Here is a 62854-nt window from a genome sequence, read left to right on the forward strand (position 1 = left end):
GCTGACGTCACATTTTATAGAACAGGAAGTGGAAGGGACCTGTTCTGAGTGACGCGCGCAGGGGCCAGTGGCAGCTTTGATAGAGTGACGTTTCGATCGGGTTTCTACGAAAGTGAGCAGAAACCCCTCCCCTTGGGCAGTGCTTTCTTTTTCAGATAACCGGGGTTGCATACACAACCTATCATTTTCCAGGTCAAAAAAACTGCTAAAGGGGAACTCCACTGAAATATAGTGTATGAGTTTCTTAGGTTATTCTAGAAGTAGAAACATATTCTGTGGAGTGTGCTTATCATGTCCAGCTCATTCTATATACTAGAATTCAGAGATTGAGAAATAGGCCTGGACGTCATGCAGGTGCAAATTTTTCTGGAAGTCAATGGGGAAAAATCTGAAAAGTCATTAAAATAATTAAATACGAACATTTTATGCACATTCGATTGCCCCATCACCCTATTTTTTCCAAAAGAACCATCAGTTTGTAGTCATAAAAAGTTTTTCACCACCCAGAACTGTCGCTATTATTTTACATGATTATTTTTTTTGAGGGACTGCCGTGTAGGCTACAGCAGAGTGCGAACTGCGCACGTGCGTTCTCCAAAGGGGAATCCCGGCCCTTTGTTTTGATCTGGCTGCTAACAGAAGCGAGAAGACTGAAGACTAACTACATTTTTTGCAGCTATGGCGTCAAGAGCAAGCTGGTGTTGAGTCAAAATTATTTTCCCATTGACTTCCAGCAAAGCAGCTCCAGAATTAGCACCCATGTTGAATTTTTGTAGAGTTCCCCTTTAACTCAAGTCTGTGCTATGCTTGTAACATTTCCACAATAATTTGGAACTAAGTGTAGTAAAAAACAAATCACACCAAAAGAAATTAAGAATAAGGAAAATAAGAAATGGGAGTAATAAAAACAGGCAGGAGATTGTGGGTGGTGAAGAAAAACTTAAATTACATTAACTTAACCCTGTGCCGACTAGCCAGGGCCCAATTTAAAGTCATAAAACAAAAGTTCAAACTACATCTCAGCTCAACTCAAGCGAGAGTACCTTCACAGATCCTGTATCTAAATAATTGAAACATAATTGTGAAATGATGCCTTACGTAGCTGAGTCTGTAGAGCTCAATGCTGCCAACATCAAGACATGCCAGGAGAAAGTAATCAAATTGGAAAAATAAGTTAGAACTTGTGAAAGAGAACAGAAATGTGATGTTGGAAGTTGAAAGGTACATAAGATGATGGAACTTGCAACTCAATGGGCTGGAAGAAAAAGAAAAGGATCACAGAGCAACTGTGATCGACTTGATTACCAAGATATCCCCACAATGGGCTAGAAAGATGGACTCCATTGTCAACTCCCATCATGTGGGAAGGAAGGAAAATGGGAAAAATCACCAAATTATACTACAATTCAGCATGCACCACCACAGAGATGCCCTCTGGAAGATGACCAAGAACTTTGCCATCTGGGAGGAAAGAGGTGTCCAATATAAGCAACACCTCTCCAAGGTGTATAGGGAGCTCCGGGAAGCTGTTTGGCCCCAGATAATTCAGGCTCTGAAAGCCGGACAATGAGCTTACTTCAAGGGTCCACATGGATTCATCAATGGTCATCAGGTTGAGGTACCATAAATAGGATGCTCAGTAGGGTAAGCTACGCTCACTATTAAATCTAAGGAGGGAAACTGGTTTGCTATAGCAGGATGCGGCCTTCTTTACTTCACTACCTTAAACAGTAGCTAGTCCAAGTTATCTTTGCCTTACTCTTGAATTAGTCTAGCAGTAAGTGTTGAGACGCCTTTTCGGGCATCAAAAACTTGCTGGTCTGGAACCAAGGAACTCATGACGTCAGGGGCCAGGGGGCGGGGTAAAGCTGTCTCCACATAAAATAATTTGCTGGAGTTCAGCCACCAATTTTAAAATGGCAGCAGAGACACCAGCAGTGAGGAGAGGTTTGATTAAAAATTAGCGAAATCAGCAGCAAACAGCGGTCTGTCAAGGAGAGAGACACTTAATTAACAATATGATCTCACCAGGTCCACTAACTAGTTAGGAGTTGGCAAATGGCAGCAATGAGAGACGACTGAGCACACCTTCTGTGAAAGGAAAGACATGTTACAGCATTATGATGATGTTAATGCTAATGCGACATTAAAAAATGTTAATGCGACGATATACAGGGCGAATTACACAAAACATACATATTTTACAGTAAGAGAAGATCAAATACACAATAAGCGCTGTTGACAGTGATGCACTTTGCGCGCGATCACACGCTGACAATGTATTTTTATTATTATTATTATTATTATTATTATTATTATTATTATTATTATTATTAATATTATTATGTATTTCTTAGCAGACGCCCTTATCCAGGGCGACTTTCAAAACATCTTTCAAAACGACTTTCCCTTTCTGACAACAGGGACAATGTAACAGTGATTTGGAACCATCACCACAGATTTCATCAATAAGCACAATTTCCCATCAAACCATTAACATCACCTGAGATCGTCCGACAGTTTATTGGTTTGCCCACAACTGCACCGCAAATACCCACAAAACAACCGCATTCATAATCAATAGGCTAGCCTACAGTCATTGTTTTTTAAACAAGAATAAAAGTAAAAATACACCACAAAATGAATTAAAATCTATCCACTCAAACAAAGTATATTCATAATGAACTGTATGCGCAGTGACGATTGCATGTTAACTCTATCTGTATTTTATTCAATACAGTAAAAGTGTCTGAAATAACAAATTGGTGTAAATCCCTTAATGCATAAATAAAAATAAAAAATAATAAAAGGCTGAGTTATCTTTGCATATTCCTATAGCTGTTTCTGCTTGTGATCTCACATTTTTTTGTTTTATGGGAGGCAGGGAGCTTAGACAATGGGAGATGTTCCTCTAAGGAAAGAAAACCAAGGGAAACTACTAGTAGGAAAGTCCTGAAATGTTTGAACCTCGATGCCACGAGTATAAGGAACAAGATGTTAGACTTGGAAGCCACAGTGCTGGCGTGTGACTATGATGTTGTAGGATTGACAGAAACATGGCTTACAGAAAATGATGGGGATGAATACAAGTTGGAAGGATACACACAGTTTAGGAGAGACAGGCAAAATCGAAGAGGGGGTGGGGTAGCATTATATGTGGAAAATGACATTGAGGCAGAAGAACTAAAATTAGATCCCACTAACGGAACAGAATCTTTGTGGGTGAAACTTTTGAATAAGAGATCTGGAGGATTAGTGGTAGGAGTGTGTTACAGGCCACCCAACTCAGAAATTCAGAAAGATGTTGCATTGTACAGTGTAATCAGGACTGCATGTAGCAAAGATGTGGCTGTTATAAGGAGGGATTTCAATTTCCCAAACTTAGACTGGGAAAGCCCAGTGGGGACTATAGAAGCAGAAATAGAAATGGTTGAGATGGTAAATGACTGCTTTCTAACTCAATTTGTCAGGGAACCAACCAGAGAGAGTGCATGCATTGACTTGATCTTTTCAAATGACCAAGATAGAGTCAGAGGGACACTAGTTAGAGAATCAATGGCAAACTGTGATCACAATATGGTTAGCTTTGAGGCATTCTTTCAAAAAACAAGGTCCAAGTCTAAAACAATGATCTACAATTTTAGAAAAGCAAACCTTGAAGGTATGAGGCAGCACATAGAAGAGGTAGACTGGAGCACACTGGATACAGATTCAGTTGAAAATGGATGGGTATATTTTAAGAATGTACTACTTGAGGCTCAGGAGAAATTTGTACCAAAACTTAGCAAATTGAGGACCAAAAAACATTGGCCAAAATGGTTTAATAAAGGAATGCAAAAAAATACCAAGAGGAAGAAAATGTTGTATAGTGCGTACAAAGGGATGGAGACTAAACAAAATACATAGAATATGTTGAGCTGCAAAGAGATCTTAAGAAAGGGATCAGAAAAGAAAAGAGGGAAATAGAAAGAAACATAGCTCTGGAGCTAAAACCAATGCAAAGAGTTTTTTTCAATATTACAACAGCAAGAGGTCAATAAAGGAGGAAGTGAAACAGCTAAAGGGCAAAAATTGAAGTATCTTGGAAAATGATTTCACCGAAAACCGTGTCACTGTTTTCACCGATAACATGCCACAGGTTAACAATCAGTTCTGTCAAACCCTAAGAGAGATCATGATAAATTAGGAGGAGGTACTAAAGGGACTATCAGAATTAAAAACGAACAAATCACCTGGGCCAGGTGGGATATTTCCAACAGTACTTAAAGAAATGAGGGAAATTATTTATAGACCGCTAACTCAAATATTCCAATTGACACTTAAGAACAGGGGATGCGCCAACCGACTGGAAGACAGCAAATGTCATACCAATCCACAAGAAAGGGGACAAAACTGAGCCACGAAATTACAGACCAATCAGTCTCACCTGTACCACCATGTTGGAAAAAATGATTAGACAGAAAATAGAGGATTATCTTAATGAAAACCATATTCTTGTAGATAGTCAACATGGGTTTAGACGAGGCAGATCATGTCTTACTAATTTATTAGATTTTTTTTAACATGCAACTGCAGCTGTAGATATGATATGATATACTTAGATTTCCAAAAAGCTTTTGATAAGGTTCCACACCAAAGACTGATCCTCAAATTGGAAGCTGTAGGCATTCAGGGTAATGTAAGTAGATGGATTATGAACTGGTTGATGTATAGGAAGCAGAGGGTGTCGATTAGAGGAGTTGCTTCTAACTGGAGTGAGGTTGTTAGTGGAGTTCTACAGGGATCAGTATTAGGGCCTTTGGCTTTTTCCAATCTATCTTAATGATCTGGACTCTGGGATAGTTAGCAAACTTGTCAAATTTGCAGATGATACTAAAATTTGTGGCTCAGCAGATACAATCTCGGCAGCACAGGCTATTCAGAGGGACTTGGATAATATTCAGTTGTGGGCCGACACCTGGCAGATGAAATTCAATGTGGACAAGTGCAAGGTATTACATGCAGGTAACAAAAATGTCCACTATAATTACACTATGGGAGGAATAGAACTAGATGAAGTAACGCATGAGAAAGACCTGGGAGTCTATGTGGACTCCTCACTTTCTCCATCCAAACAGTGCGGGGAAGGAATAAAAAAGGCAAACAGAATGCTAGGGTATATTGTCAAAAGTGTAGAACTGAGAACAAGGGCAGTAATGTTCAGACTGTACAATGCACTAGTTAGAGCACATCTGGATACTGTGGACAGTTCTGGGCTCCACACTTCAAGAAAGATATCGCTGCTCTAGAGGCAGTTCAGAGGAGCGCAACCAGACTTATTCCAGGTCTGAAGGGAATGTCCTACTGAGAGACTGAGGAACTGAACCTTTTCACCCTGGAACAGAGGAGACTACGTGGGGACTTGATCCAAGTCTTCAAAATCATGAAAGGCATCAACAACATCAAACCAGAGGAGCTTTTCCAGATCAGCAGGGACGCACGCACCTGGGGACACAAATGAAAATTGGGATTCAAGGCATTCAAAATGGAAAACAGGAGACACCTCTTTACACAGAGAGTAGTCACAATCTGGAATAAACTACCCAGCGATGTGGTTGAAGCTGAAAGTTTGGGAACATTTAAAAATAGTCTGGATAGGATCCTTGGATCACTTAGATATTAATAAACACCAAACGAGCACGATGGGTCGAATGGCCCCCTCTCGTTTGTAAACTTTCTTATGTTCTTATGTTCTTCTTAAATAAGACAATTGGAAAGCTACAAATCAGCGAATTGTTTAAAATGCAAGGTAGAAATACGAATACTGCAAGACGTGGACACACATTCAGATCTTGTATTTGTTTTAGCCTAAATAAAGTAATAAAAACAGCTGCACATGCAATTAAAAAAAAAAAAAAGTCCCTGAGGTGGGAGGTACACACCTGTCTTTTTTTAGTTAACTTCTTGCTGTTAAACAAACTGCTTGAGAAACTGAAACCGGGAAAACCCAAACGACACACTCACCCGACCTGATAACCTAGTTATATCAGTACACGTAACTTCTTTGCAGTCGGCCAGCTCCAAGACTAATTACACTCCTCGCTGACACGACCGCATCTCTATCCCTATAGTCCCCCCAGACCACAGACCCATGTACTCAGTCTGTCTCTCGGCTCTTTGGCGTCGTCTGCAGGCCATTTTTAAAACACAGCCTGTCAGACACACAGGGACAGGAAGAGAGGCTCCCCGGCAAGCACAAATCGCGTGTAAAATCAATAAGCCAGTTAGCTCAAACGTGCGTGTGCAACTGAGAATACAAGGAAAAGCAAGAAAAATGGCTCTAACATCTTGTTAGACGTGTGTCGGGAGGCGCTGTCCAATTCTCTAAAAAAGAATGGCTCCCTCACAGCACCACGTAGGTGCATGGATGTTAATCTATAGTGCTCTCAGTACATAGCACCAAAACTTCCCCAAAAGTGCAAAAATATATACAGGTGAAACAAAATAAATCTAAATAGGGTTGTAGTATTTTCACCAGTGGTATCTGAGGTCCTACAAGGTGCAGGATCTGCAAAGAGGAGTGGGACAAAATACCTCCTGAGATGTGTGCAAACCTGGTGGCCAACTACAAGAAACGTCTGACCTCTGTGATTGCCAACAAGGGTTTTGCCACCAAGTACTAAGTCGAAGGGGTCAAATACTTATTTCCCTCATTAACATGCAAATCAATTTATAACTTTTTTGAAATGCGTTTTTCTGGATTTTTTTGTTGTTATTCTGTCTCTCACTGTTAAAATACACCTACCATTAAAATTATAGACTGATCATTTCTTTGTCAGTGGGCAAACGTACAAAATCAGCAGGGGATCAAATACTTCTTTCCCTCACTGTATGCATATATCCAGCCAGAAAAAAAGATGTGTAAGGAATCCACAAGACCACAGTGAGATGTTTATTGTATAATGAAGATAAAATAATTTAGAGAACCAGGTGACAGAGATATGGAGGATCCTTGAACTTAGTGTAGGTTCTGAGCCCCGAGTAAAATAGGTTTGGTTGTTTATAGGTTGAGACCTCAAAAGCAAACTCTGCCTCCAGAGCAGATCTGTATGTTGGCCCCTAGAGACATTTTTTGTTATTTTGTAAGTCACTCTGGATAAAGGTGTTAGGTAAATAAAGTAATAATAATCATTAAATATAAATCAGAATGACTGTCTTTGGTATTGGATTATCACGGTGAATACAGAGGAGACATTTGTATCTCAATGTAAATTGTGGCTGTGTTACCCACATATTTTCCAAATAAACAATGTTGCCAATGATAATACTGTATGCGTGTATGTTCATGTGTGCTTGTATGTTATTTCAATACTTTCCTAATTATTTTCACAGCCTTTAATGTGGCCATGGAAGACCTCTGGCTGCAGGTCGGAATACAGCGGATCGCCTGTTAATATGATGTTTACAAATTCAATTTCTTCCCCCCGGTTTCTAACTTTAAAATAATTCCAAACTAGTGCTAAGTCCCACCTTCAAGAAGAAGTAAATAACCCAATCAAACACAACCCGTGATCTACCCCCTGCCTTCTAAAGGCAAGTAACCAGATGCAATTTCCTGTTCTGCCCCCTGGTCAGTGCTGCCTTCAGAACAGCGTTAGTTTCCAAAAACTCAAGTGAGCATGTAAACCACCCTTTCTGGAACGCATGACTAAACGGAATGCCCATAGACTACAATGGGGAAAACAGAAGCCGGTCTATATCTCCAAATCCCACACAGGAATCCTAAAATCCTGAATAACGCTTTCTTTAAAATAAACTCATATAAAACATAAAAGTGGAATGACATGGAATGACAGCTGCTTTCTATTGAATTACAGGCCTGGAATATTGAAAACGCACTGAAAACATACCATAAATAGGTTTGACTGCCTATGCACATATATTCTGTCATCTACACTTGTGTACACTGCAAGTTCAACCTTATCTGAAAAAATAAACTGTGTAAATGGGTAACTGTATGTAAAATAATGTGATATCTTGAAACAATTGTAAATCACTCTTAATAAAGTGTCTGCATAGCAATATTAATAATAAAGAATATTAAAAGCAATTAACAGCAATAAAGACATCAGCATTATGATAATTAAGATATTACCTTTATTTGCTTTGCATACTTCAGAAAATTATATTGTTATTCAATTTATTCACAGTAATTAACATTCAATAAGTAATTTCTATTTTATTCCAATTTAATATTAAAACAATAGGTTTTATTACATCAAATATGAAGTACTGTGCATTTTTTTGCGGTACATAAGGTTTGTTTAGTTTTGAAAGTAAAAGAACCAATTAAATGAGAAAGGGCATGGTTCTTTGTTGTCAATCCAGGAAATTCACCATGGATTTCAACAAACCATACAACGTCCAAAGTATTTCACTTGTTAGACCTGCTTGTAAATCAGTGTGGGTGTGTGTGTGAAAACAATCTTATTGTGTTTTAGTGTGTTTTCACTATCAGGCCTGTCATTCCATGAAAATTAGCTGCCACTTTTATGTTTTATATGAGTTTATTTTAAAGAAAACGTATTTAGGATTTTAGGATTCCTGTGCGGGATTTGGAGATATAGACCACCCTTCTGTTTTCCCCATTATAGTCAATGGGCATTGCCTTTTGTCATTTGTTTTAGTCTGTCCCTTTATTTTACAGAAATATATCTTTACAAAAAGCAAATTGCTATTACGTACGGGTATGTGATGTGTGATATTGTCTGATATTTTGTTAACATTGCTGAATGATGTATTCATTGTGATCGTGTGAACGTTCACCGTTTCAGAGATCAGTGCTATTTTTATATAAATCAGGAATGTCAAATGTTGCTTTGTGTAGGAAAAAAAAAAAGATTTTAGCATTGGAATTACAAGACATATTTCTTGTTTTAGATTAAACTGTGTATACTACGTGAAAATGGTACCCTCTAGGAATGTCCATACCAAGAACCTTAATTAAGTGTAAAACTGGGTTAATTATCACGTTTTGCCACGAAGCTCTTCAAATGTTTGCTCACTAATAGGGTTTAACGATTCCACACATTTTCAATTCGGTTCAATTTTCGATTGTAGTTTTTTTCGTCACACACTTGTCTCCAAATTAATAACCTTTTTGACAAAAATCGAACAATTTGAACACTGCCAGCCAGGAAATCAACAATGACAGTATTAACAGTAAATGACCAGTAAGCGCTTTTGAAACGCACTTTAATGGACTTTAAGCAGCTCTAGATTAGCATGAATAGTTTTTCTGGAGTTTCATGACTGAAATCCAAGGATTGTTAGAAATTCGCTGAGCTGGTCAGAGGACAGTCAGACAGGAGATGCATCAGCTGGGATTATTCAGTTGTGTATCAAAACGTGCACATATACATACACAAGAATAATAAACTGTACACAATAAATTATATAAATCGGTGTGCACATATCTTAGAAGACATCTAAAATTATAAAACAAATAACTAGTTATAAAATTAGCATGAAATTGAAATATGACATAGCCTATAGTATTATGCAACGTGAAAACGGTTTGAAATGTCTCCGTGTCTAGTACAGCTGTACATCAATGCAGTAAACGCGCTTTTCAACACTACAGCGCCTATAATATCAAATAATAAGCATTCATGATCAAACAGGGCTGATCAAACACTGACGCAGAGACCCGGGTTTGCAATGAGATAGCGATCCGCGACTGGGGGGTGCATGTGCGTGGTCGTGTGTGTGCTGGGGTGGGCGGTTTACAGCTGTGCTGCAGCAGGTAGTTCCGGGTTAAGGGTTGGCCCTGTGCGGGAACACGGGCCAGATGACGTCAACAGGGTGCCCGGTTCCCGCGCAGAGGAGTGGCGTAGTAGTCAGTAGGGATGGGCGATACCACTGATTTTCTTTTCGATCCGATACAAAGTAATACCAAGGCTAGTATCCCAATACCAATACCGATACTTTAAAAAGTGTTTTAATGTACATAAAAGGGGGAAATCTTTGTGATTTCTACAGTGAAAATTGGTAAATGCAGACATCAAAAATTATATTATATATTTCTCTTCTCTTTTGTTTTCTGTTTAATAACAGCAATTATAAAACACAGGTTCAATTGTTCTGGCTGGCATAAGAGTTATATTCACCAGATAATTCCTGAAGGTATTAGCAACCTGAGCTCTTTACTTTCAAAACGGTAACATTTGATAAGACATAATCTATGTTTTAGAAATCCTGAGCAAGGCATATCAGTGTTTCCACAAAATTGATATAATGCATGCAGATATTGTTTGAAAATGTGTCCAATCTAGTAGCCTATTGAGTGCGTTTACATGCAGAACAAAACCCTGACCAGAAAAAATCAGGTTATGGCAATAATTGGACTGAAGTGTTTACATGCACAGCAATACCGCGATTACACAAAAAAAAAAACTTGTTTACATGGGATCGGTGAAATAGTGGGGTTTCTCTTTATACAGGACCTGGCGCCAGTTACGTATTCAGACATGAACGCCTTTATAAAACAGACAGAAATCTGACAAAGCTGATAACATGCCCAGATTAATCAAAGTGTTGGGCAGAAATCTTGGTGTGTTACTGCTATTAAGACCCCGATTAAAGATATCAGATAAAGGTGTTTACATTACTTTTTACATAGCCGGATATTAACCTTAGTCGGGGTATCGGAGTATTAGCGTATACAGTGAGGGAAAAAAGTTTTTGATCCCCTGCTGATTTTTACGTTTGCCCACTGACAAAGAAATGATCAGTCTATAATTTTAATGGTAGGTGTATTTTAACAGTGAGAGACAGAATAACAACAAAAAAATCCAGAAAAACGCATTTCAAAAAAGTTATAAATTGATTTGTATGTTAATGAGGGAAATAAGTATTTGATCCCCTATCAATCAGCAAGATTTCTGGCTCCCAGGTGTATTTTATACAGGTAACGAGCTGAGATTAGGAGCACTCTCTTAAAGGGAGAGCTCCTAATCTCAGCTCGTTACCTGTATAAAAGACACCTGTCCACAGAAGCAATCAATCAATCAGATTCCAAACTCTCCACCATGGCCAAGACCAAAGAGCTGTCCAAGGATGTCAGGGACAAGATTGTAGACCTACACAAGGCTGGAATGGGCTACAAGACCATCTCCAAGCAGCTTGGTGAGAAGGTGACAACAGTTGGTGCGATTATTCGCAAATGGAAGAAACACAAAATAACTGTCAGTCTCCCTCGGTCTGGGGCTCCATGCAAGATCTCACCTCGTGGAGTTTCAATGATCATGAGAATGGTGAGGAATCAGCCCAGAACTACACGGGAGTATCTTGTATCTCAAGGCAGCTGGGACCATAGTCACCAAGAAAACAATTGGTAACACACTACGCCGTGAAGGACTGCAATCCTGCAGCGCCCGCAAGGTCCCCCTGTTCAAGTGGTCGCTCCAGCCTGAATACTGCCTGTGTTCAAATAAAGTTCCTGCTTGTGGTTAACCCTGCGTCCTCTCCATCATTCCTGCCGTTGGTGGTGAACTCCCACGACAATAAAAAGCCTGCATCGTTACAATATGAATATATGACTTGTAGAAAATCACGTTTCAGGAATCAACACAATTATAACTCTTTCAGAATGACTAATTTTTATTACACAGCCCAGACTGTCGGGTATATTGTAGTCAGTATATCCTACCGAATAAACTGCAGGTTCCGCGGTTGGATAAGAAAGTCTTTATAAGTTATTACATTTGAGGAGTTCACAGCTGAAACGCCGCATCGGGATTTAATTTAAATGTTTAGTGACATAGAAGAATGGGTCGGCGGGAGAGATATTTACTGTCTGCTGTGGTTTTGTTTTTCTGATACTTGAATTAATATTGGTTTGGTGAAGCCCAATAAATAAATAAATAATCGCGACTCTGTCTTTAAAATTCGATGGTCGATGGATCTACGATTTCGATTAAAAAAAATCTGCTGCTGGACTGGAGGACTGATTCAGATCTTTAATTGACTGACCAACTGTAACATCACAACACACACTGTGATTGGCTGCTGAGTGCTGTGGGCGGGATGCTGGACATTTGAATGTAATGCTCCTTCATTTATTGGTCTTTTTATCTGTCATCCCCATTTTTTTTTTCCATGACAACATACAAAATTTGTACTCTGTAACGAATGCCTTTTCAAAAGTAGCGAAGTACAAAACTTAACTCAAAACATACTTAAGTAAAAGTAAAATTGCCAAATTTGAAAAATACTAAAAAAGTACAAGCACATGAAAAAGCTACTCAATTACAGGACCGAGAGTAGTTTCCACCCCTGCATGATGTTGAATAAACAGCAGCTCATCCAGAGTGCAATAAACTAAAACCATGTAAACCCAGAGAGGGAGAGGGGCATTTCATTTTTGACTGGAGCATATTGTCTTGAGTAACATCAAAACACACATGTAAACTCCGCCTCAGTGAAGCTCAGGAGTATTCTGGAAGCACACTATTACTCTGATTATTATAACAGTTAATTTATTGTATTTTATTTATTTTGTATTGCTTTGGCCTGGAGAATTCAGCACAAAGCTCCCCTGCCCCTTTGTTTTGTGATTCTCTGCTTTTCTGCTGAGTGCCAAGGTGAGCCTGTGTCTGGCAAAACCTGCGAGAGAGAAAGTAAAGGTTACTAGACTCCAATCCACATCTTTGGTCTCCTGCATCCTGTGACTTGGAAAGCAGTTTCTGACCAGACTGTTCTTTAATTTTCTCTGTAAAGGGGTGGCTTGCTCTTGTATCGCTTCCATACCTTTTTATTAATAAATACTCTGCCAACTTCCATCTCTAAATGTGAATTTGGCAATTTAGAAGAATATGTTGGGAAGGGGGTAGTTACTCAGCCTACAATTAAGGTACCTGAGCTTGAGAAAAAAGCATGTGAGGCTTTGTCATTTGTATAACTGATTAATAGTACTGATACCATTATTAAAGGGTGCTCTTTGTGTGTGACTATAAAACACAAACGGTTTTTTTTCAATACTGTTTGTATTAAGAACCTTGATAAAGTCTGATCCAGCTATCAAACTCAGTCTCTCACTGAGCTCTTTAAGCAACTGTTGTTAAGCTTTATGAAGAAATAGCACACAAGATGGATAATTTATTACAGCCTATATACAACCCCAGACACATGACAGAAAGAGGCACAACTGCCAAATTCCAGGCTGCAGCCTTTGATGCCACTGCCAGCCGATACAAGGTCTGGGAGTGGTCCTAAGGGCTTCAGGTGAAAATCAGTCATCACACAGATTTCGTGTTGAATTTGGGAAGAATGCCAAAACCCCACAGGATTCTGAACCCTGCCTCTTTATTCCAAATAAGTGTTGTGTAAGAAAACCATCTTACCACCTTCCACCATCTTATTTGGTATTTTACTATAATCTCTGGTTACTTTCTTGCTTCTCTCACTAACTGTCCACTCCCTTCAAAGCCAGAGAAATTGTCATTCAAAAACCACCAATATATTTTTTCTCCTACTAATTTGTGCACCACTGCACTAAAATATACTGCAACTGAGCAGGCATTAACTAATTTGGAAATATGTGTTGCATCTTATATAAAATAAAAGTTCATGTGAACAGTGTCTCTTCTTGTATAAGATATGTCATTTCGTGCAATTTGGGCTTTTGGTTCTGGCTGCACAAAATTAAATCTCTTGTATAATTAGATACACCCTTCACATGACCTATATAACATGCTAAAAACAAGTGGATCAGAGATTGGGTAGAGTTCAAACTGAACAGCTACTTTGCCCCGGCTATACTTTGTACCTCTCTGAAGTTATTACATTTGATTTTCCCAGATTATGACCATTTTGAACTCAGTTGTGGGTTTGGCCAGAGTGAAATGGCTGGCTGCCCAAGATCTGTGAAGTAGACATTTGGCAAGCTAGGGGGTTTGCAAGCCACAGAAATGACCCGTTAAATTGTCCTCGGCCTCTTTGTGTCTTACAGATCAGCCACCACCCACAAGGTCAATTTTTTTTTTTACTATTGCTCAGGAGAACTTTGTGATATGCAATATAAATCATGTGAATCTATAAAATGGTTTGAGGAACAAAATGGGCGAGGGAGTGGAGGAAGAGAAGAAAAGACATTTGTTTATTCTTCTCCGGGGGGGTAACAGGCTTGTGTGGTTCAGTCTCTCCCTGAAACTGACCACGTACTACTTCAATGATTTTATTTTGTGTACATGTCAATGACAATGTGTTGACCTACCTGCCAACTAAACAATGAAGAGTTCCAGTAATCGATGAAAAAGGGTGATTCATTATAATTCTTACACAATATAAACCACTTCATTTTTAATCCATAACAATGTATTATTTATAAGTATATTTGTGTAGCATATTTAATAAAGTATTTTCAAGGAGAACTTGAAAGAAAACTTGAAGAAAACTCAAAAATGTATATAGAGAAGAAATGACAATGCAGAAGATGTAAGCATGGTGTAGCATGGAATTAAACTGAAATAAATAAAGGTAATAGACTGCAATGACAACCTGCAGAGACACTGGTGTACAGAATAGAACCAGAGCCATGGGGCAGCAGCATGGGGAGGGACAAAAAAAAAACAGAAAAGCCAAGGCTTGAGTTGCTCTTAGATGAGCTCCACTCACCTGCCAGTTGTCACTCCTGTATAGCGGTGCTACATTTTCTGCACATTTTTCCATCTCCCAATAAAGCACTGGAATTAGATCAATTAGAGCAATACATATGTTGCTGGTTTTGTCCAATTTGGTATTTAATTGACCCTTTCTTAAAGAGTTTTCATTAACCTAATTTCTCAAAAGTAGGTTCTCTTAAACCCAATTTCTAAGATGATTTGTGGTCTGCTGTTTCGGAAATCACCATCGGAGGATTTGTCAGGGACTGACCGAAGGGTGAGTGACATGAAGCACAACTCTGAAAACACCAAAAAGCATGAATACAGTAAAACCCATATGCATATGATTTCTAAGATAATTTTCTTACACAACACCTCCATGTGGGAGGCTGTAAAATATTCTAGGGTACAGCATATTTCTCAACCATGAAGAATGTCTATGAAAAGGCGATGCTCATAATCCTGAAGGGTTTTGGCACAACATCTATTTTCACATCACAAAAGGCAGTATTGTATTTGCCTTTGTGGTATAAACCTAATTAAAACTGAGTTTCTCCAGCTTTATGTTTTTTCCCATAAAATGTAATTGTTTAAATTACAGTCTAGAGCCAAATGTGGTTCACCAGTATGACAGTGGATTGCATAAGTATTCACCTCCCCAAGGACTTTTTTTCATTTTGTTTTGTTACAATCTGGAAAGAAAATGTATTTTATTGGGATTCTCTCACTTTGATTAACACCACATGCACAACACTTTGAAGGAACAAAATATATTTCTGTTGTGAAACAAAAGTTAATTCAACATTAACATTCAACAAAAACTGAAATGTGTTAGTTCCGTAAGTATTCACCCCCCTGAGAGCACTTTGCACTTCTCCTCCCTATAATTTGTGTCCCTTCTTCTTGACAAAATTGCTCAAGCTCTGGGCACTGTTGGTTAACAGCAATTTTCAAGTCTTGCCACAGATTCTCAATTAGATTGAGATCTGGGCTTTGAAAGGGCCATTCTGGATACTCAGTGTCTTGTTTTTAAACCACTCCAGTGTAGCCTTGGCTGTGTGTTGAGGATGATTGTCTTGCTGAAAGGTGAACTTCCACCCCAGTCAAAGGTCTCTTGCAGATTGAAGCAGGTTTTCCTCTAGTATTATCCTATATTTGGCTCCATCCATCTTGCTCTCAGTTCTGGCAAGTTTCTAAGTCCCTGCCAATGAAAGGCATCCACAATGCTGCCACCACCATGCTTTACCATGGGGGTGGTGTTCTCAGGGACACGAGCAGTGTTCGCTTTGTGCCACACATAGTATTTTGCATTCAACTCAAAAAGTTAAATTTTGGTCTCATCCGACTAGAGAAGCTGTTGCCATATTTTTTCTGTGTTTTCCACATGTGTAATGGCATTTGATATATGAATTTTCAGCGCCACGCTTCCATATAGCCCAGCTTCGTGGAGCACCCAAGTAATAGTTGACATATGGACAGTTTCTCCCATCCTGACTGTGGAACTCCTTCAGAGTTACCATTGGCCTCTTCGTATCTCCTTGCCCAGTCACTCAGTTTCAGTTATTTATATATATATAACTTGTGCTTTTCCATAACTTTCTCTCAGACTTGTTATGAAAGCTTTTTGGTCTTCATGGTATGGTGGTTGCTTGGATCTCTCTCTGATATAACCTTGGGCCTTCAAGAACCAGGTGTATTTAATCTAAGATCATGTGACACTTTAATTGCACACAGGTGGACTCTAGTCAACTAATAATGTGACTTCTGAAGGCAACTGGTTGCACCACAGCAGATTTAACTGTGTCATTGCAAAGGGGATGAATACTTATGGAAATCAATACTTTTTGTATTTGTAGTTATTAAAAAAAATGTAACACTACTAAGTTGGGGGGTGAATACTTACACAATCCACTGTATATCAATTATTGTAATAAACAAAATAGTGGATCTTATCTACGTTCCTTCAAATAATTAATGTAGGTTTAAATTATCAATCATTTGTGCAAGTGAAAAATCCCGTTTTCAGATAAAATCATGCTTATGTATTTACAGTGATCACAAGCAATATTCAGTAAAATAACGTATTGTGTTTGATATGCATATACAGGCACATATTCGCTTGGCTTGTTAGTTAGTTCATGAGCAGTGGCGTAACTAGCAGAACATTTTTGGTCCTTTCGGAAAATACAAATAAAAGGAAGTAGCGGTACCGTTTAAAGACGTGCGTGTTATACTAAATTACAGAGGAAAATAAAAATGCATTACTGCATTAATACAATTTAATACAAAATTTTTACTAGTATTATTTAATCACGATGACTATGTTATTACTAATTATAAAACTATACTAATAATACGCACATAATAATAATAATAATAATAATAATAATAATAATAATAATAATAATAATATGCATACTGAAGGCAAATTCAGACATCTTCCAATAGCAGTCAAACTTTCGCATATGTGATTGAGTCTCAGTCTCTATCGATTTTGTTGATTATATATATATGTGTGTGTGTGACAGTGAGGGTTGGGTAGTCGTGTCTCAGCTTAATTACCTCTATAAAAGCAGCCAGCGAAGGAAACTAGTTACAGCTGTACAAGAATCTGATTCAGCACCTGCTTCTTTTCTTGAATAAACTGAAAATAATAATAATGGTTACATACAAAGTGACAGTAACTACTGGTGATTTCCTTTATTGTGACACATATGATGATGTCTATATAACTTTATGTGGAGCAGAAGGCAAAAGCAAAAAAGAACACCTGGTCAATTGTGGAAGGGATTTTGCAACAGGCCAAGTAAGTGAAAGGGCAAAGACAAGAGATTTCTGCAAATTCTTGGAATTTGTATAATGTATTATGCTTTGAATTGCACTGTATTATGTAAATTTGAATGTGTAATATGTTTTATGCCTTGAACTGCACTGTATTATTGCACTTTGTATTGCGCTTATGTTTTGTAAGTCGCCATGGATAAAGGCGTCTGCTAAGAAATGTACTTTATTGAATACAAGAAATCAGAGTGGCAGTGTAAATGTATATGCCTCCTTACCTTAACTCAGTGGAGTCAGCAGGACTCTAGGTTATTCTCTAGGTTGACTCAAAACAAACACCTGTAAAAGGGGCTAGCCCTGGTGTGCAGGAGAAACGCATCCCCTTCCCTCGATCCCAGCTTTGCGAGTGCAGATGCTTATGGTCTAGTGCTGCTTGTGTGTATGTATACGGCGTTGCACGGAAATCAATGTAGCTTATAGACATCAGTGTTTAACGTGTATCAATTCCTTGTGGAAGCATGAGGTCGGTGAAATGTTTGAAATGCGCATGTATTTATTTCTTTACTTGGTGTTGTACTTGTGGTGTTCTGACAGAATGAGCTTCCCTATCAGGATGAGCCGGTAGTCTGAAAACAAGGGGCTATATATATATATATATATATATATATATATATATATATATATATATATATAATCTTATAATTATAATCTTAATAACTGGATGCACACAGGCATTAAAATAATCGCTTCCTAACTTGCTAAGTGTTAAAACAAAAAGGGTTGAAAACTTACTTCGTGTAGCTGAGAGCCTGGACACGCAGTAGTCACCTGCATTAAAGGGCCAGCAGGGAGCGCGCATGACCATGCTGAGACTAGCAGGGTGAACCTAGAGCATGTTTTATTTGTGTATGTATATATTTGCTTAAAAGGACATTGTTAAATGGGAGGAGCTACAGACTTTGAAATGGATATAAGCTCGGCACAAAGCTCATTCAAAGAGAGACTGGGGATAGGATAAGAACCTGTGTGTGTTTCAAAGTTTCAAAAATATCCTGATTTGTTGATTATCTAAAGATTTGTGTTTGTTGATTTGTTTTGTTAAATAAATTAGTTTTTGCCATCCATCACAACCTATTGTTGGAGTTACTCTATGCTGACCACCTGGACATCCTTACATATGGTATAACAATCATATATACACTCACCTAAAGGATTATTAGGAACACCATACTAATACTGTGTTTGACCCCCTTTCGCCTTCAGAACTGCCTTAATTCTACGTGGCATTGATTCAACAAGGTGCTGAAAGCATTCTTTAGAAATGTTGGCCCATATTGATAGGATAGCATCTTGCAGTTGATGGAGATTTGTGGGATGCACATCCAGGGCACGAAGCTCCCGTTCCACCACATCCCAAAGATGCTCTATTGGGTTGAGATCTGGTGACTGTGGGGGCCAGTTTAGTACAGTGAACTCATTGTCATGTTCAAGAAACCAATTTGAAATGATTCGACCTTTGTGACACGGTGCATTATCCTGCTGGAAGTAGCCATCAGAGGATGGGTACATGGTGGTCATAAAGGGATGGACATGGTCAGAAACAATGCTCAGGTAGGCCGTGACATTTAAACGATGCCCAATTGGCACTAAGGGGCCTAAAGTGTGCCAAGAAAACATCCCCCACACCATTACACCACCACCACCAGCCTGCACAGTGGTAACAAGGCATGATGGATCCATGTTCTCATTCTGTTTACGCCAAATTCTGACTCTACCATCTGAATGTCTCAACAGAAATCGAGACTCATCAGACCAGGCAACATTTTTCCAGTCTTCAACTGTCCAATTTTGGTGAGCTTGTGCAAATTGTAGCCTCTTTTTCCTATTTGTAGTGGAGATGAGTGGTACCCGGTGGGGTCTTCTGCTGTTGTAGCCCATCCGCCTCAAGGTTGTACGTGTTGTGGCTTCACAAATGCTTTGCTGCATACCTCGGTTGTAACGAGTGGTTATTTCAGTCAAAGTTGCTCTTCTATCAGCTTGAATCAGTCGGCCCATTCTCCTCTGACCTCTAGCATCAACAAGGCATTTTCGCCCACAGGACTGCCGCATACTGGATGTTTTTCCCTTTTCACACCATTCTTTGTAAACCCTAGAAATGGTTGTGCGTGAAAATCCCAGTAACTGAGCAGATTGTGAAATACTCAGACCGGCCCGTCTGGCACCAACAACCATGCCACGCTCAAAATTGCTTAAATCACCTTTCTTTCCCATTCAGACATTCAGTTTGGAGTTCAGGAGATTGTCTTGACCAGGACCACACCCCTAAATGCATTGAAGCAACTGCCATGTGATTGGTTGATTAGATAATTACATTAATGAGAAATTGAACAGGTGTTCCTAATAATCCTTTAGGTGAGTGTATATATATATATATATATATATATATATATATATAATATATATATATATAAATGAATGACATGCAAAAGACTCATGTGCACCAATTTCAGGAATATAATTGAAGCCACACATTTATATTGTGTTTTTAGTCACAAGCAAATCAGGCTAGATCCAAACATAAAAACTCAAAGTAATTTAAGGCAGACCAATGCCTAGACCAAATCAGACCTATCCTATCTTATATGATAGTTAAGTGTTAGCTTTCCTAGGACCAAATCAAATGACCAAATCAAAAGAAAAACAGACCTGCTAAATGTCTGTATTATCAACAAACAACTGTATTAACAACAAAGCAGTTATAACGGTAACAAATGTAATATTTTATTATTTTAGCCGAGCACATTTAATAAAAAATTATAGTAATTATACAATCAAGTTTTAACGTATTCATTATTCACTGTGAATGCACAATGTTTTGATCAAATCTGAAAGGTGAGTATTGAAGTAAACTAATTTTACAGAAACAATTTAAAGTTTAAAATGCTTAACCATTACTATACACACGTATACATATACACTGCTCCTGTGAGAGAGTTACTTGTGTAGTATACATTTTATTGTATAACTTTTGTTTTTAATTCCGTTTCATAATGAGGATTAACTTGCAACACTCAATTCACCTCCTTTTTTTGGTATGCATATATACGCTCCCCCCCCCCACCTCCTGGTTTTAAGAAAATTTAAATAAACTCAAAAAAAATGTAAATGGGTCCTGGTCAGCAGAGCTTGCTTAAATACATGTTAAGAAAAAAGTGAAAGACTAACTTTGCAATAAATTTAAACAAAATTGACATTGTTTATTCGAAAACTTATATATAATTTATATATATGTATAACGGGTAATGTTTACGGTTTAGAATAAACTAATTAGTGTACTATATTTATAACTAAACTGATTTATTGCTGTAATATCTTCCTAACTAGTTGTACTGTATTTTAAGCAACTGATTAGTGCTCTTTTGCTGTAACTAGTGTATTTGACCTTGACTACAAAAACTAATAAACCTGTTCTGTACAAGACCAATTGTAACTAGTAGAACTTTTATTGGAGACAAGTGGCAATGTTTTATGTTATTATTAGACATTGTAATTGTAATTTTTGAATTTTATTTTGGTTGCAGACAAGTACATACACAGTGAAATCATCACAATATCTGGGTGATATTCTGATGATCATCCTGCAGAAGAAGCAATTTATGAACCTATCAAATACCAGCTGGTTCTGCACTGAGGTGGTTGTGAAAGATGAAAATGAAAAAACATACCACTTCCCCTGTTACTGCTGGATCACAGGCTCTTACCCTGTCAGTGTGAGAGAAGGAACAGGTCAGTGTGTGTGTGTGTGTGTGTGTGTGTGTGTTTTAATACGAAGAATATGACAAGCAATAAATGAAGAGAACTGAAAATATCATGTGTTGTCATATTGCTCCTTATAGTGTAATCATGGAGGAACAATAATACTATAACGTAATATATTATGTTATATTATATTATGTCATAACATACATAATTTGAACCAGATATTTATTTTAAAATGATATCTATATTGTAACTCACATATGAGAAACCAGTTCCTCTTATCTCATGTAATCCCCTGCATATAATTATTAGTATATATATTTTTTAAAGTATTACAAGTATTTCAGTTACCAACAACATTTCACGACACTTAAATGCTAGTGATGGAAGTTTCACAGGATGTAGTCTACATTTGTTTTTATTATTACATTTAACTAGCATGGAATCAGATCAGCTACTGTAAATTTACTGTAAGCAGTAAAAAAAGATTAGGTTACCAAAAACTGAAAAATAATGTACATTTCGGAGTTGTATACTGTGTTACTACACCCTCTTAAGCATTATTTGGCAGTGTTACGTGCAGCTCCTGTGCATAGACGTTACACTGTATTCCTACAATGCACACATTGTTTAAAAGCTTACTTTATTGGATACCATCGTGTTTCATTCTCAAACACATCCGATCTACAGTTTCCAGGGCAAACACAACAGTGGAGAGTACACATGGGATTAAAGAGAATCACATGGATTTGGTGCTTTACCTCCTAATGTTTGTTTGTTCTATGCTTTAATTTCAGAGTAGATTGACACATTAAACTGTGTACATTTCAATACAAACTGGAAAAATTTAGGTGTTCTAAAACTTTTGACCGGTAGTGTATGCATATATAATTTTTATGTGTATGATTACATATACAATAAGAAACCCACTTCACTTGACCTATATTAACTAGTATTATGTATAACTAGAGCCCTGAGTTTTGGAAGACCTAGTTTTGTAACCTCTATTTCAGTCATCCAGCTCTCTTTAAAGGGCAAATATGAGTTCCAGTTATACTACACAAAATTCCTCTTTGGATCATATTATTTGCATAGTCAACAGCTCTCACCCAGTAGAGATTACATTATGAACATTATCACCACGTCCCAGTCAAACACGGCTATTATTGGGCCAAGGAAATATGTTCTGTTTGTAGTATTCCTGAAGTAAGACTTCAGTCTATGTAACATCTACAAAGCACCTTGTTAAATAATTACTGATGATTCCAGTTTGTTGTCCTAAAATTGTTTTAATATTGCTTTCTAAAGCAAAGAAGAGACATGAGGACAAGCTTCCTAAAAACACGAAGGATCAGATGGAGAACCGCAGGGCCTTATTCATGTGAGTGGTCTGAAAATCTAAATTTTATATTTTATAAGTTTAATAATACTATTCAAGTATTTTACTTCTATTAATTATCATTTGAAATATTGTGTGTCCCCTTATTGCAAATACATATACCTTATATAAAATTACAAGCAGAGCAAACTTTTTATTATGCGTTGATCCTGTATGATACTTGTAATGTAGCCAAACGGAAAAAATCTGTTTCTTGTTTTACATTCAGCCCACTAGGAATAGTTCATTTCTATAATCCAGTTCAATATTTATATATTACTCAGTTTGGAGTCTGCATACTAGACATGCTTCAGTTAGGTGAACTGTATGTGCCATGCGATTGTACCAAAGCAATTTAATAATTAACTGACTATAGATAAACTATCATGTGTGTCTGGTTTGATTATTTACTAAATGGTCCACCATTTAGACAAGTAAATATACTCCACATATCTGTCTATTCACATTTGCTGAAAATGTGCACAAACATAAAATATGCAGCATGTAGATAGACAGTGCCTTCCTCAGATCTATAATCCCTTACTATTTCAGCTATTTATCATTTCTAATTACACCATGTAACTTTTATTTTTTTTTGTTTCTGGGTAGTAAGTGTTATTTCCTAATTGCTTATGCCTCAAAAGTATAGAAAATGACCAGGACAGTCAAAAACTACTTGCTTCTAAATCTTCTAAATCATTGGAAATAGTTATATTTCAAAATATCACTGTCCTGGTCACAAAATCAAAGTTTGTGGGGAATAATAACCATTTTCTATACTTTTGATGCATAAGCAATTAGGAAATAACACTTACTACCCAGGAACAAAAATTGTGTTACATAGTGTTATCATTTCTGTTAATCTGTCATCTTTCTGTTACTGTGCTAAGCTATGCAGCAGTAAATGTTATGTAACATACATTACATATATTTATGTAATTGAAGACTAAACAAAGGTTATATTCAATGGCCACATTAATGCCAGAAGAACTGTAATTCAACACGTCCACATTTTGTAGTGCTGTCTAATATTGATCTTGCAAAGAATCAGTGAGTTAATAAAGAAGGGTTTATAGAACCTGTTTGTCACTCAGAAAATGTATTTCTTTACATTTGCTCTTAAGGTGGAAAACATTCATTGACGAAATACCCAAATGTATTGATGGCAATGAAGCTACTGACGTGCCATCAGAAATTAGATTTTCCTTCTCCAAGGATTCAGATTCTCTGTTCAGTGCTGCAGCAGCGTAAGACATTTATTAGTTCTGGTATTTTATTATTTATCATTATTATTTATGCATTACCACTATTTTTAGGTAGAATCTTGATGGGTAAGGGAGCTTGTCTGATAAGATGTCATATCACACTCTTTTCCCCATGTCCTAAAATACCATGAAAATGTAATGAAAATTGAAAAACAAAATGCAACCACAGTTATCTGGGAAAGAGAGCATTACACAAAGGGGATGAGATATTGTCATTACCATGGAAATGTATAAACACAGAGGCCTATAGGCTGCTGTGCACTGTCCCACAGGCAGTCCCCTCCTCTGCCTGCTTTAACAATTACAACGCAAAGTGACTCAGCCCCTTTCTGCCAGAGCCCAAGATTCACACGGGTCCTTGCAGTCTGTGGGTAGTATTCTTTTTCTTCAAGAGCCATTATCTTTTGAGACAAGAATACCACCCAAAGGAGGATGGGGTACTGTATACTGTATAGCAAAGTGTACAGGTAGGGAAACCAGCCCCAAGGCCACAGTCTGCTAAAGGAGAAGGCCTCAACCTAAATCAAGAAATGATATTAGACAAACAGGGACCCACACACCACAAATCAGACAGAGCAGGACTCAGAGGAAAGCTATGCTTTACTGCAGGGGTGGCCAACCTGTAATAAACCAAGAGCAAAAAAGTACCCATGAGTTCTGCAAAGAGCCAAGTGTATATACACTGTAAAATTATACCATACTTCTTTAATAGTGTTTATTTGATATCATATTACCATATTAACTTTAATGGTTATTATTATTGTTTGTTAGCAGACACACTTAACTTTTTTAATAAACCGGTGATGTGAATATTACCAAGATGAAGCCTACTAGGCCTGTGCTTCTGTTTTGCAGTTGGTTTTACAGGTCACCGTTTTCAGCAGTTAGATGTCAAGACTTTTGACCCAAATGTGCATGCCATTACTTAAAGATTTATGACATTTAAATGATTATGTAATAGCCATATTACAGTCATCTGGCATGTACAATAAAACATTGTCTGAATTTGCTGCATCTTTTGTCTCTAACAGCTCACTTGAAATGTTTACAGCGTTTGTGAATATATTTTTTTTTCCTTCAGCTAAATTTCTTTCTTTTTTTCTCATCTTAGTTTCAGGATAAATAAATTTTATGGCCTTTCTGAATGTCATGACTCATGGTCGAGTATGAAGAATATGAAAAAAGTCCTCAAATTCAAGTCAACTAATACTGCTGGTAATACTACTACTACTACCCTAATAAACAATATACACCATATCATTTTGTAATCAGGAAGTAAAAAAATAAAATAAACTGCAACAATTTGAAAGCAGTGTACTGAGGATGATCCTGTGCTTAGTACAGAGCTTTGTACTAAACCTGTATGTAAGTAATAAAAAATATATACATATATATAAAATAAACTATTCTTATAATGCATGTTTTCCCAGTAAGAGATTTAGAAATTCTAGGCTCATCCAATTGCTTTTATTTTATTACCTAGCCTTTCTTAGGGCGAACCTAATGGTGATAACATATCAGGCACAATATAACACTATTACAATACTTTATGTTAGGGGTGCTGTCACGGTCTCTCAGGGAGGACCGCAGGGCACGGGAGTTAAGGACCCAGGTGCAGCACTCGTAGAGGCAGCTGACTGGACAAAAGTGCTAAATGAGGATGTAGTCGTGGCCACGGGCGATGGTCAAGAACAAGAAGGCTGAGCGAGAGACACAGGACTAGGACTGGGAGCGAGCGAGAGCGAGAGAGAGCGAGAGAGAGAGAGAGAGAGCGAGAGAGAGAGAGAGAGAGAGAGCGAGAGAGAGCGAGAGAGAGAGAGAGAGAGAGAGAGAGAGAGAGAGAGAGAGAGAGAGAGAGAGAGAGAGAGGACTGGGAGCGAGCACAAGGAGAGCTAGGAGCACAGCTTGGTGACACAGGTTGCACTGACGACACTTCGCCAAGAATGAGGGCAGTGAGGGGTTTAAGAAGGGAAGCAGAAGGTGGGAAGGCAAGTGCAGGGCCAATGAGAGAAGAGGTAAGGAACAAGTGTGCACATGGGTGTGGAAGAATGTTAATGGGAAGAGTGAGAGATGAAAGCAGTGAAAAGAGAAAGAAAAGGCAGGGGAACAGTGGCGGCCTCTAGAGGGGAAAGAGGGTCAGAGCTAGGGAACCATGACAAGTGCTTTGTGCTATCCTACTGTCACTTTAGATTGCTCAGGTTGCAATTGTTAAAGGTGCATGATACATTCTATATATTTACCCTTTAATTTATTTTATGAAGTAACTCATTAAGTTTTAGAAATGATTTGCTACCATTTTTTTTTATTTCCTATTTGAAAATCATACTGTACCTGTTTTAATAATTCTTCTGTTGAAGACTAAATGTGTATAATGTATTTTTTTAAGGAAATGCCCCGCATGTTATGCGGACTGTTCTTACGTGGTATCAGCTTTATGTGGTTGGCCAACAAATATATTAAAATTAATACAAATTAAGAAAAAAAAAAAAATATATATATATATATATATAAACCATATTTAAACCATGCGCACACAATTTTGAGTTCCCCTACAGTATCCCACAGAGTCACAGAATACGTACTTCACTCTGTCTGTAAGTGTTGCTGCATCTTGTTGTTCTTCTAACTTTCATTTACAATTATGTTTTCTGTGCAACATAGCTACTTAACACAAGTCAATTACTGCTACTGGTGCAGAGAAAAAGAAAGCATGATTTGTGCTAAAATAAGATGAAAAGCTGTGTCTCAGCCATGTATATCGTCCGTCTTCCTCATTTCATCATATGGCTGCTGTACTTTTTATTGCTGTATATTGTAGATTTATAAGCAAATTACAGTACCTATACATTAATGCATACAAAACAATATATTTTACTGGAGTAGTCTTGGCTATTTGCAATTGTTGGGGGGGCAGGAACGTAACAAAAGTCAGAACTATTACTTTTACATGTAAGATGTGGGGCCCCTGTAATTGTATGTGATTCATCAGATTGTATTGTGAAAGATGTGAGTACTAATTAAAATCTCACTATTACTGTTCTATCTTGCTCTCAGACTATGTGATGGAAAACTGGGAAAAAGACAGCTTCTTTGGCTACCAGTATTTGAATGGCTCAAATCCAATCCTGATCAAACTGTGTAAAGAAATTCCCCAAAACTTTCCAGTCTCCAAGGAAACGATCAATACATTTCTTCAATCCAAGAACCTGGATACAGAAATAAAGGTCAGTGCTGCATCACAACTTCGTCCGTTTACAACTGAGGTGCACAAAGAAGTTATTAGCAATATTTAATTAGTTGAAAAAGTAATATTTTTTTCAAAATATAAACATTTCAAATATGACACCAAGATAGTTAGGTTCATTCCATAATGTTCACTGATGAAGTAGTTTGTTGTTGACACCAACTTTGTGAAGCCTGGTGTCTCTCAGATATATTCTGGGACTTTTCTACTGAATTTCTATATGCTACCATTGGTCACAGTATTAAGTAAATTGTTATAGGACTTTATATGTATGTTGATCAGATTTAAATATATCCATACAGCAAATCTGATCAAACTGTAACCAAGTTTGTCAATTTTACTTTTAGAAATTGTATGAAATCAAAATATAGTGTAATAAAATTCTAATTTTAAAAATCTCGTTACTTCTGATACAAAACTATTTTTCATCTCACCTCTAGAGAGAAAATAAGGGGTTTGTTTAATTTTCACAGGCTAACAATATCTACATGGTGGACTACAGTTTGCTGGATGGCATCGGAGCCAACATCATCAAAAATAATTCACAGTACCTGCCAGCTCCTGTCTGTATGCTCTATAAGAATAACCAGGGCCAACTGGTGCCCATCGCCATCCAGGTAGCTGAATTGCTATACTATTGCATCCGATACTTACATTTACATTTAATTGATACCATTTGCAATAGTTTGATTAAAATGGAAAATTAAAAAGTTAAAGATAAAAAGGCTGTGTGGATTTAGTTGGCTACAAACAGCTGCATGACGATTTCAAAATCTTGTTCTTCAGACCCTGTGAATCGATTGATCTGTAATGTATGACATACAGACGGGTGACAAATTAAAGGAATAAACAGAATAAATGAGTGGAGGAACATAACGAATGCAGATGCCTCCAAACAGGTGTACTGCATGATACAATTGAGCAATTAACATCCTATCATGCTCTGTGGCATGTACACAAATGCTGATCAGGCCCAGTTGACCTCGATATTGGATCAAGATGGCAAGAGGAAAGGATCTAAGTGACTTTGAAAGAGGGGTCATTATTGGGGCACGAATGGCAGGACCTTCAGTCACAAAGACTGCAAAACTGGCTCGTGTTCTGGACAAGTGGGTGAGTGCATGTGTGGTGACACCAAGAGGACGGTACAGGCCTGACTGCTCAACCCCTACAGTGAGGGGGTCCGGAGGCTCTGTTATGCTGTGGAGGGCATTTTCCTGGCATGGTTGCATGATGATTATGAAAATTATGTGAATCATATGCTATGGCCTTCACAGTCACCAGATCTCAGCCCAATTGAACACCTATGGGAGACTGTGGACCAACATGTTAGATAGAACTCTCCACCACCATCATCAAAACACCAAATGAGGGAATATCTTTTGGAAGAATGGTGTTTATCCCTCCAGTAGAGTCCAGAGACTTGTAGAATCTGTGCCAAGAGCATTGAAGCATTGAAGTTCTGGTGGCTCGTGGTGCCCAACACCTTACTAAGACACTTTATGTTGGTTTTTCCTTTAATTTGTCACCCGTCTGTGTTATCAACAACCCATCCTGCTTCATTGTTAACAGTCTGGTTCTTGAGAACTGGTGAAGTGGTTGTTTTGAAATGTGGCATATATCATCTATAGGTAAAGCTCTTTCATGTTTGAAAACAATATGGCCATTATTGACCAATGAAATGTTAGTAATAAGAAATCAACATCAAGAAGCAGCAGTAATGAATTAGAAACTGAGAGACTAACTGTAATTGACACTTATGTGCTCCTTGGAAACAACTTTTTAGTATCAACATTTTCTCTTTAATTTGTATAGCCTTATTTTTAATGTTACAGTATTGATGTTGTGGTATCAGTATTTGTTAAATAAATAAAAAAAAATCCTGGTAAACATTTCAAAATTATCTTGGCACATTATCTGTAATACTTCTGCAATCTGCAATGATTAAATAAGTGCCAGGAACTATGTACAGCACTCTTAATCAGATAATGTGCATAATTTGTAGTAATAAAATGACTAATTGATGATTTGGTCACCTATTTAGGATTGTTAACATTGTTTTGGGGATGGAGGACTGAAATCCAGGTTATACTGTACATTCAGGTTGTGCTCAAAGCAGGTACTGGGACTAGGCTTGGAAGTCATTAAACTGCCTGGCAGTTCTAGTTATACTATCACCCTAATAAATTCTGCATCAATGGAAGTAACTGACATGGTTTTATTATCTCTAGTCTAAATGTAATGTAATGTAATGTAAATCTGTTATTTTATTATTCATTTTTACTATGGTTTCTTACCTTGCCTATTTTCTGTCACCCAACACTGTTCTGATATTTTTGCTTAAATATTAGTTGAATCAGAAGCCTGGCCCAGACAACCCAATATTTTATCCTGATGACTCTAAAGAGGACTGGACTCTAGCGAAGATCTATGTGCGCAGTGCCGACTTTAACTACTATGAGCTGGTTACTCATCTGCTAAGGACTCATCTTCTTGCCGAGGTGTTCTGTGTTGCACTGCTCAGACAGCTACCCTCCATCCATCCTCTGTTCAAGGTATCCATATCCATTACCAAATCCTTTGAACATTTCTCAGCAAATAAATTGGCTTAAATTGGTTCAGGTGATGAAAAAAATTAATGATTGTGTTCAGAGGTTTTGTCTGACTTTTTCAGTGAGTTATGTAATTCAGCACTGCACTCTTCAGGATGTTAATCTCAATACTGCAACTAGCATGACTGGTTTTTTTTTTGTATCCAGAACTTTAATGGTAATAAGTGCAAATTAATACTAGTAACAATGGTAATAAATGGCATTAATTAATACATTTGCAAATGTATTTTTTCCATTAGATTCGTTGATCTAATATTATGTTAATCATTTTATTCATATTATATTAATTTTTGAATCTGTTCACCTATAAGAGCCTGACTTAAAAAACATATAATGAAGTGTTTTAATATATTTTGTCTTCTAGCTTCTGGTTCCACACATGCGATTCACACTGCAAATCAATATACTGGCAAGGAATAAGTTGTTGAACAAAGGTGGAGTTTTTGACCAGGTCAGTCATTACAGGAAGTGTAATGTCATGTTGTGTATTTGTGGTTTTGAAAAATCCATTACAAGATTCTTCTATCAGAAGGGTTTATTCAAAGGAAAACTTTATATCAGATGAGCTCAAGTTTAACATTCCTTGAAACAGAGAGTGAAGTGTTCCTTATTTTACTTAAATACTGGGTCATAAATGTATTAGCAGGACCAACAATATCTGCCTCATAACTGTTTGAAGTTATAAACAAATTACATTGACCTTTATTTTATGAAGGTAACAATTTACCAAAGACAATGTAGTCTAATTATATAGTAAGATTTTCCCCAAATAAATCTCTTGTAAGATGTTTGACTCAAAAGATACAAACAACTCTGAATTAAATATTTAAAAAAAGGTACATTGACTATGCTAAGTTACTAAAATAGATAAAATGGGAAGTAAAATTTGAATTATAACAGTGACTATCGTACTTAAGAGGAAGGTTATGTCACAGGGAGACTGACAGGGAAGGGGAACCCAAGTGCGGATGTGAACAAAACCTGGAAACAGTCAGGGGTCAAAGCTGGCAAACAGGAGTGTCCAAGGGAATCGGAGAGTCGTAGTCGATGATCAGGCAAACAACACAGAGAAGGCAATCCAGGAGGCGATGGTCGATGAAGCTGGCAAGGGTCATAGATCGGGGAAAACAAGTCAACCGGTAATCGGGCTCACAAGGAGGGCTAGGAATTGCTATAGAGAGTTAGACAAGACTGAGCATTCAATGGAAGTCACAGGGGGTTTATATGCAGTGGAGAGGGAAGCAGGATACTAGTGGTGGAGGTGCTGAACAAATGGGAAGGAGGACAGGAGAAACAAGTGCACATAGTGTTTTGGAATGTTAATTGAATAATAGGACAAGAAGCTGAGGAAGGGTGAAAGCAATTAGAATTCAGGGGATGTAGATCTTTGGAAGCTGACTGAGGAAGTGTGAGGCGTAGATGTGACGGGTTACTCTTAATAGATCAGATTTGTTCTCAAATGTTGGTGCATTATCAAGGCACTGGGAGAAACAAAACAGGCAATGGACCTTCCCCTTTGCCCTTTCACCCAGATAGTGCTCTCAGCCACTGAGTAGTGCCCAGTGGATAAATCATCGGGCTGTAGAGAATTGTTAAAACAATGTATCAAAGAAATCAGCAGCAAATGTACAGTCAGGAGGATCAATATGCATATTAAATTCACCAATAAAAGGATGCTATCAGACAAACCATGATAAGCAACTCACAAAGTTCTGATAAAAACATTGAAGTAGGCTGAGGTGGACAATAGATAGTTTAATGAAATGAAAGGATGCTGATCTCATAAGATACAGCCAAAATGTTGCAATGAACAAATTGTTTTAATTTATCATTACAGTTATTGTTTTATTAGGAAGTTCTTTCGATTGGCCTAGGACTGTAAAATGGAGTTTTCATTTTTACCGGGTATCAAATATCAGAAGAAATAATAATTTCTGAATAAAGTCCTATTATCTAGTGACCCCCACACATACAACCCACAGCGGTCAAATCATCTGAAAACAAGACCGGGTTGATGCACAAGTTACCACAATACTTGAACTAATACGAATTCAGATTAGCCTTGAGGTTGATCTGCATGAATTAACCTTGAGGTTGTTTCATTTTATACAGATATACGTTTATTAAAAATGTTAATAAACATGTATTTGCAAAGATAGGATAGAGACAAGGAGGGTGGATAATATTAAAAGTGAGAGTGAGAGGAGATCTATCCAATATTCGAGTTTTGACTCAAGGCACAAAACAAGTAAAATAACAAACAAGTATTATGATTATGCTAGCCGTTCCTACAATTTAGATCCCATGAACTAGGTTTTATGTAATTGTGATTTACCTAATTCTTGACTAGTACACAAAATATACTACCTGTGTGGTTTACTGAGATTCAGTTATGCAGACAGTTGAAAGCGGGGACGGCTGGCAGACTGCTTTGACTTAAGGACGGTTGCAAAGCTTTCAGGTTTTTGGTGGAGAAGTTCTGGTTCTGGTTCTGTTCAGTCTTCCTGGATTTAATCTCCTTGGTTTCTTCTCCCAGGTTGTTCCACTCCAAATTGTACCACTCTCAATTGTGCTGAATTGGTAGTTTTAACTTTCTGTTTTTATACATTTTAGACAAAGAGATTCTAATCTCTTTCCTTTCAAATTTCTGATTGGTCAGGTTTGGAGTAATAAAATGGAAATTTGAATCAAAGCACTCTTTGCCATTCCTCTCCCTTAATTCCTACAGAATGTGTATTGGGGTGTGATGGCTTTGAGGAATGTGAAAATGGTTCAAATGTTACCTAGAGTTTCTAACTCTCTTTTTTTGTCAAGTCTTAGTTCTATCAATTACAAAGTCCCTCAAAGCATGACCTTACAGTTGATACCAAATAAGCCAGGTGTTCTTTCTCGGTAATGTTAAATGTGAGTCTACTTGGAATTCTGGGGGGGGGGGGAGCTGGTCTGATGCCCATGTCAGTGGAGGATCAGTTAGGATGTGTGAATAATTATAAAATGTTAATGTTCCATTGTATGTGAAATATAAATGGTCCAATGGTTGTTTTAGCTAATGGTCTTTCTTTTAAGACCAAACATGGCTTGAGCATGTTTTGGTTCTGAGGTAGAATTACTTAAGTGTCATTAACTTAGTTTTAAGTCACCTTTTATTGTTTGTTATCAAACTGAGGAAGAAGCTGGTTAACACTTCTGTTAGCAGCATGTAGTTTGTATTTGGGTTTGTTACCCTGGTCTATGGAATATATAAAGTACCTTGAATGTCTGAGTTTCACAAAATAAATCTTCAGTTGGAATGTCTCTGTGGAGACAGGCATGGCAGCCCATTTGCCAGTTGGGGGGGGGTCTTCCAGCATGGACATGTTATCTGTCATACTTTGGACAGGCCTGTTGTAAAACACAGAACTTCAAAGCTGTCTCCTTAAGTCCTTTAACATAAGCCTAAATTTCTCCGTTAGGAAGGTATATGCATTTCAGTATATATTTGCCAAAACAAGGTATGATTTACAATAAGAACAAAAATATTGAAGAATTCAATACTTTAAAGTCCAAGCATTCAAATGATTTAATGCTTTGTACAGGGATTATATGTATGTTTAAATCTAGGCAGTGAATCATGGCAAGACCTCCACCTTGGCCAACCAAGTGGGGTTTATCAATATAACCATATCCAGGATGTATCACTTGATTTAATAAGATAGATTAATTCTGCTGTCAGTTGTCAGAAATGAACAAGTGTTGAATGAAAGCAGAGTTCCATGCAGTCAAAAGAAGTATTTGTTTACCCGTATAGCACGTGACTTTTGCATCACATCACACATGCGATCAGGTTTATGTAAACAAATATTTGTCCAGAAACTTGAAACTTTGCCATTTAGATATCTAGTTCTGTGTAAAATATCTAGGGGAGAGCAAAAGATCAGTGGAAGCCACCACGACAGAGGATGGTTATAGAACAATGAGAGTAGCACCAGGTTCAGGCGATAGCAACTCAGCAACACTACCAGCCCTGCAATCCACTGCATCAGAGTAGCAGAGAGTGATACAGAGAAAAAAAACAAAAAAAACAGGTCATTGTAGCCACCAGGAAACAGACTAGATATCGATGCTAACAGGACAGATATATATTATTGTAAATAGGCTGGTAGTGCGAAGTTGGGATCCCAAACCAAGTTAAGTTTCACTAATGTTACACAACCAGTGATTTGATCCTGAACTAAAAAAAAACAGCAAGCACAATCCAGGATACAGAGATTTAGAACACACACCAAAAAGCACTTTTTTTCATTGAACATTCCCATGATGAATTGTAGACATGCTTGTATAGTGAACACAAAGTGACTTCACAATTGAATTGATGCAGGGATATTAAAACACAGCAGTAAGGGTAAAGGTGGACAAAGAGTCAGATAAGCAACAGCATAAACACGAGAGACAGGAGAGATACATTTTTTAAACATATCATTATAAATGGATTCACAACATGATTTAGAACCTCCTTCCAGATAGTGAACAGATAGAGGTGCCAGTAGACAGCAAATAAAAGATTGAGGAATGACATCTGCAGATACTGCTGCAACTATGCCACAAATTGTTTTTTCAAAGACAAAATAGACTTGTTTGTTGGTGAAATTTTTTTTAAAAAAAAATTGCATGGAATAAAGCTTAAAATAAAAAATTATAAATAAATAAATAAATAAATAAATACACATATTCACTGGGAAAAGGGCACATGCCAGAAACTTGACATTCAAAAGAAAATTGGCATGATGTTAGCTTTTATAGTATGGTTGGTCACATCAGGTTGTATTAAGGCACACAGTTTGTACACTAATTGCTTATTTAAACGTAATCTTAAACTGTGGATCTAACAGATGCTCAAAAACATTTCTGTCTGCATAATATTTACCTACAGGAGATATTGCATTAAGAGGTTTAATTTAATTCAATTAAAATGCATAGATACAGAAGTTAAGCAACAGATAAATCAATAAATAGGCCTATATGAAGATGTTTTTATTTATTTTTAATTTTGGCAACCTCCATATTGGTTGCTGTATTCTCCCACTGTCAGTATTGCCAGTGTTGGTTTGTCATAATAACATTAGTAATAGTGATTGCAAGGAAATCCTGTGATTGTCTAACAATTGTACAAAGCACAATATCTCACAATACCTGCTCAACATACAGGGTCATTTATTTTCTAAATCATCTGCTTATCTTTAACTAGTGTTTCAGTTCAGGAGGGTCTGCAAAGGGCATAATTCTCCAGAGAGGCCTTAAGGAGCTTACCTACAGCTCTCTCTGTCTGCCTGAAGACATTGCAATGCGGGGAGTGGACACTTTGCCTAACTATTACTACAGGGACGATGGCCTTAAAGTTTGGAAAATTACTGAAAGGTGAGCAACCCCGACATAATTACTTGTGTAGGTAAAGAAAGGTACTATACAGTCCAGTAAATCCATTTTTATTAGTATATATAAAGGGAAATGTATCTAAAGTTTTACTAAATACACAGGCTACATATGCAGGATACACTAAAGGAAGTAGCAGATGCAGAGAAAGTGAATAAAAAAGGAATACTGTAACAAACTGGGCCTGAGGGTTTAGTCATAAAATACCTTGGAGGATAACTTCACGGAAGTCTGTTTTCTTCTGTTCCTCGAAGCTTAGTTCAGCTGAGTAAATTACTACAGCAACACATCCTTAATCGTAAACCTGCTTCAGGTCTTATGGCAAGCCAAATTGTCATTAAGAGATATCTCAAAATACAGTTCAAGATATCTGAAATTGAAATTGAGATATCTCAAATTTGACAGGAAGTCAGTTTGAGATATGTTGAATGTAATTTGAGATCTTGAAATGGAGTTAGTTTCAGATATCTGAAATTCAGTTTAAGATATCTTGAATTGTATTTTGAGATATGTCTAAATGACAGTTTGGCTTGCCATAGGGTCTGTGCCAAAAACCTTGTGCTTCTACACAATGAAAGCGCTTGACACACCGCTCTGAAATGGCAATGCCCTTCCTTAGCGATCAAGGAACAATTTTAATTAGATCAGCTTTTCATAAGGAACGAGTACAGAAAAATCGCAAAGATAATTTGCATAATTCACGTTTTCCTATTTGAATGCTATAGATTGAGTCGGCAAGATAGAATTTACCTAATAAATCTTCTTGAGCTTTAAATTACCACACCACCTGGTACAGCTGTTCTTTGACAGTAACGCAGACTATATGCTGGGCTGCACTTTTTTGCTAGTATACTCAGTTCAAAATATCAGCAAAGCTGCTGCTATGAGGTTATATGCAATTTAATTAAAAGTTTTATAGACTACATCATTACACAGAGATCCACAAAGTCATTGGTGCTGTACAGTAAGATCTTTATATTCCTCAAAACATTCCAATGCTCAGTCAGGCTGACACAAGTTGCTCTGTTTTGACGTCATCTCCGGTGTGGATCAATGTCTCTGTGCGGATGTCATAAGTCGTGTCCAGTTCACGAGAGAAGTTTAGCCTCTATTCGGCTCCGAGAAATGGAGATGTCTATGTTAGCAAACAATACATAATTGTATTTTAATTTAAAATGCTTCGGATGCAAAAAGTAACTTTAACTGCTGCTGTAAGAGTTTCAGCACTCTGTGAGGTCCTTATGAATAAATTAATGTTTTAAATATGTATGCTTCAATTTATACAAGTGCATTGGTTTTATATGTTAGAATAATGCGTAATAAGATTAAACGAGTTTTTTATATAGATCTGTGTTCTGAAGGACTGTAATGCATATAATTAAGTTTGACATGCTAGTGTGCATGCAAAGACACCTATGGCGGCTGAAAATTGATCCTGAACAAATGGCAGCATTATCACTTTAAATTATGAAAATGAACTGGAAGATAATTAATTGCAGACAAAGGAAACTTGAGTGAGATATTTCAAAACGACATCTTGTTAGAGTCATGTAAATTCATTGACAAAATAAAAAATGTGCTTATACTTTATAAATTCCCCAAAATTTCAATTTTGCATTATCCATGACCCATTCTTATTGTCGATCAAAATAATAAGGAGGGAAATCTGTAAAAATATTGATATTCAATTTGATTGTTACACCTTTAATATATACACACACATACATTGTGGTTACTCTAGTCTCAGTTCAGCTATTGATAATTCAATCTAATTATCAAATTATTATTTTAAGAGTGTTTACTACCTTCGGAAAATATGAACTGCAAATTGTACCTACACCTATATCCGTAAAGCAGCCACCTTAAAAGTATTGTAAAAGGGCATTTAGCTTCTTCCATGATGACTTCAGAGTCTAGATAGGACTGCTACACCACAAATTAAGGAACTATCCACAATTAATCATTGCATTAATTTAACAACCTGGCCCCTTCCAGGTTTGTGCAGAAAATGGTGAATTTCTATTACCCGAACGACCATAACGTCGGGGAGGACACAGAACTCCAGAACTGGATAAAGGATGTCAATTTTGGCTTACTAGACTGCCCAACATCTGGTGAGTGCCTGTAAAAAGAAGGACAAGGTCCTGTAGAGGCCATATGTGTCACACCGTTGCCTTATTTAATTCGATTTTTATAACCAGTTACTATTTTATATGTATAGTTTTCCATATATTAACTAATAAGTCAAGAAACCGCCTATCCTGCAATTTTTGGAGTCAAAATAAATTGTCAAAGCAACAAAACGTATTTCCTATAAACAGGCTATATGGTAAACATATTCTGATAGTATATTGGACATGTTCAAACAGATTGTATTTTCTTATTGTATCTGCTTGAGTTTCATAGGTTTTTAGAAGAATAGTTCTGTGGAACTCTGTCAGAAAGTGCTTGTCATGTAAAAAGAAGAATATGTCTTTATTTTTGGAATTTGTTTTAATAAATTAATCTTATGGAGAATCAGTGTTCTTCATATTACTGTATCCCCTTAAAATCCCCCACAGACAATCATTGGTTGTGCACCATCTGTTTTACATAGGTGAGTTTTTATGTCGTTAAGGTTAGGGGTAGAAGTATTGGGGAGGAGAGGAGATACATAACTGTATAGGATTAATACCCAGATCTGTGGCACACTGGAAATATGGAAAGTCCTAGACAATAGAGCAGTGGTCACCAACCCTGGTCCTGAAGAGCCCCAATCCACTTTACCTTATAGGTCACCTTCAATCACCAATTGCTAAACACTGGGAACTCATGGGAGTTATTAATAAATTAAGCAACTCAACCAAGGGATTTCTTTACTTGAGAGGCTGAAGCTATTCAGGCGATTGCTCCAATGGTTTCTAAATGACTTAATTTACCAAACCACCTGCTTAATTGTTTCAAATTAAATACTTTCAGGTATTTATAAATTGGTGATAGAAGGGTGACCACAAAAACCTGCTGGAGAGGGGCGCTTCAAGAACAGGTTTGGAGACCACTCCAATAGAGTAATAGAGATAGGAACAAGAGAGAAATAAGTGCACACAAATAATTGCATTTATTAATACAAGTCAATTATACAAAACTCTGCTTTAGCAATGCATAACTTTTTTTAACCCTTCCTGCATCAACTTATAAAACGTTGTAAATGTAATTTTGGGAGAGCGGTCGGACCCTAATTCCGCAAATGTCTCATATAAATACTGGGCTCAAATGCTACTTTCCCAGCATTCCTCTGCATCCCTTCATCCTCCCCAAACACCACTACATAAATCAGTCAATTAATTATATGAAGATGTGTTCAAATAAAATGTGACAATTGTTTCTGAATATGACGAATAAGACCCTAAGAATTAATAGGCAGCCACAGATATTTATATTATCCCTCCCAGATTTTACTATGAATTTAGTCAGCACTGCACAGCAGTGAATTTTCAAAAGGTGTAAACAAATTTAGAAAAATTGTCATGTTTTTCCACTTAGATGACACCATTTCCTTTAATTGTTACCATATTTATAAATGTGTCTAAAATATTGACATTTTTACATTTTAGATTCACAAATTTCACTATGGAACTGCATAAAATGTGATGCATCTATTACTTTAACGGTGTTACTGCTCTTCATATAGGTATGCCAGCTTCACTTAACACTGCCAAAGAACTTATCAAGTTCCTCACCATGGTAATTTTCACCTGCTCAGCACAGCACAATGCAGTCAACTATGCACAGGTATAACTGTATTAACATCTTAACATAGCTCTGAAATGTATGTGAGAACAAAAGAAGAGTATATACATTTGTTTTAGATTATCATTTAGATTATTACTTATTTAGATTATTACTATCTCTCAGTTCACTAAAGCCATTCCATTTATTAATTTAAATGTGTAACATTTTTTTATGTATGTGAAACAAAAGTTGCAACAATTTACTTTTAATTACTTTTAGTTTTAAAACTGTTATTAAATCAAAGCAGTAGCAGTACAGAATCCCTCGAGATATATGAAATCGACTAGTGTCATGACTTGGAAATCCAAGCAGGAGAATCAACTTCGAAATGCACACCATTTCCATATATACATGAGCACGTATTTGTTCTCAATGTTGATGTAAGTCCATTCCAGAGCACAGGGAGCTGGCAAGAGATTATTTTTCTAAAACCTAGAAATGTGCTTACTGGGACAACCTTCTCATTTACTTGAATTCAAATTGCTTAAATAAATGTGAACAATTAATGTAAAGAGTTAAGTTGATTAAATCATTTTTAATATAACATTTTGAATCCTAAAATGTATGACTAATATAATGATGTAGGGTAGAATGGAGTCACAAATGCAAGAAACAAATGCAAGAACCAAACACAAACTGCAAGACCAAGAAATTAAATTAATTTTAAATTTATTTAAAAACTAAAATGTATTCATCTTATTGTCATGTCAGCAATATATAACTCTGAAATACTAAGAACATCTGAGAGCATCCCAGTACAATCAAGAAAGTTCTGAAGCATCACCATTGTTCAGTCTCTCTCTACCCAAGCTCCTCAGACCACAAAATGCAGTCATGCGCAGCTTGAGTTTCTGGGGAGGAAGCTGGGGCACTTGCTCAGTCAGTCCACTCTGAATTTTGCCTTTGTGATGCAACATCTTCACCTTAGAGCCAGTGACAATGACTTCCAGATGCCTAGTAGCAGCGATAGTTCTTAATGATTAAAATTGTGCTTCATCTCAATTAAACATGTCTTTTTTTAAATGCTTCATTTCCATATTAATTGAATAACTATTCATTGAATATGATGTTGTAACTGCATTGATAAAGTATTGATTGACAAATCTTTAATTGTTTTTCCTTAAGTGTAATAGAGAGTGTGTAAAATATGATTTATTTATTTATTTATACATTATGTCACATTTCCATTGTTTGCTGTGTGATAATGCTCCCCGATTCTCGCATAAATGAAGTTTTCCAGGAACATAAACCTTGCGTATCTCGAGGATCTACTGTATATTGAACAGGCTTATATCATGTGGTATACTGAATATAATAAACAGTATAGTCAAACATACATGTTTTAAACATTAATTAATTAATAAGGACCCCACGGAGTGGATGGTAAGTGCTAAAACTCTAACAGCAAAAAATTCAATTTGTTTCCTATATTTCTCAGTTTGAATATTGTTCCTGGATGCCCAATGCCTCACCAACTATGCGCCAGCCTCCGCCCTCTATGAAAGGGGTCACCACTGAGGACGACATCCTGGAGAGCATTGCTAATGTCAGTAACACCATTTATACCAACACTACAATCTGGTTGCTGACCCACAAATCTACAGACTTTGTAAGTAAAGGGATACTATCAACTTGGATCTGACACTCTGTACTGGAACTGTCCATTTGGAATCACCAGTGGGTCTTTTACCCATGTACTTTGAACAAAAATACGCTCTGCATATTATTTTTTTGTCACCTGCTACTTCCTTCTGCTCATAAATCTGAACTCCTTTTACTTCTACCTGAAGCAACCTCAATTGCATCAGTCAAAGGAAATGTGAGTCACAGCTCCAATGTAGCATGTGCAGGTGGAGCCCCGTAACACAGGCCGCAACACATAGTACCACAAAATAAAAATAAAATGAATATGCCACCGAGTACAGGTTTGTAGTTTTCTATTGGGTCAAATTTTATATATTTTATCTCAGTCCTGGCTCCTGGTTTGATCATATGGCTTTGACCTTTGAAAATCTGGTCACCGTAAACATCCGTTTCAAGGCTAGTTATCTGAGTAAATAGTATTCCTTCCCTCTGTTTCCCAGGTCCGTTTAGGAACATACCCAGATAAGCGCTTCACTGAGAACAAACCCCAGCAAATAATGAAAGAATTCCTGGAGGACCTGATGCAGCTTGACACTGAAATCGAAAAACGCAACAAGAGCCTTGAGATTCCATACCTCTACATGAAGCCAAGCAACATTGAAAACAGCATTTCCATTTGAACAAAAGATTAAAAAAACACTGTAATAGTGTTTTTTAGTGTTCTTCAGCAAATGAATCAATTGTCATTGTTTCATAACTTTAAAATATTAGTCAAGCAAATATTCTGCATAATAGAGAAGGGAAATCAATGGTTTTTAATGAGAATATCTTAAAATACAGAGAGCCCTGTTGTTCACTTGTATGCTTTATAGACTGGGGTAGTGTGGGACAGGTGAGATTTGTTATTTTATTTTTCTAAAAAGAGATATAGCTAATCTGATAGTAATCAAATATGTTATGCTAAATGCTTTTTTCCTTCTTTTTATTAAAGCATGAAATTACCAGTTTATGTACTGTTATGTATGTATAAGAAATCAGCTGATACTAGTTTAAGAAGTCAATAGACCTGAGAAACTTTTTTTTTAATAATTTGATTGAGTTTAACTAAAGTTTGTTTGTAAACTTAACTTTTTTGTTAATATATAATGCATTCATTTGTTTGCAAAATATCTTAATTTTAATCAGGTGATTAAAATTATGCAAAACGGGTAATTATTAAAAGACAGTATATGTGTTACGTAGAATAAATACGTGAATTTAACTAATTTTAGAATCTCCTGCAGAACAGCACTGGAAACTCTAATGTGTACAATCAATTTTGTGTGGATCCTTGCCAAGCTGATTAATTGTCACTGATTCCAAAGCAGGAGGCTATACAATGAAACTGTAGGTCTACCCCCAACCTGAAACAAACCCACAAATTGATATGCATGTATTGTATCTGTCAAAAATGCTAAAATAAACTGAACTGTTGCTTTCACAAATGTACGTTGGTTAACAAACAGGCCAGATTTGGGCCCTACCCAATATAAATCTATTTTAAATTAGCTGCTTTCTGTCTATTATCTTTCTAGTACAGTTGATTATTTTAACTAATTTATTCAAGCTGAATTGCAATCAACAACAACACTGCCTTTTAAGCTCACAAGGCACTGTAGAACATTACACAGATCAGAATGGTTAAACAAGGAATGCAGAGCAACAGTGCAGTCAGCTGTATGATCAAACACTGGGCTCTAATGGTCATGATCCATCACTGCAGCCTGTCTGTGATGTGAAATAAAGTATGTCTCACTCTGTCTCTCTCTGTCTGGGATGCTAATAAACCACTGCCAAAGCAGTTAAGCAGTCCAAACCCACAATAATACACTGTCGTTCATTGCCACATATAAATATTATACACATGACCCCAATTGTACTCACACTATATACACAATCACACTGTAAACAGAATATACAAAGACATCTTCCTCACCAGGAGTTGGCAACCGAAATGAGACAAAGGCATTTATTCAGTTCTGGTCAACAATGTTTTGGGTGTTAATGTTATCTTTAAATTAACAACCCAAAGGGTGAGGGGATAAGCCAGTTTCCGTGGTACCTTATATGAAACATTTTTCTATCAAAGCTGCCTATAGGCCTGTCCATGTGTCACACAAACAACCCTTTCCTGTTCGTATAAATGTTGACGCACAAACCAGAAATTCGTCTTTGCCAGGAGTCTGAACTCCCAAGCGACCTTGCAAGCCTTGGGTAGTGTTCTCTTTTTTCAGATAACTGGGGTTGCATACACAATCATTATCCTTCAATTTGAGAAAACTACCAAAAGGGGGGTTTACTGTGGTGGGCAAAATGAAGAGGAGGCCTTCCCTGGTTGGTGGTTGGTGCTGGAGCAGTGGGCCTGGAGGAGGATGTCGAGGAGCTCAGAGAGAGGTGGAACTCTGGAACCACTGATGTTCTGCCTTCACTTGTAGAGGAGGACCACCTGAAGACGCTCTGCAAGCGTCGGCGTCTGCAGTGCAGCTGGGAGCAGGTGCAGATCAAACATTGCTGGAGCAATGCAGAGGGATTATGCCAGAGCAATGAGAATTAACTCAAAGAGATGTGAGAAAGGATCTTGAATGGGGGATGCTTGATACTTGATGTTATAGCTCGATAGCTGTCAGCATAGGCAGATTGGCCATCTGGCAATTCTGGCAAATGCCAGATAGGCCAGACCATTTTTAAGATAGGTGGGCCAATCGAAGTTGAAACTAATATATTTGGTTTTTGCACTATTTCTCTGTCATAACAACCATTTGCCCGATCTGCATGCAATGACCAGTCCCACTACTAAAATGGGCCAGCCCAGTTTCTGATTGGCTGAGGAGGAGAATAAGGGCTGGATTAAATCAAAACTTTGACCCACCTGCAGGTACATTTCTGATTAGAAGAAAGTGGCATCTTACTGAAAATGAAGCCGCAACTGAGTACAGTTCTGTAGTTTTTGATTAGTGGATGGGTCAAAGTTTTGATTTAATCCCAGCAAGTGGAGAGAGAGAAGGAAATATAGAATTGTATTATTCACTTAATGAAAATATATTTTATTTTTTATTTATGTATACCTGTCTATTTGTATCAATGTAGGTGTATATGTATTCATTCCCATCATTAACAGGGTACATTTCCATCCAGTTTATATTGTATTAATCTATTTTTGAGGGTGGGGGTGGTGCTGTGCACCCCCTTTCATTCCTGGATTGAGAAATGCAGCACAGACCTGCCTGCCAGTCAGCCAACCTGACTAACTGACTGATGCCTTGTCCATACTAATACATTTTCGTTTGATAAAGTATATTTTTCTCTCTGTTTTGGCCTTCCATCCACACTGAGATGGGGTTTTTGTCCGCAAAAACTGAGCTTTCTGAAAACACACTCCAAAGTGGATAAATTTGAAAACGCCGTTTTCGCGTTGTAGTGTGGACTGTGAAAACGGAGGCTTTCGAAAATGATCATGCATTTTTAGTCATGTGACGGAGTCATGTGACCTATTCAGTCCAAAACAAGATGGTGGACGACATTGTATTGCAGTTGTTTTGGCTACTCTTCAGTTTGATTGCATTGTTAAAGATTCCCAGTCTACATTTTCACTCACTTTTGAAACTCTATAGTCTAGCCTTACCCGCAGCAACAACTCCACTTCATTGTCCGTCCATTTAAAAAACTCTGTGCCTTTCCTCAACATTGCCACGACGTTTCAAAGAGGTGGAAAGTAAATAAATGCCTGACAGAAATTACGCATGTCAAAGCATGTTACGTTTTACTCATGCGCAGTACAGGGATGTAAGCGTTTTCAGACGTTTCAGTGTGGATGAGCAACTTTTGGAAAACGCTAGTGTGGACAGAGTGCGTTGTGAAACAAAAACTCAGTTTTCAAATGTATCCAGATTAATGTAGACGTAGCCTGACTGAGCATATAAATGCTGGTCACTGTGATGTCATCGCTAATGTGCCAATCAGGTGAGAAAGAGGGAGGGAGGGAGGGAGGGACAGAGCATGTCTGTGCTCTGTGATGTCATCGCTGACTCTGATATAATGGGTGAATGAGAGAGTGGAATAAGTGGATACAATGAAGGTAATATAGAATTGTAGTATTCGTATTCTGAATTAATTTTTTCAGTATCATGTTTGTATGTATGTATGTATGTATATATGCATGTTGTATGTTTGTTTGTATGTATATAGTAAAACATGTAATAATTCCCATAATTAAAAGGGTACATTTATATCTAGGTTATACACTCACCTAAAGGATTATTAGGAACACCATACTAATACTGTGTTTGACCCCCTTTCGCCTTCAGAACTGCCTTAATTCTACGTGGCATTGATTCAACAAGGTGCTGAAAGCATTCTTTAGAAATGTTGGCCCATATTGATAGGATAGCATCTTGCAGTTGATGGAGATTTGTGGGATGCACATCCAGGGCACGAAGCTCCCGTTCCACCACATCCCAAAGATGCTCTATTGGGTTGAGATCTGGTGACTGTGGGGGCCAGTTTAGTACAGTGAACTCATTGTCATGTTCAAGAAACCAATTTGAAATGATTCGACCTTTGTGACATGGTGCATTATCCTGCTGGAAGTAGCCATCAAAGGATGGGTACATGGTGGTCATAAAGGGATGGACATGGTCAGAAACAATGCTCAGGTAGGCCGTGGCATTTAAACGATGCCCAATTGGCACTAAGGGGCCTAAAGTGTGCCAAGAAAACATCCCCCACACCATTACACCACCACCACCAGCCTGCACAGTGGTAACAAGGCATGATGGATCCATGTTCTCATTCTGTTTATGCCAAATTCTGACTCTACCATCTGAATGTCTCAACAGAAATCGAGACTCATCAGACCAGGCAACATTTTTCCAGTCTTCAACTGTCCAATTTTGGTGAGCTTGTGCAAATTGTAGCCTCTTTTTCCTATTTGTAGTGGAGATGAGTGGTACCCGGTGGGGTCTTCTGCTGTTGTAGCCCATCCTCCTCAAGGTTGTACGTGTTGTGGCTTCACAAATGCTTTGCTGCATACCTCGGTTGTAACGAGTGGTTATTTCAGTCAAAGTTGCTCTTCTATCAGCTTGAATCAGTCGGCCCATTCTCCTCTGACCTCTAGCATCAACAAGGCATTTTTGCCCACAGGACTGCCGCATACTGGATGTTTTTCCCTTTTCACACCATTCTTTGTAAACCCTAGAAATGGTTGTGCGTGAAAATCCCAGTAACTGAGCAGATTGTGAAATACTCAGACCGGCCCATCTGGCACTAACATCCATGCCACGCTCAAAATTGCTTAAATCACCTTTCTTTCCCATTCAGACATTCAGTTTGGAGTTCAGGAGATTGTCTTGACCAGGACCACACCCCTAAATGCATTGAAGCAACTGCCATGTGATTGGTTGGTTAGATAATTGCATTAATGAGAATTTGAACAGGTGTTCCTAATAATCCTTTAGGTGAGTGTATATACTCAACTATTTCTAATGGTGGGGGTGGCGCTCTACACCCCCTTTTATTTATTGAAACATGCAGCACAGACCTGCCTTCCAGTCAGCCAGCCTGCCAGCCTGACTGACTGACCAACTGATCGTATAAATGCTGGGATGTCATCATTGATCTGCCAGTCAGGTGATAGAGAGAGAGGGAGGGAAGGATAGAGCATGTCTCAGCTCCAATGGTTGAATGAGAGAGTGGAATAAGTGGAGACAGAGAAGGAAATGGAGAATTGTATAATTCATATTCTTAATATATTTTTTTATTTTGTATGTATGTATGTTTGTTTGTATCAATGTAGGTGTATATGTATTATTTCCCATCATGAACAGGGTACATTTCCATCCAGTTTATATTGTTACTCACCTATTCATCGCTGACCTGGCAACAGGTGAGAGGGGGAGGGAGGGACAGAGCATGTGTGTACACTGTGCACTATTGCACCCCAATCTTCCTTCTACCTTGCCCCAGGTGTGGATCCTCTCACCCCCTTCCTTCGTTGGATGTCAGTCCCATCGCTGCATGCCTGTCCTGTCTCTTTTGCCACAATTCAGCCATTGCCTCTCCCACTGCCTTGCCACCTTCCCCCACAGAGTCTTTTAGTTTTCTCTTGGCATCCCCCCTCTACATGCTCTCCCCTGTTTAAACTCTTTTACTACCCCAACCAATCAATCAGCTGCATCAATTAGCCCCATTATCTGAAACATAATACAGAACAATGCAAAATAAACAATAAACCATACATAAACATAACCCCAGTTTACAAACCTAATATAATAATAAACTATAATTATAAGTAACCCATTTGCAAACCTAATATAAACCATTCAAAATAAACCAATTATCATCTGTGACATATGTATGTATGTATGTGGGATCACTATTATATATATATATGTGTGTGTGTGTGTGTGTGTGTGTACTAACAAATGCCCTTATGCAAAATAACTTACAGTTGTCACAATACATATTTTTAAAGCATTACAAAATAAATAAATAAGTAAATAATTGTTGCTTTGTTGTTTTGCATACAAACCTGAGTCACTGTTGTCCCGCCCAGGTGGAGATCTGTGCTGGAGGTCATTGGTGGTCCCTTCTTGAGGGTGATGTAGTCATTAGCATATTCAAAATAAAATTAATTTATAAACAGTACAACGCTACACACGAATACCATTTTATTGAATAACCTGGGGTATTCAAATACATCTAGTACTAGGGGTATTACAATATGTCTATTCTACATGTCATATATACACAGCCTAACTGAATAACCTGGGGCATTTGCACAGGACGAGTACTTTACTTCAGGTAATATGTATGTAGAAAGGATGACTACATTAAGTATGAATACATGGTCGAATACAGCCTTTAACAAGAACTATCCATAAATAACCTGAAGTACAGCTTCAACAATATCAAGACATCAAGAGGTAGATATCATGGTGTACGTAAATTAATAACTTTTTGCCCCATAATCATTTATTCACTACTCGAATACTGTAAAATTAAAAACTAGAATGCTTCGCTCCTGTCTGTACCGTACTGTGACGTCTGTAAACGTCACACGCAATCACTTACGGAAGGCAGCAGAGGACAATTTGGGACGCAGCCGCAGTACGGGCCTGGGGGCGGGGCTTGTGCTTTTCTTCAAACCGAGAGGAGCTACAGATGGTCCACGAGTTAAACAGAAAAGCGAGTATATCTCGGTATTTGTTCACCTGTTCCTCATAACAACACGAACTGAACCGAAGTTTTTATCTTTTCTTTCTTTTCTTGTGTCTTGATGAACAAAAATGTCCCTGTCCGTGTCTCTGAACGCCCGTCTCTCCTCGGCGCTGGCCGAGCTGCTGAGAGCCGCCCTGTGGGAGATCTGGAAGGCGGTGGAAGAGACGGTGTCGGAGCACCGAGAGGAAGCGGCCCGCAGGGACAGAGACAACGAGGCGCTGAGACGGAGGCTGCAGGAGCTCATGGTGGCGGGAGAGCAGGCTGTGTGTAACTGGCGCTGCGGAGCGGACGGGCGGCCGGAGAAGAGCCCCGGAGACGGGAAGGGGGAGTGGGGCAGCGGACTCTCGGGAGCCGCCGAAGGTAACTACATTACAGACAGTTAGTCGGGAGAGGAGTCGGGCCACGGCTTCACTTGCGCACCGTGCAACAGCAGACACACCCACAAGCTGCAAAACTTCACCTGCTAAGAAATAATATTGATAATAGTGAAAATGAAAAATACTTTTACGCATCCACTTACTTCTGTGAAGCTACCATTGCTCTTCCCTTTGTGAACTGAACTCGTACTCAAACTCCGTTCATACGGACGCCGCACGTTTATCAATGAGACCAAACTGAATTCGTACTAATGCATCTGAAGATAAACACTTGTCCTAGTTGAGTTAACTACATCTACAACTCAGTTGTTGTTTAATATCAATTTGTAATTATTTATATATTTGTGTATTTATATATCTCTGTATTTCTTTGAAAGGTTAGCACGACAGTACAGTAACAACACGACTTAAATAGTACATGCAATACAACTGCTAATAACGTATCATTTGTATCAACAATAACTATGTAAATAATAGTATGTACCTGTAAACAGACAGGAGGAGATCATTAGGTTGGTGCTTAACGAGCCACTGAATCTCCTCTCGTGCTTTATCATGGAAAGTGCCCTATATATATATATATGAGACAGATACCTCTATCTTTTCTATCCCTCATATTTTGAAGCCTCACATTAAATGTAATCGGCAGTGGTTTGCTCTGCAATGACAAGATAGTGCAAAGAAGGAATGGCTCCTAGTTTAAAAATACAAAGTCTGTGTTTTAGATGGAAAGATAAATTGTGTGCGATGAGAAGCTTTGTATTTTGCAAACAATAAGCTTTAAATGCATTGTAACAGTGTAAGCGACAAGGTTATCAACTATCACACTCTAGAAGGGGTGTTAAAATATTACTGATAAATCAAGTAATTCATGTGATTATGCATTCATCTCGATAACTGTAGTGTTCATTAAATTATGTTATAGATGTGTGAAAGAGAGTTATAAGATACATGAACATTACAACACTGTTGTTTCTGCACTGTCAGGGTTCCCATGTGTCCTGGAAAACCTTGAAATTCATTGACTGTTTTTCCAGTCATGGAGAACACATGGAAAATGTGAAAATCTATCAAATGTCCTGGTAATATTTGAAAGGTCATGGAAAATGGTGAAGTTAGGATACAAAAACATATTTAGCTGGTGTTCAATTTCATCTCCTATGTAAGCAAATTGAAAAGTGGCACACATGGCAACATTAAAGTCCTTCAAGTATGTGGTATCATCAATGATGAGCAAAAAGTTAATCAGCAGTTCAGTTATTTTGTGGTGTCAATCACAACATTTCACCCACTCGAACATACCCCAAGGTGTCTTCTTTCTCACTGTCGTTCTCGAGCTTTGAGTTATGAGTCCAGAGCCCTAACCACTACTCCACAGAGCTGCTGTATACCTAGTGATTTTGCTCTCTTGCTTGACAGCTAATGTCAGATAGCCAGCTAACGGGGCGGAGTGTGTACAGTATTCAACGTTATTTTAGCTAGAGCCGCGAGGATGCTGATTTTGCGTTTCCCCCCGACAAAACTTGTGCACTGGGTAGCTGTGTATTTATTTATTTATTATGCAGGTTGCCCCTTTAATTTACGTGTAGGCCTGTTTCAACTATGGAGCAAATCAAGCCTCTACTTTGCTGATCTTCTGTACCTCCCTCTACACATAGTGTGTACCCCTCAGTTTAGTAGTAACACTGATTTAGCATGTGCACGTGCACGTGTCCAAACCATAGACGCCTGACCCATACACCCTAAGAAGTAAAGGTTCTAATAAGAACCTTTTAGCGTTCCTGGGGTTGATACTGTGGAAGAACCCTTAAAGGTTCTTATTAGAACCCTTTACCAAGGTTCCTTTCAAACAAGGATCCTGAAAAAACCTTAAATTAACCGTGATGATGATGAAAAAGGGTTCTTAAATGATCTCTTGTGCTTATGACAGACCTCACTGTTCTTAAACCCTCTAATGAAAATAAACTAACAAATAACCTAAAGATTCTAAATAGAACCGCTGAAGAACCTTCCATTTTTAGAGTGTAGGGCACAGGGGGCGGCTTCCCCCCACAATTTGAATTTAGGGTAGGCAAATGTATATATATATTTTTTTCCACTCGCTATTATGCATAAATGTTTAAAAATTTACATATGCGAAATGTAATCAGGTCAGGTGCAGACTTCTGTTTCTAATTCACATTACCCCTACCCGCCTCCCCCTTAGTATTGGTATGACCTAGGCAACAGGACATCAGCATCCAACACCAATATTAAAAGTGGAGGTAATCGTGAACAAGCCAGCTGCCAAGGTACTGTATGAAATTAAATGCACAATACTGTAATGCTTCATACATATTATGGTTCAAAATTTTATGCTACTAATAATAATTGTGTGGATTTTTGCAACTATTCCAGGTGGACAGCAACAGGGGAGAGATCATTCAGTGCACTAAAACTACTCAAGACATTTGTCTCCACTGTGAAAGAATAAAGATTTTATGGGCTTGTGCCCATGAATTCAGAGTTCAAAACAGGAGACTTTCATTCACTTAGAAACTCCTACATAAGCGGTGGAAACAGCTTCCAATAAAGACACTTATTCCTAGCAGGCACACGAATAGAAAGTTGTGCATCCTCACCCATTTCAATTACAGATCTCCATCGAAATACTGAATGATAAAGCACCAGAAACCGCGTCTAGTTTGCTGCATAATGTCGGTTGATGTGTGATTTTTCACCAGACGTGTCCCATAATGATATGTGGTTGGGAAGCAAAGATATTGTAATGAAGTTGCAATAGAGACTGTCCGAGTTGAGACCTGGACTGATAGAGACTGCACTTTAGTTGTTTTGTTATCCATCCTATGTGAATGTCGTTCTCTTCCTTTTGCTTGTAAATTGTAAATCTGTTCCTGAAGCTGTGCACCAGGCTAACAATGAGCTTCTCTGGTTCTATACATGCACTGTTCCCTCTTCTGTAGAGACGAGCAGCAGTTATTGATTTGTTTTCTGCGTTATGAAGCAACCTCAATTTCACCCTCGCCTGATTCTTTTTTGCAAGTGTGTAAATAATTGTTTGATTCGCGCACTTCAGTGCTCCAATTTTATTCAAAAATAAAGCCCACCATGGGCTCCCACATGCGGCGCTTCACCCTCACCCCTGACTGCTAATTCCTGGCTATACAACTGATAGTAGCTTATACTAAATATGTTTGTTCAAATTATGATTATATAAATGTATTTATACTGAAGTACAATATAATTGAAGTGTGTGTGAATTAAAACATTCCAACAATATAAAAATATCATGCAGGATCCATATTATTTTGTCTGTTTGTTTTATTTACTGTAAGCTAGAAAATGTGCTGTTACACCAACCAGTCTACACTGCTCTGTATCCTGGGCCTGACGTCATGCAGGTTCAAATGAACATTCTATGCCAAAAAGTCAAGTTCAACCACTACAAACAAGCATTTTTAAATATCATTAACGTTTTTCACAATACACCCGTCTATTATAAATGCCAAGCTTAGAGTTGTTTGAAAAATAAACCTAATCAATAGTGTTTAAAAAGCTAAAAGTCTCGTATTACAGCATTTTGAATTCCTGTAAAATGTCCCTGGAAGTTAAAATATGACTTAGGTATGCAAATTTAGGAATAGGCTATATATATATATATATATTGTACTGCAGGATTTTGTTGACAACAATCTTTACTATTTTTCAATTGAATGGTTCTTAGTTTAAATGTCAATTTTCAATCTAGCTTTAGAAAATTGACTGATTATACAAGGAAACTATTATGTAGTTACTGTAGCAAAAAATGATGTAGTTGCAGGTGGAAGCTTTTGAGATATTCTGGGTGAATGTTTGAACTGACGGGTGGTAATTTTAATGGTTAAAAACATGTATCTTTAGTTAGTTTCAGTTTAATTTACAATAAACTGATACCTTAGCCAAAATGAGAGGATTTAGGTTTTATTTGATACATTTTTCAGAAAACCTCAGTGGACCTTTTAAAATGAATGAAGTGAGTCCTCACCTCAGAACAACCTTACTTCCACTTGTGGGTAGGCCTATAGTGTAGTTCTGATATTTCAATAAAAGGCAGTGATCAAATCATAATTGTGAAATTGTTTCAGTTATTGTATTTGTTGCAGGTCTGTGCGTGGGTGTGGCAGGCAGTCAGTCAGTCAGTCAGTCCTAATTATACTACCAGTCAACAACCAAGGGAAAATAGTTGGGGGAATAAAAACAATGGTTTTCTATGCTGGTGGTAGATGAGTGGCATTATAATGGTGGGCAGTATAGCAAGCGAGCACTGTATATCCAAACACGAGTCCAAAATGTCCTTGAAAAGCCCTGGAAAATTATTTCCTAATAGGAGTGGGAACCCTGCACTGTGAAATGCTGGTTTCTTGATGTTAAGCTTTTCTTAGTAACTTAGTGTTTTTTCATGTCAGCTGTTTTTTGCATAATGCATTTTACACAGTTCCTGGATTCTGATCTGTACTAGTACTCTGTCCTCAGTTGCTGTTTACAGTGCTTTCTCCCATCTTGTCTTTCCCCCAGGAGCTTTAGAGGACAGTACTCTCCCTGACTCTGGCGAAAGGGCTCCCATTGAGCAGCAGCACTGTGAGCTGGAGTGGGACTCCAGTCTGATGCAGGACACAGAGTCCACAGCTACTGAAGACAAACGGGGGCTGAGTGAGCAGCACAGGAGCACACGGACTGAAGAGGAGCTCGGGGGACTGGAGATTGGCCACATGGCAGAGCCGCAGACTGGGGGGACAACACACGGACTCGGGAAACTGGGATCTAAGTGTGGCCCCAATGCATCTCTTGCTGAGCTGCACTGTACAAGAATACAGTGTGAACCCAGTGAGGTGTTTGATCACATTAAAACAGAGGACAATGAGCTGGAGTTAGATGCTCTATTGAAAGATGGACTCTGTAATTTTAGAATGGAGAAAATTCCAGGAGGCCTCTGTAAACTGGAACCTGAGCTCCCTATAGATGGACAGTGTGAAACAGAATCCGTTTCCCTGAGGAAGGGGCTCAGTGGAGGGAGTGACAGTGCAGTGAGGGGTGAGAGCCTATCATCACAGCGTAGACGGCTGCGGCCCAGATCCTCCATCTCTCGCACACACCCCTCAAAAGAAACTGGAAAACATCAGGGCTGCCATCATTGCTCTCAATGTGGTATAACTTTCAGTAGCTCTCGAAACTATAAGAAACATCACTGTATTAATACAGGAGAAAGTTTGTACTTCTGCACCCAATGTGGGAAGAGTTTCAAAAATGCAACTTATCTTGAAATTCACCAGCGCATTCATACTGGACAGAAACCGTATTGCTGCTCCCAATGTGGGAAGAGTTTCAGTCAGGCACCACGCCTGAAATCTCACCAGCTCGTTCACACAGGAGAGAAGCCATACTGCTGCCCCCAGTGTGGGAAGGGCTTCAGTCGTGCAGGAGATCTAAGACGACACCAAAGAATTCACACAGGAGAGAGACCGTACTGCTGCCCCCAGTGTGGCAAGAGATTCAGTCAGTCAGGAAGCCTTAAATCTCATCAGCGCATTCATACAGGAGAGAGACCATTCTGCTGCCCCCAGTGCAAGAAGAGCTTCAGTCGAGCAACAAACCTTAGATCTCACCAGCGCATTCACAGTGATGAGAAGCCACACAGCTGCCCCTAATGGGGGAGGGCCTCACTAAACCAGAAGACCTAAGAGCGACCCTCAATTGTCACCAGAGTGTTCACACCGCACTGTTAAAACACCGTTTTGTTTGATTAAAACTCCTGGCTTTGTTCTGATTTGGCAATTGTGTTATACAGATTTTTTTTCTTTCAGCTTTAATACACTACAGTGAATGATTGGTTAATGATGAAACGGAACATGTACGTCTGGTGACTGGTTTGTATTGTCACAGACTTACCAGCATGGAGATCTCAAAGTCAAGTTACAAGAAACTATTGGGGGGGGGAACTTGGCCAGCATTGCTTTTAAAATTTGAATGTTGCTTGATGCTTATCATTTTACATTAAGTGACACAGCCAAGTGAGCACTGTTAGTATGCATAGATTAAAATACTTTTCTCATTCAGACAAATGGGTAATTTCCTTTCAACAGTGTTTCCTCTTCCAAATGCACTCCATCCATAAAATCTCCATTTGCACTGATTTGTTGTTAATCCATTGATTAACTTACATTTTCTTCAATTTAACAAAGCTATTAAACATGACTTTGGTTTTACTCAGGTTCCTGTCGAGTTTTCTTTTTTGCATCTGAGAGTTCTGAATTTCAAGCTGCAGGTTTTCAGGTGTTTTTATAAATATGACGATGCGTCATCAGCAAATCTTAAGTTGTACAAATTAGCTCAGTTTAACTTGATTCCTTCCTCTTCCCAGAGTCTTGAGCACTTCTTCAAGAGTTGCCGTGAAGTTTTGGAGAGCTTGCGTCTCCTTGATATACTGCTTTGCACTCTTAAGAGTTTTACATAGCAGGATTTCCCTGCAGAAATGTGCATGGGCAAGGTGGTCTGGTACTTATTTGTCGAATGAGGGGGGTCATGTATTTCTGAGCGTGTGGGGGAGGGTGATGACGTATTGTCAAGGGGGGAAGGGAGGTGATCGGGTATTGTAACGAGAGAATGTGCGCAGGAAAGCCTGCATAGGTTTTCTCAAGGTTTTGATTATTTAGAGCCCTGAGGATTAAGTTTGTATATATTGAATCAAATGTTCTCTCCTTGGCAATAGAGGAAGCTCGTATTCTCTATCTTTGCAATGTTTCTTGTACAACTTGTATATGATCAATTGTGTTATATCCACTTTTGAATCCTTGACTCCTGCTAGTTCTCTTGGTTGGGCAAAGTCCAGGATGTGTTGAAGGCGATGTGTTAATATCTTTCTAAATTATTTGTATAAGATGGGAAGTAGACAAAAAAAAAATATTAACTTCAGACTCATTAGTTTATTTTATAAATTGTTTATTTTGTTTTAGTATATTTATCACACTGAAAAGCGCTCTGTGGCTAACCTGTGAAGGGCGCTACACAAATAAAAATGCATTTATAGAGCAGCTTAAAAAAAAAAAAACATGACATTCTTTGGTTCACCAGTTTGTTCAGTGCTCAACAAGTGCTTCAGTGCTAATGACAAGTTTCTTCAGTAGGCTACAAACCCACTTGGACTCAGAAATCTGTTTATAGCAAGCTAATGTACATCTGTTTTGATACCACAATATGGTGGTTTTATACAGTACCTTTCAAAATAATTGTATTTTACATGGATTTATTTGCTCCTGTCTAAATTAATTTTAATGACTGTCCTTGCTGCCAGAGCATGCTAGGCCACTCCCTTAGTTAATCTAGTCTACTCTTGCTGTGGCTTAATGGCTTACATGTATTTTCTGACTCATGTGCCTGTAGATGGCAAAAGAGACTCTTGGACTGAACACTTCTCCTTCAATTGGGTCATATCTTGAGAAGAGTATAGCTGCAGACCTGGAGACTATGTAATGTGGGAGGAGTAACTCAAATCTTTTTTTATGCAGCTAATAATTTTGCAGGAAATGCTTGCACAAAATAACCGATGTGACATTTAACATTATGACACGCGTGTAATGGACCCCTCTCTGGCCCACTAATTATTGATTGAATGATTATTCAGAGGGGGAAACAAGCAAACACTTAACGTGCTGCCGGCTACAGTGTTGTAGCAAAGTCTGTATCATAGCTCCTTTTCGCTACAGTCCTTTATGCTCCGATCTGACTGCTGATTCCACAGCCCCAGTCCTCTCTCCTGACACTCTTGCTTCATTGCACCCGTAATCCAGTTCCAGTCCCGGACACTTTCTGCATGCCCACATAAACCCAGTCTCACCTCCCTTTTCCCAATATCCCACACGTGGAATCATGCACCCTCTATCCAACAGGAACACACAGCCTCTGACAACCTCCTTTTCCCCCCTACACTTCACATGCACACTGTACAATGAACACACAGGCAGAAGAGCTCAGCTCTTAAGAGAGGAGGGGGAGAGTGAATCTTTAGAATGAGGGGCTGCCAAAAATTGCTCCCATTATTCAGACAGTCAAAGTGAATGGTGACTTTTGAAATTGATACAGGTTGTGGTGTGACTGTAATGCATAAATAACAGAGTTAAAACAATGTTGTCTGTTGTGAAAAACATATACAAGAGAATAACGTGATGTACTGGGCATGACTCAATTGACTGTGCAATACAGAAATACAACAAAGTCATTAACAGTGATGGTGGTGGAAGGGTCAGGTCCAAACTGAATAGGTTGAGGTTTGGCTTCAGGAGTTAGAGATCCAACCTGTCAGCAAAGTGGGGTCAGCACTCAACCTCACGTTAGAAGTTTTAGAGAAGCATTTAGATGCGTTTAAGGAAGAAATGGGACAGCTCAAGGGCACAACAGCCATTATATATGTGGATATGGAAGCTCAGCCCAGGTTTTACAAACCTAGACCCGTTCCCTATGCAGTGAGACCCTAGTAGATAATCAACTAAAGAGACTACTGGAAGAAAAGATAATTTAACCTGTTCAGTTTTCAGAGTGGACAGCACTTATTGTTCCAGTGATGAAACCAGATGGTTAATCTGCAGACATTTTAAACTCACAGTCAAAAGAGTGTCGAGCCTGGAGCAGTACCCCATTCCAAAGATAGAGGACCTGTTTGCCAATTTATCTTTAAGTGAGAAGTTTTCTAAACTAGATATGATCCATGCATATCAACAGATTGTTTTAGATGAAGCTTAAAAAAAAAATGTCACAGTCAACACACACAGAGTACTCGATACATACTCCAGATTACCTGGAGTCTCCTCCAAACCTGCTATATTCCAGAGGCCCATGGAGGTGATTTTGTAAGGGATTCCTCATGTCACAGTGTACCTGGATGACATTCTGGTCAGTAGTGAAGCAGAGCACCTGCGGAACCTAGAGGAAACACTCAAAAGGTTGGAAAATAGTGGACTGAGACTGAAGAGAAGTAAGTGCACTTTCTTGGGAAAATAGGTGTTTTTCTTAGGACACAAAATAGACTTGACAGGTTTACACCCAGTAGTTGAAAAAGTGCATGTTATCAAGGATGCTTCTACACCAGAAAATGTAACAGAACTCAAAGCTTACCCAGGACTGTTAAACTACTGTCACAGATTATTACCAAACCTGTTAACACTGTTAGCTCCTCTTCACAAACTACTGAAAAAAGATGTGAAATTGGAGTGGAAAACTGAGCAACAGAGAGCCTTTAAGGAGTCTAAGCCCTCCTTCAATCATGTTCAGTGCTGGTCCATTATGATGGGAACAAATAAATCATCTCAGCGTGTGATGCATCACCATATGGGATCAGGGCCATCCTCTCGCACAGGATGCCTGATGGTTCTGACAGACCCATGGGATTTGTATCTAGAACATTAAGCGCAGCTAAAAATAATTACTCCCAGCTTCATAAAGAAGGTCTGGCAGTCATCTTTGGAGTAAAGAAATTCCATAGTTATCTGTATGGCAAGACATTTACCATAGTGACAGAACAAAAAAACACTAATTTCACTGTTTAATGAAGGCTGTGCCATAAATAGCTTTCCCCAGGATCCAAAGATGGGCTGTCATGCTGTGTGCTTATGAGTATGTTATTGTGTACAAAGCAGGCAAAGATCACAGCAATGCAAATGCCTTGAGCTGATTACCATTACTGGGGGATGGTAAGCAAACACTTTAGGAAGTGCTGGATCACTTGGATATGCCTCTGATAACCTCCAAGCAAGTAAGAAAATGGACGCAGACAAGAATGTGGTGCACTCCAGAATCCTAGAGTACATACTGCAAGGATAGCTTAAGAAGTTGGAGGATCTATCTTTCAGAGCATACAGTATGTGCAGAGGCAGGAGGATCTCAGCACACAGGAAGGATGTGTGTTGTGGGCTGCCAGAGTTGTCATTCCTCCACCAGGCAGAACAGCTGTTTTGAAACAACTTGTGTTTCAATTTCTGCATCTGGCTTAGGCCACCACAAGTAACTGTAGGTGAGTCCCTTCATTTGGGTGATTCTAGGATGAGACTGATGATTCCAGTGGTGCTCAATTTTTTGTCAATGTAATATAGTTTTAAACTGAATGATATCACTCATCTAATAAATAATCATTGTAGCGTAAGGTACACTTATACATTTCAATTAAAGAAGTGAATTTATAGTATCACCTTATCACGAATCCTGGAATCTTGTAGAACTCAATTTCTGTAATAATTGGACGCAGACACCAATTCCAAAGATATAAATTGTCAAATTTATTCAAAAACAAAGACTAAATGTAGTACTACACTAATTATACAAAAGGGAAAAACTAATTAAAATTCAACTCTAGATCAACAAATCAAAGACAAATCACTTCCGTGACCAAATCAAAGACCATGGGATCGCATATGATAACACACAAATCGTTCAACAAAAAAGGTTATAAACACATTTATTATAATACCGGTTAGTAAGACGAAGGTGAGTCTCTCATTAGTATTGTTAGTCAGACATTAAATAACTACGCAGGTTAGTATTTATGTCAGGTAACTTCTCGTTATATATATATCAGTCTCATTTACGTTTAGGTGCCGAGAAAGATCCTATCATTACTTGTTACCACAATTTCCCTTAACTGATTATTATTCAATGATTAAGGATAGGCAGGGCCACCTATAATCTGGTATCTATTAACTTGTGTCAATTTCAGACTAAACAGTTAAACAGGAATGAGAAGATATTTCTCGGCGTTGACAGATTTTATTTCTAAAATTATCAACAAAACAGTTTAATGCAACACACATTTATATTTAAAAAAACTAAATGATATTACACATTCTAGAGTTATGAATCCCAGATTAACATTTCTAATTGATTTCTCAAATGTCATGAATCACAAACTCCAAACTGTTAAACTTATGTGAACTTCGTCGCAGAGAGGCCTCTCTGTCTTTGGGCTCAGATAACAGCACACGGCACGAGGTCCGTGTGGTTTGGAACAAAGGCCGTCCGGTTCGGCTTTGTCCAAGAACTTCCACTCAGTTGATGCACCTGGAAGTTGGGGTTTCGCGAAAGCAGAGTCTTTTCCAAACAGATTTTCCACTGGTTTGAAGGCTCCAAGGTTGTGCACAAAATCTTCTTGGCAAGCAGGGTTTCCACCGTAGTTACTTGAAGACAAAGTCTTTGAGGAAAGCAGGGCCCTGTTCATTCCAAGGGTCAAGTTTCTTAAGACTCAAATAGCTATTTAAATGACTGACACTTTCGTATACAGTCGACTTAGTCAATTGTCCAGCTGTAAAACTCCACTGATCAGGTGGGCACAGGCGGGCAGGTGCAGTCTGTAAAGTTCTTTATTTAATAAAGTCCTTTAAAAGAATTCTTCGTACGGCTCAATCTCCTTCTCCCAGTTTAACTCTTCTGTTGCCGGCAAAGACTTGGTTGGTTTCTGGTTCCGGTTCTGGCAACAGAGCTACAGGTTGAGCTGTGGCAGCGAGTTACTGGTTCAGGTGGGAGAGAGAGAAAAAGAGGCTGTGCGCTGTTCTTTATACGTCTGTCAGATCAATAGGTGATTGGTTCTTGAGTTTTTGAGATTGGATTTCGGTTTCAGCCCCCAGTGTCCTATTGGAGGGGGGCTTGATTTATGACTGATGTCAATCCATGCCATCTTTTGGAAATGCCGGTTGGCCCGGGTTCGGAGCTCTGTGTCTGGATTTCGGCTCTCGTCCATTTCAAAGAGTTTTTTTATTACCTACAGGCCCCTTTCTCCAGACATCTCATAGCAGGATTCCAAACTATTTGGCCTATTCTCGGTGCCATCCTCCCCAAAACTGTCACTTTGATGTAAACCAGTTCCAAGCTGATGAGTTAAGGAAATCTGATAACTTTGGGGGGGAGAGGTCTTCTTTAGATCAGTGCTTCAGCTCAGAGCTTAAATGCTCTTATAAAAATAACCCATCATAATGCTACATCATGAATAAAGTTAAAACCATAATAGTACAAATATTGAATTAATCAACACAAACCGGCACAAATGTAGCACAACAAAAGAGAAGTTTGGTTTGATTCTGTTGTTGTGGGGGGGCTGAGTGACATAAATCACCGAAAATAAATACATTGTTAATATCTTAAAAACCTTAATAGCACAAATGTAGCACAAACCAGCACAAACATAACACAAATTTGTGATATAAAATGTATCTTTTGTGCCATTAGTGGTGGAGGGGGGCAACTTCACAGTTACCTTAGGACCCAATTTAAGGTTTTAAGGAAGTATTTTAATACGTTATGCAAATCCCCTTTAACATTTTATAATAAAATAAATGTCCAGGGTGTTTTCAGAGGTGTGAAATCACCATTGTCTTGAGATCTCAGTCTCTGTGGGTTTACTCCTGGATAAACCATAAATAACAATATATTTTTAAAATATAATTTATCTTCTATGAAAGCAATAGACCTGCCACAGAAGAGCATTCCTTTCCAATGAGTCAATAGTGCAGTGGAAAGATGCTGCCCCCTAATGGGAGCTGTAGCTCTGAACCTCAGGTGTTTCCAACAGAAAGAGGAAAGGTATGTTTCCAGTCTGATTCCTGCATCACAACAGGTGTCTGTATGAGTCCTCTGTATGTGCTGAAGTGGAAAACTCTTTGAATGGAAAGAAATGAATGGGCAATCTATCCCCAAATGTACAGTTTCAGCTGCAATTTCAACAAGGAACTTCTCTGTGTTGATTGTGTCCCTTCAAGAAAACACGAAAACCACAAATTATTCCATGCACAGGAGGCAGCTCAGAAAGGTTAGAAAATAGTAATTATTTACACACAGGAACTTATTGTTATTTGCTATAATGTATCTGTGTAGTCAGTATTGTCTAAATAAGTATTGCAGTCAGGAGGATTTTTTTTTTTTTCTACTTATAAAATCTTAATTGTGTACTGATGTTATCTAGGCTCCACATTGTGTACATTACATTAATATCTTGTCAGTATAGCTTTAAGGTCTGACAAAGAAAAGCCAGATTTTGGTCAAAGCCATGCTCCCTTTCAAAGTAATATTGTCTTATATGCTTTGAACTCAGTGTGAGTGAGGTGCTCTGAGTGATGCTGAACTGTGCAGGAATCAGGAGACATTGATATCTAATATCTGGCCATAATATCTGAGAGACAAAATTACAGAAGATTCCAATTTTAATTTAAAAGTATTCTTCCATATTCCCACAGAGTATGGGCCACTTAAATAATAACCACAAGGAGATATTAGAGTTCCCAAAAACATTGCTACCCAAATTTATCTGCTGTATATGATACATTGTTTTTAACTGTTTTCTTTAATTCAGTATGAATTTCACCGTTTTTTTATATTCTCCTTCATTCCCCTCTCTGTGCAGGTGCTATTGTATTGTGTGTGTTGGCAGGGAGGCCTTTTGTCAGTGTGTTTCTCCAGTACAGTGTCAACTCTGTCCCTCTCATTCCAGGAGGAACTCAAGACTGTTCTGGAGCCCCTGCAGACCTAGCTGGAAGCTTGATCAAACTGTGGAACACATTAAGGTAATCCTGCCATAATAAACAATTTAAATGATAACAGACTGACATGATAAAAATGCACAAAATGTTTTCCATTCCAGACCCAGGCCCAGCAGACAGAGAGGCAGATTAAGGAGGAGTTGTTCACCCTGGACAAGGGTGTCCACTAATAAATAAATAATAACAGTGACAGGACACCACTCTACACCTTTAAAGACACATTCACTGAGAGGCTGTTTCCAGTCTTCTGTCCTTAGTGCTTGAAATTTATATTAGAAGAACTTTATAATTTATTCTGAAATATATTGAGAGCCAATGAAAGGAAGCTGGTATTGGAGTAACTGTGACCCTGTTTTTTTGGATTGGTTATAATCCTAGAAGCAGTGTTTTGAATTAGACAAAGTGCAGAAATTAGTCTATTTGTGCCACTTGAAAGAAAGAATCGCATTGCAATAATAACTGATTTGTATTAGTTTCACATTAATGTACTGAAAGATAAGGCCTTAATTTAGCAATGTTTCCAAGTTGTTTTGTGTTGTTCTATTGCTGTCGAAGGGTCGCAGAAATCCAGAGAGAGCTGCACCTCCAATCAAAAGTTTTTTATTACAAGCAGCTGCAAGGAAGAGGTTCAAGAGGCAAACTACAAACTACAAACTACAGGCACTTTTATGCAGACCAGACAGGAGAGAAAGATAACAGGACCCACATGTCTGTCCCGTGATGAGTGGAAGTTTGGTTTCTGCCTTACAACTCATTAGGATTAACCATATATGACCAAGCAATAGGAAATTTGAGGTATGAGTATATTAGGGGGCCTTGTGTGATGTATTAGCCCAAAACTACTGGTAAGAACTGTTTCTTATCAGACCCTGTTCTTCTGGATATTTAGGTTGAACTATGGCACAATAAGGAAGTAACCTTGTTCACAGACACACAGGGAAACACATGCAGTTCTTCTATCCCAATAATATCTTATAACTTGGCCTCTTGCTTTAATATCTCCTGTTTAGATGGCAGGGCCCTGTTTGCAATTTGGCAGTGTTTTTTACATTGACAACGCTTTTGGTATAGATACAAATCACACACTGGGATTCAGAGAGGGCTGTGTGTTTTCCATGAACTGTCAGTTTACTGTCAGTAAAGAAGAAGAATATGTCTTTAACTGGGACTCACCTCACTGGCACCCAGTTGCCCAGATGCAGAGAGGCATGTAAGTGAGAAGGGCTGTGAT

General features: G+C 38.2%; 2 protein-coding genes across 2 annotated transcripts; both read left to right on the forward strand.

Annotated features, from left to right (window-relative positions):
- The first annotated feature begins 17232 nt into the window (after window positions 1-17232).
- On the forward strand, window positions 17233-41992 carry LOC136711741 (arachidonate 12-lipoxygenase, 12R-type). Its single transcript, XM_066688192.1, has 14 exons — window positions 17233-17448; window positions 21005-21209; window positions 22491-22563; window positions 23685-23807; window positions 24937-25040; window positions 26880-27049; window positions 27543-27686; window positions 29421-29624; window positions 30046-30132; window positions 34906-35075; window positions 37086-37204; window positions 38761-38861; window positions 40300-40470; window positions 40946-41992. Exons 1-14 carry the CDS (start codon window positions 17302-17304, stop codon window positions 41123-41125), a joined length of 1998 nt encoding a protein of 665 aa, XP_066544289.1. The 5' UTR covers window positions 17233-17301; the 3' UTR covers window positions 41126-41992.
- Window positions 41993-47609: 5617 nt separating this feature from the next.
- LOC136711567 (zinc finger and SCAN domain-containing protein 2) lies at window positions 47610-54318 on the forward strand. The gene is made up of 2 exons (XM_066687902.1): window positions 47610-48059; window positions 52631-54318. The coding sequence occupies exons 1-2, from the start codon at window positions 47768-47770 to the stop codon at window positions 53758-53760; spliced, it is 1422 nt and encodes a 473-aa protein (XP_066543999.1). The 5' UTR covers window positions 47610-47767; the 3' UTR covers window positions 53761-54318.
- Window positions 54319-62854: the final 8536 nt, after the last annotated feature.

This window comes from Amia ocellicauda, chromosome 16 (assembly GCF_036373705.1).
Source record: "Amia ocellicauda isolate fAmiCal2 chromosome 16, fAmiCal2.hap1, whole genome shotgun sequence".
NCBI classification, from domain to species: Eukaryota; Metazoa; Chordata; class Actinopteri; order Amiiformes; family Amiidae; genus Amia; species Amia ocellicauda.

Excerpts from the sequence above, each read along its gene's own strand:
- LOC136711567 (XM_066687902.1), top strand. The coding sequence starts at position 47,768 with ATGTCCCTGTCCGTGTCTCTGAACGCCCGTCTCTCCTCGGCGCTGGCC. Across the intron at positions 48,060-52,630 it reads ACTCTCGGGAGCCGCCGAAG|GAGCTTTAGAGGACAGTACT; the intron begins GTAACTACATTA and ends TCTTTCCCCCAG.
- LOC136711741 (XM_066688192.1), top strand. The coding sequence starts at position 17,302 with ATGGTTACATACAAAGTGACAGTAACTACTGGTGATTTCCTTTATTGT. Across the intron at positions 21,210-22,490 it reads CAGTGTGAGAGAAGGAACAG|CAAAGAAGAGACATGAGGAC; the intron begins GTCAGTGTGTGT and ends TGCTTTCTAAAG. Across the intron at positions 25,041-26,879 it reads CAAGTCAACTAATACTGCTG|ACTATGTGATGGAAAACTGG; the intron begins GTAATACTACTA and ends TCTTGCTCTCAG.